The sequence below is a fragment of the Thunnus maccoyii genome, chromosome 19 (assembly GCF_910596095.1).
Source record: "Thunnus maccoyii chromosome 19, fThuMac1.1, whole genome shotgun sequence".
Lineage (NCBI taxonomy): Eukaryota > Metazoa > Chordata > Actinopteri > Scombriformes > Scombridae > Thunnus > Thunnus maccoyii.
Window position 1 is genome coordinate 6,950,493 of NC_056551.1, and position 72,089 is coordinate 7,022,581.

Sequence of the window (72,089 nt, forward strand, 5' to 3'; positions counted from 1 at the left end):
ACAGTCCATAACCGCTGTTTTGGATGTAATTCAAGTCCACAGCGGCAGAAGCTTCATGCATGCCTTGTGAGTTAGCACACATAGCTGAGGCCTGAGGCATCTCAGGAAATCCCAGACGTTTCCTGACTGCTGAAAATTCCTAGGAGCTCATCTTGACAGTTACAACAGGAAGATACTCCTAAAACTGACTATTGACTGACTCTTAAAAAAGCAGCTGAGGGTAGGTCTTTTGTAAAAACATATTTATGTCTTACTGGAGAGCTACAAATAGTTACATTTTAGTTATATAATTTTAAAGTTGACAAGTGATGCATGTTAAGGGCTCCTATAAAGAGCTACATTGTCCAAAGAACAGCCCTTATTGGGTTGGAGATTATCTTGTTTTGAATCAGCCATAGTTGCCCTGTTGTAACAAACCTGTTTAAAGCCCTTGTCAAATATAACATTCCTAGAGGTGTGAAGTTGTCAGCACTGATTTTAGCTACTTGAAACTGCTCAATGAGGCCCCTGAACAACAACCCCCACCCCCACCCCCCATCATGTCTCTCTCACAGAGAAAACAACAGTCTTCCAGTCTGCTGCACAGAGCTGAGTGGGGAAGCACTGCACTCCAGTGGCAGACACTCTGCAGTGCGGACTGTCACTGGGTAGCTTTGTTATTTCCTTTAAAATATTTCCAACCTTCTTTGCTATAGTCTGTGCTGATGGAAGCACTGCCTCGACTACTAACAGCTCATGTTGGGTGTGGAGATCTTCACTCTAAGGCCATGTAGAGGGTCTCAATGGAGTTTAAAGACACTTTAAGCCAAATGTCATATTCATACAAAAAAGCAGAAGCCAAGCCAACTTCAATACTTTAAATTTTTTTTTTTACACCAAATAGAGCATCATAATGTGTGGCTAGAGAAAAATAATAGTCTACTGAAGTGTTTCTGCTTTCTCCTTCACATCTAGTTTCAATGAGGTGAGGGCACTTCCATTAGTGAATATAACCCTGAGACAGGTGTACTTATCACGAAGCTTAACAATAAAAGAACCAAAGTGAAAACTCTTCATCAGAACCCATGTTTACCGTGAACTTTGTTTTGTTCTCGTTTCCATGTTCTCGTTTACAACCATGCAATATTTTCTGCAATAAGCCTTAAGCCAATAAGTATTAAAGTTTTTCCAATATTTTTTCTTTTAATGTTGCCACATGCCAATGTACTAATTAGCATTAGCACTGCATCCTCCTTTCCTTTGTGACCCGGAAACTCACTTGGGTGCAACCATATGAATGCACCCTACTGTCACCTGTGTCTGTGAACAAATACATTTATTTAACATATGTGGTCCACACCAACATCTCTTCGTTTATTAAAATGAAATACCTTATATCCACTTGTGTTGTCATTCTTGATTGAACTACAGTATACCTCTGCTCCTTGACATTGTGTGATGCAGCATTTCTCTGATGACTCCAGAGATTTTGAGTACAAAACTTATTTTTTTTAAACATGCGAAATTATATAACATAGTTTAACCTATAGCATCACATAAACACAACATATACATACACACAAATGTAGTTGTCCAGATTCACATGATTTTGTTCGAATCGTTAACCGCTGTGGAGATAAAACATCTGTTACAGAAGTTCTTTTTGGCTGCTGATGCTCTAAAGCATCAATATAGATACAAAACAAGAGGAATAAAATCTCTCAGAAAGAAAGCATATCAATGAATTTCCCAGAATGCCAAACAATTCCTTTAAGAGTTTGAGTTACATTTTTAAGTTAAGAGGATGAAAAGATGTTATTGTAAAAAACAGGAGGTGAATGAGGCAGGTTAAGCTTCTTGTACCTCATGAGTAAACTGATGCAGCTGTGTAAATCAAGGATAATGAGACATTTATAGCAGTATGTTGAGTCAAATAAATGAATAATAAAGGAAACGAAAAAAGTACAACGCTTTTAGAAAATGTCAAAACCTAACTTCATGTTCAGCTGATTGAAATTCATGTTGATGTGTCTGTATACATGAGCCACATGGACATTCCAGTTAACCTAATACACAAAGCTGTAAATGTCACAAATGAATGTAATCTAAATTTAAAAAGATAAGACAGAAAACAGAAAAAGTCAGGAATCAGAATGATGTCACTGTGTACAGTTTTAATTAGGTAAACAGTAAGTAATCTGAAGGTAAACCCCCCTATCACTGCTTCCTCTTCAACAATGCCTCCTCCAGTCCTCCTCCGTCCTCCCTATATGGAACCTCAGAACACCTGTTCCTGACCAATCCAGACACAGTGAGACACGTGGCTCCTCCCACTGCAGCTGATGGCGTTACCATGGGTTACAGGGTGGTGGCCAGTTCTGTCTCCATCTCTCTGTTGAGGAGACTTTCCTCCTCTTCCCCTCAGGATCCAGCAGTACTACACTGCAGCAGCTTTGACTGCCAGATAAGCTTCATGATGAAGTGAGAGGAGGAAATCTGAATCTTGACCATCCATTGGTGATAATTCGATGTGTAAAGATTTGCTTCTTTTGATACTGTGTCTGCAAATCAAGACAGCTGTTGTTTGTGTTTATGCTTTATTTTTAAAATCACATAACAACTCATCAAACAACCAACATATATATAGTGGAATTAACACATTTCAGGCACATATAGCCATAAAATATAGCAAAAAATTTCTAGCAATTCATATTTATTCATAAAACAAAGTAAGTGACATACAACATGTGATATAAATGTATATTATCAGCAGACGAATTTGTCTTTCCTCTTGTTAATTCCTTCTCCTCACCCATCTCCACTTGTCTGCTACCAGGAAGAAACTTGAATTAAAGTGGGTGTCAAATAACTTTTTTCAACCTTTTGCAGTAAAAAACAAACAAACAAAACAAACAAAAAAAGAAATTCAAAGTGATTTCTAAATTTAATATTAATATTTTGTTATCGTTGAAAGAAAGAAAACAGAAAAGGTATTTGGAAATCAGAAACGTTCCTTTAGTCTCAAAAACATATATTCTCATATATGTATATATAACTCATATAACTCATATTCAACATCTTAGTTCAGCTTGTTAGCATGCTAACATTTGCTAACTGGTAGTAAAAGTAAAAGTACGGCTCAGTCTGGTGGGAATGTCATTAACTTTGCGGATATTTGGTCAAAAACCAGTATTGGATAAAAGTCAAAGTGTCACCAAAGGAGAACATGAAGGTCTGCACCAAATTTCATAGGAATCCATCCATTTTTGAGACATTTCACTAAAAAACATAAATGTAAACCTCATGGTAGCACTGAAGGAAAAGTCAGGGGATCACCAAAGTCAGTGGGATTCATCCTCTTGGGACCACGAACATCTGTTCAAACTTTCATTAAAATCTAATTTGAAGTTGTTGAGAAATTTTCATCTGGACCAAATCTGACCCACTGACCAACACTTTTTTGTTATTTATATACCGTCATAGTGTCGGACATCTATGGTAAACATGATCAAAGTTCCAAAACTTGGTTAATTCATATGTAAAAATGCTCCCTGTGAGTCAAAAGCCACTGCTGCCCTGAACAATTCATTTGCAATGTTTTTTTCTATCTTGCCAACAACCAGAACAGAGTGGTCTCATCAGGAAGGGGGCCTTAAAGAGACAGGAGCTAAAACTGTTTCAGACAGAGGCTGAACTGAGGGGCTGTAAACCATGCAGAGATATTCCAGTAGAGCCCCATATTAAAAATATAGACCTATAAATGTGCATAATATGTCCCCTATAATTTGTATGTCTATCCATTGGTTCCTTTTCTGTAGGAAAGCACAGGACATGTGATTTGCAGAGCAGATCTTTATGCTGTAGCAGAAAAACAACAACAAAAAAACAATGGGTTTAATTTCAGTTGGATTTAAAGTGACAAGTCTGGATTAGCTGCCTCAGGCTAAAAACCCCATCCTCTCTGTGTGTTTGGTAATTTTTTTCATTATTTTCTTTTAAAATTCAACCTGGTAAGTCCCACTGAAGTAGGAAACCACTTTTATGAGGGAGACCTGGTCAAGATGGTAGCATAAAAACCAAAACAAAATTTTGTGGTGGGCACACCAATAGTAAAAAAAATCCAACTAAGCACAAGCTTTTTGATGCATGCTGACTGATTTCAGCTTTTTACATGTTTGGATCTCTTCACCTCCTCAATCCATTATCAAAATGAGTTCCTTCAGACTGACAGCCCGCTGCGTAAGCTGAACTGAGCAGAGCTAATCTAACGAGCAGTATGTGTTCATGAGAAGCAGCCGATTATAGAACCCAGTCATACTGCTGATCTCACTACTTGTCCTACATCTGTTCCTGGATGCCAGGACCGTGCCCTTCCTGTCCAGAGACCAGACTCGCCCTCTGCCTCTTCCAACTGTTTATTGGGCATGCTGCCAACTTTCCCCTCTAATTATCTAACACTCCCCCCTGTCTCTGTTCTCAGTGGGGGGGTCGAGGGTGGGGGGGGGGCTTTGTTTTGTTTCATGGAGCGACACTTCAGCAAGAAGGGGGGATGTGTCAGTGCACTATCTCGGCCTTTGGGCGTGGCTGCACCTCCCGACATTTTCACTTTTCAGAATCCACCTCTGACATTCAGACATCAGACTTTGCCGTCCTCTCCTGCAGAGTCTGATGACCACCCACCCAGCCACACACACACACACACACACACACAGCGGCCCTCACAGCCCTCTGTGAAAGGAAATAGTAGCAGCAAAGCCATTTGCTGCCCACCACGTTGTTATGGAAACTGGGCTGACATGGACTCAGTGCTAAAATGTTTTCCATGGCCACTTGTGCAGGAGAGGTTTTGTCTGTTATAATGTGAGTCAGGAATTAACAGTGTGTGTTAGTGTAAGCTGCTACTGCATGTTTTTATTGATCACTGTGCAGTACTGATTTATTTATACCTCACTGCCATGTATTCTCTGTAAAGATCAACTAAACATGTCCAGTACAAAGCATAATAAATGTAGATGCATATTGCTTAACTGTACTTTCAGCAACATGATAAATTCATGAAGGGAAATCTGAATACTTAAGATATTATACCCTTATTTATTATAACTTCTAACTAATATTATTTATTATAACTTCTCCTATGAAGACATATTTCATATTATAACAACTGTGTTTTATATTGTCATTCATTATCTGTTCATACACCCACAGGAAGAGTTATAGCTGTTGATAAGTACATTAATTAACACTTATATCTGCTATTAACTGCATTATAATGCTTTATAAATAATTTATAAAATGTTTATATTCTTCCTATAAATGCTAAATAGGGGTATTTAAAATAAATTGTTGCCCTTAAAGTTATGAATGAGATAATGTCATGTGTTCAGGTGCCTGTGGTTAATACGAGGCTTATAACATGTTGATAACCTCATCACACCTGATTCATGCTCTTGTGTGCTGTGTATGATGCTATTCATGCTCAGTTTTTGTGATATCTTAATCTCAGCAACTTTTTCTTGGTTAAATGAAGGTTACATGGGGGAAAAAAACTAAATTAGAGCTTATTAGAACAATTTTATTATACTTATGAGGATATTAAAAGATCAATAAATGCAAGAAGACTCCAGTAACAGTCACATACCATTTTCACACCAGGCTCATGATGCATGTTTATGTATTATAATATTTTCTGTTCGAGCTATGAGTCATGGATAATGGGCTTATAATGACTCTAAGGGCATTGAAAAACAATAACAATAATTCAAAATACAATAATTCAAGAAGCGTACAAGTATGTGTTTTTAAGAACTTTAAACACTTGTGACTGATTTTCTTTAGCCAGCTTGTGTCTCTCTATCAAACCATATCAGTAAATCAGTAATCTTACCTTTTACCTTCTTTGATTCAGAACAAGAGCTGATTAGACAACAAGATTAATAGACTTACAGTACACTAACCATAATGTACAATTAGTGTTGCAACAAACAATTATTGTAATTATCGATTAATTTGCAGATTATTTTCTTAATTAATCATCTGGTTGATGAAATATTAAAAAATAGTGAAAAAATATCATTCACATTTTCATACTTGGCACACCAGAGATAATCACAATCTAACCAAGTTTGGCGCAAATCCACCTATAGGTGGCACTGTAACAAATCTTTTTTTTGCAGAAATCCATCAGTAAAGTGTTACAAAATTTGGTAAGCACATCAATTTTGTGCTCCAGTTATAGATATTTCAATTTGGTGCAAATATATCAATCTATAGAGCTGCCATAATTTTTGAATATGTTCTGTTCTTTAAAAAAAATATCATTGTTGCTTAAAAAAATTACTGAAATGATCAATTGATTATCAGAATAATTGCTGATTAATTTTCTGTTGATCAACTAATCAATCAATCAACTAAATATTGCAGAACTACGTACATAAATGTTCAAAAATCAGTCTTAATCTGAGTTTAATGTGTTTTTTTCAAATGGTAAAAGGTCACTTTATGGACACTGGAAAAATGATGAAAAGACATACAAGAGCAGGGAAATATATACAGTGTATCACTGCACATCCTTAATATACATTTGGCATTTAGTATTCAGTAACTGTGAACTCAAGCAATGTGATTACAGATTTATATTTATTAAGTGCAGTGAGTGACAGGCATTATATTACTTCATATATGTTATACAATAGTGGAAAGTAAAATGCATCAAATGAATTATAACCTTGTGGGAAAAGTCAATCTGAGGCTAAAAAGTGTCAAGTTTGCAAAGTGTGAAAACACTGGCCTAAGCAGAAGTTTGCTGTGCAGGGTTTGCAGGGGTAACAATCAATATCAGGATAACAGAACGTGTAGTGAGTTTTCACTGGATAGTGAGAGATTCTAGTTGTGTTCAGTGGTGCTTTCAGAACTAACAACATCAAATCATAATGAAGTGATGGACAGTCATGTCCTGACCCCACTGGATTAGTACTGTATCCCTACTACAGTAAAGTTCTTGGAACAGAGGTTTCCATACAGATTATCTGACCTGGTGCCAACAAATATCTTGACTAGGGTGGTTGATATGCTAATATACTTATAGACAACAGATTTTTTGTTGCATTTCCATAAAGTTAAGGACAATTTTTTTTTAAAAAATGGTCAAAATCAAACCAGCAGCAGCTGAGATGTTATGACTTTTAGTCACTCTAAAAACACTGGATCGTACATTTCCCATAATGCAACTCACAGAATGCTGCCTGGTAAATGCACGCATTTTTTGGAACTCCCTACCCCCAGCTTGCACCTCAAACGTTCTGTTTTTCAGTCTCCAAGCCCAGAGATAACCCTGAAGACATCATCAGGGTTATTTAATCGAAATGGTTCCACAGTCTCAGTTTGTCTTTCAGTGATGAGAAACTTCGCCAATCCATTCACACTTAGACAACAAGTTACTATTGGTTTAATGTTACTCTAAGCTACTACAGTACTCTTTTGAGCATATTTAGTCATAACTGCCATTTTGCAAATTGCTCTCCCTCCATTATACTCTATATGTCATTACTACTTGTGTATAATTTGTTTATGATTCAGCATTTTTTGTCTGTCCTCTGTGTGCTATATGGCTACTGAGACATCTGAATTTCCCAGTGGGGATCAACATAGCATTGCACATATCAGCTTACCGTGTGCATTTTGAGTTGATTGCAGCAGGCATGTTTTGAAATAAAATAAAATAGTTCCACTTTCTAACAAGGCATCCTTTATGACGGCTTTATAATTTGTGTTTAATCGCCTTATTAACGTTTAATAAATTGTTTACTAATGCTTTGTAGATTAATAAGAACTACTTTAGGGTTGCAAGGTTATATTAGAAAGCAATCTCCCACTATGTGAAAAACTGAACCTTGTGATTTTATGCCCTACAGTCTGATGTGTCTTGTGACATAATGCAGCTGAAACTTTCACCAAGTAAATATAAAGTAAATGGTAGTTATCTGTGTGTGGGAGCGCGGGGTGTGGTGCTGAAGGGACAGCGCCCTTCATTGCTGGACTGGGTGTGACTTGGAGGAACTATCCATGGTGCTGATCGCCTGTTGACCTCAAACTTCTATCAGAAACGCCCTGCAGAGACTCACTGTATACGCTACAGATATATAATTCCATCCCATGTTTTACTTATTAGATCAAACAGCTTTCGGACTCACTGGCAGGCAGGTCACTGTACCCTGATGGATTAGATAGAGCTCTGTAGAACAAGTCTTTACTTTGGACAAGAAAGAACGGATCACTTCCGGACAGTCACATCTGATGCGCTCCTGGCACCGCCAGTCTCTGGACGGGTTCACACAGGCTACAGGTAATCCTTCATCAGGAAATATCCTCCTCCTGCTGCCTATTGGATCTTTATTTTATCAGCTAGACTGTAGGTCTCTCTCTTATATGCTGGTGAAGTCGCACAAGGATATTGGCAGCAGGCTAGAAGCTCATTTAGACTCATGAGTAAGCAATTCAAAACTGTTTGCTGATCTGTTACAGGAGGAACAGTGGCAGACGTTCATTTTATTATATCTCCCTTCAGTATCAGACAACAGCCTACATAGGTTTATGGTGCATTTGCTCTTTCTACAGTGGGAGTGTTTTCATGCAGCATTAGCCTTACATATTTTTTCCGCTTTTGTCACAGTGCGACCACCTGCGCTTGAATACTGGTAAAGGCGGTGGCTGTCCAGGCGTGCGGAGCTGAAGAAAAAAAACAACAAGAATACAAGACGCGGAGACTCGGAGCATCTGTGCAGCTACACCGCCTGAAACCTCAAACCCCCCCGCCTGCAAGGCATGTCGACCGCCGGGGAAGTGCCAGCCTTCTTCAAGAGCATGGGCTCTGACAGCCCTGCCAGGCCCCGGCAGAAATTCTGTGGCGTTTTCTGCCCGGTGGAAGGCTCCTCGGACAGCAAGACCCTGGACTTTGATGCTCTCTCGGCGTGCAGAGGCAAGAGTGACGGGCGAGTCATTGACCGGCAGACCGACATCTCCCAGCCGAGGAGGGTGGAGATAAGGGAGAGCACGGGGAAAGAAGCTCTACAGAATCTGGATGATAAAAGGGTAATTTTCTTCATTTTGCATGCTCATTCTCTCTTTTGTCTGTCTCAATCTGTCTTTTTTTGTGTCTTGCTGTCTCTCCAGCTGTAATATCTGTCATACAACATTGCACAAAACTGCGCCATTTCCATCATAAAGTATTTCAATTATAACCTTTGCCACTCGATTGAGTTTGCTTACAGTCAGTGTATACCAGACAACTTGCCCTGACTCCATTTCCCAGAAAGCACTGTGATGTAACAGAATAGATGAAGGACCCACCATCAAGAGCTGCCAGAGGGAGTGGCTCCTGTTATTTAGAGCTGACATTAGTGATGATTTTTTCCTCCCTTCTGCTGCTCAGTACAGTTAGTTGGCTGATAATGCAACACTGCAGCAGAGTGTGTGTCCAGGAGCTGCTGAAGTGTGTCCTTGATCAAAACAGCAAACCCCTGCTAACTCAGTGCTAGCATGTCTGAAGGAGAAAAATCTGCAAAAAAGGTGAATATGAATCATCCACCCTGCCTGGTTATAAACGACACATACACACACACACATGTGAACACACACTGGTGAATGCGCACATGATGTAATGCATGGTTGCAGCATTATTGTGCAAAAGGTCCCCTGGGCGTTCATGCTCTTTAACAGCAGAACTGAGGGTGTGGAGCTGATGGCTCTGACTTGCATGACTTGCAGGAAAAATCTGTCAACTTTTTTTATTACTGCTGGTTCAAACTCAAGTTGTTCTTGGGGTTTTATTGTGACTGTGGCACTAACAGTATCAATACATCCTTTACTTAATATTTAAGCACCCAGGATGCTGTTAAAAGCTTTGGGGTAGTGGTGTTGAGCCCTGGTATCATGTTACATATTGATTGGAAGCGTTAGCCACACAATCCACTCATTACTGACTCTCTCTTATCTCTTACATCAAAGTCTGACATGCTTATTCTACTCTTCCCTGATATAAGAATATGCACATGGAAGTAATCCATTTGTTGTTGCATATCAACAATAAAAGACAGTACATTAAATGATGGGATATTTAAAGCTAGCCAACATCTTAGGTCCATGCTTGATTAAAAAGAGGGAGAGAGAGAGAGATAGAGAGAGAGAGAGAGAGAGAGAGAGAGAGAGAGAGAGAGAGAGAGAGAGACATTAGCAGACTGCAAAGATCTACATTTCAGATAAATGATGGACCTCAGATAATAACTTCTTGGCTCATATAGAACATTTTAAAAATTAATTTTTCAACGTCAAAGTATTATTGCATTTTGCCTCTGGAGCAAAGACATCAGGCCTATTGAGCATTAGGTTATTGGATTTCATCCAGAGCTCTTCTCTTATGAGAAGCCTCAATTGGGGCTTCAAAATAAACCAAATATCAGATAGGTGTGTGCATATACTGTATCTGGCTTCTGTGATTTCTGTCATTTAAGAAAAAAAGTAATATTTTATGATTTCGCTTTTTATAATGGACAAAAACAAAACAAAAACACACAGTGAACACTCAATTCAAAGAAACAATAGCAGCATGAAAAGAAAAAATTTAAAAACGATGCATATACTCATATACAGTACATACAACCACATATATACTGTACATATTGCTACATATAAAATATCCATTCCATTATATATGTTGATGTGTGGACATGCAGCGCAGGCCCAGCACTGCAGTATAAACCCACATAAATTATCTGCAGTGATGAAAGTGCAAGGACATGGTCACAGTATATAGGCTACCTTAACATGATAAATAAATGTATAGCCACCTATCAGATACACTCACATCTATGTTTAGCATTTATTAAAAGAAGAGAAACAAAAATACATAAACTCATCAGTTTGTAACCACAATTTACTCCTAAAACACAACTTCCAAATCATCATATTGCTCAGTGCTGCATATATATTTATACAATACACAAACATATGATCAAACATGATATCAAAGATCAGCTGCTATGCAAGTTTATTTTTCTTCAAACTGTGGAAAAAATAAATCCCATCATCTCCTTATATTGTTTCACTTTTCTACACTTCCTGTTCTTCCTGGTCCCAACAAGTGACACTTATTGTTAATGACATCTTGAAACTATCTTGGGACAGTTGAAATCTTCAACAACAAGACTAACTGGAGTTCATTTAAACTGGAAACAGGTGTAATTAGTATCTCACTCTGTGCAGTGGCTGAGTTTAGCATGTTTTATTTTATTTTTTTTTTTGGAAGAATTCAGACTGAGACACAAACAGACTGAGTGACTTGAGTTAAGATGGCTGCTGGGTGTTCCTTGCAGCGTTCATTTGTTCGGTCGGTGGATGTTTGCGGTCTGCACTCTCTGCCTTCCCTAATCCAAGGAGAGCAATTGATGGCATTACTGGCTCTCTCCTGTCAATGGAGCAGGGCGAGGCTCTGCGCATGCTCCGTGGAGTTCTTTTATGTGGAAGAGGCTCGGCCGTGGTCCCTCCCTCCCCTCTTGTCTGACTCCGTCTGGGAAGGAAAGGTTTGGTGCATCGGCGGAGACCGGGAGGCTGCCAGGACGCGATCCGGAGTTGAGAGATAGTTTGGGGTTTTTCTTTTCTTCAAATTTGTGGCCTCCCAAGGATCAACTGCGACCATCCCGGCTGCTCGTTCCCCCTCTTCATCATCATCCTCCTCGTTTCAACCCGGCGACCAGCAGTAATCCGCACATCCCGTTGCACAGATAGCGGTCCACGGCGCAGCGCGAGACGAACCACCGGTGAAGATGTCTGGCTATCAGGGCAAGAAGAACATCCCCCGCATCACAGTGAGTGTTGGGACAGTTTTGATGTTGAAGTAGCTGAGAGTAAATCCAGTCTGGTGTCCGGTGTCTGGTCGTGTGGGCCTGCGGGTGTGGGCGCAGGATGTCACCGGAGCGGCATGGTCCCTGCGCCGCTGCGCTCCGCGACACAAAACCTGCGCTCAGACGTGAAGGATACGACTGCACAGCGTGGCTTTTTTAAATGCATTTTGCAGATGCATTTCGGATTTAACGTGAAATCTGTTTCACTGAGACTAAACGCACGTTAGGATCGATCAATCGATGAGGCCACAGATCGCGTGGTGAGGCTGAAAATGTGATTTTTTTACAGCATCTTTGCGACAAGTGCTCATCTCCCGATAAAACAGATCTGACATTTAGTCTTAGAATATTCATTTCTGTTTCAGGTTGACATTCAGTGTCCCATTCTTTGTCCGTGGTTTGTCTGACAGTAGAGATTTCACGCCGGTGGTCTTTGTTATAGACGGTGTGTCTGGTAGCCGGGTATCACTGCACACCAACTGGTGGGGGCAAATGCTTCCCCGCATCCGCTCTATAAAGCTCAGTGCCCGGACGGTTTTTTTTCACTTTGGAAAAACAGCCTTCGATTTTTTAAATTGTATTTTTAGAGCGCGCGGGAGACTTTAAGGGCACATTAATGGTGTCACCGTAGGCAGATTATTTCCCTGAAATCACAGCGGAGCTGCAGGGATGGTGGTGCTTCCATGGAAAGTAGAGAATAGGGAGGGGAAGGGAGGGGAGTCAGGGGAAGGGAGGGGACAGTGGGTCCTATTTCCTTCCATGTTTCACTCTCAGCTGTGTAATGACGGGAATATGTATATAGGCAGAGCTGATCAGTAAGGAGGTCACTGTCTTTCCGTTCTGATTGGGTGAAGTGAAATAATTGGGTTAAAATGTCAAAGAATGACATGCGGATAAAAAGATCTATGGATGGAGCTGTGTGGTCTCAGGCTTTTACTACAGTTGTGAGGGAATGCTTTGTGCAGATAAAAAGATGCATTACTACTCTAGATATCATTTGGCTCATACTTCAAAGGGCTTACCAGAAACAGGCCGAGGGGCCCAAAGGGTCTGGTGGCCCCTAAGGCAGAACCTGATTGATGTTAACTAGTGTATCAGCTCAGTCAAAAGTCCCTCTGAAAAACTCAATTTGAAGAGGCCACAACAAAGAAGCCATCATCAGGACACTGGCATGATATGGGTGGGGTGGCGGCTGCTAGGCAGGAAATCCCAAAGTCATTCTCATTCATACTCATTTATTTATTTAACACATGCAGAGGCCTTCACCTGTGTCCATTCTGCACCTCGTGGCCATCATGCAGACAGCGCAGCCAAAGAAAACCATGTCTGAAATGACCTAAGTGTCGGCCAGGCTTCCTGTCTAAAATCTCAACAACACTTCGTGTGTCTTGTGTGTCAAACAAGCTGATTGTTTGCTCCGAGACTTTTAGCCGAGAATCAGATCTGAAACAGAAAATGAAATTATGTTCATGTGATATACAAATTTGTACAAGTATAAAAAACAGTACAAAAACATCTCTGAGTGACAGTTGTGCACTAGTGCTGAAAAGATAAGACGATTAATTGATTAAATGATTGACCGAATATTAGTTGATATCAAATTTGATAATTGGTTAATTGTTTTAAAGTGTTTGGTCAAATAAATATTCCAAACATTGTGTTTTCAGCTTCTTAAATGTGAGGATTTGCTGTTTTTTTCTGTTTTATTTCATTGTAAATTGAATATCTTTGTGTTTTCGACTATTGGTCAGACACTTATGACTGACACGGTTTGTCAGAAACAAAATTCTGGTAATGAATCAAAACATATTTTGGACAGTGTTGATATCACGCTGTCTTTGGTGAAAACAGACAGCCTCTCAGGTGAATCTTTTTCCTCCTAAGCCTCTTTCTTGAGAGCGCTTGAGACGCAGCAGCCAGTTGGTGGAGAGATCAGAGGATTAGACGGGGTTGTAGTTTCAACAGTGATTAGGTCAGACATAAATGGATAGACTTCCTATTCTTGAACCTTGCATGAAAGAAAAAAGGGGGTCAGAGGCAGAACTATTCCTTTAAAATGTCTATTTTTCTTAAAAGCTGAGGACATACATGCTTCTTTTTATACTGTAGCTCGGTCATACAGTTGTGTACTTTCATATCAGGGAGGAGCGTGATAAATGTGTTGCATGAGACTGTCGCTGCTGAATAGGAGAGTGTGTCAGTGACTTCCTGGATTTGACTTTTCTAGCTTGTCCTGGGTCTCAATCCTGTGTGCTTCAGGTAACAAAAATATTTCTGTAACTGCTGGGCTGCTCGACTAAACAGGCGTCAGTGTGAAGAGCGGGTAATGGATGAGCATATTAAAAACCAAACAGAGGCTGGAGAGGAAATGAATGAGGTTAAATTCAATAAGAACTAAACAGGAAAGGCTGCAGCAGTGACAAAGGAACTGTGTGTTCAATGTCTTCCCGCATAAGCCAATCAAATTTGGAGTTTAGATTAGTGTATATATTGCTGAATTTAAATGATTAACCCACCTTACTTGCTCTCCAGTCTTCAGGGTGGAGCACTGATGTCTATGTAACAGTAGAGCTGACTGGTCTGTCTTAGCCAGATGGAGTTGGGTCAGCTGCACAGGCAGGGAAGTACTTAAGGCAGCTCTCATCAAATATGAATGAACCTCCGCAAGTTCACCACCTGGGATTGGAGCTCCTCTTTGACTCATGCCTATTTGTGATTTTAGATTCAAATTCAGCGAGAGCAGAGTTGAGAGGTGTACGACAGAAGCGAACGTCGAATCAGAAATGGCCGCAACTAATGATTAATACATCGTTTAGTCTTTAAAATGTAGAAAAAATAGCAAAAAATGCCCATCTCATGATCCCAGATCCCAAAATGACACTTGTTTTGACAAACAGCCCAAAACCCAAATGTATGTAGTTTACAATTTTAGTGCTGAAATGATTAGTCAAATAATCAATTAATCATTCAATCATTTTAATCATGAATGAGTTGTTTAAGCCATTTATGCAAAACATCTACTTGCTATGGCTTCTCAGATGTGCAGATTTGCTCTTTGATTTCATTTATTGAATTAGCTTTTGGACCGTTGGTTGGACAAAACAATGAATTGGAGACAACATGTTGGACTCTTGAAACATGTGATATGCATTCCTCACAATTTTATTTGACATTTCAAACATGAAACAACTACTTCTTTAATCCAAAAAACACGCAAGCGATGAATCATAATGTCAGTTGCAGCCATAAATGACACAAAAGAGAAAAAATGAGAAAATCCTCACATTTGAGAAGCCGAAACAAATAAAAGTTTGGTGATTTTGCTCAATAAATGAGTTTAACGATTAAGTCATTTCTCGTTTAAGTCATGTGAGATTTTCTCTCGATTAATTGGCTGATTGTTTCAGCATTAGAGTCGAGACAAAGTTATTTTTGCCTCACACAAGAGCAGTTTGCTTTGCAGCACAGTGAAGGATATAAATACAGATGAAAGCAAAGCAAAAATCAAGAACAAACAAGGCATTTTAGTGAAGTGAAGCCACCTTAATGTCCATGTTAAGGGAAGGTAAAAATAGATTCAGGCTATAATAAGACTGCCCTGGATTAACGTCTGTGTGGCTACAATCCTCAGTGGATGAGAGATCATCAGGCAGTCTGCTAGTATACCTGTTGTACAGTAGTTGTCTCAGGTGACATCTCAGTGTGTGTGCAGTAACTGTTAAGGTCTCTTCAGCCTGTTCATGCTGTTATCTCACAGTACACAGCAGTGCGGGGCGCTGTCTCTTCACACATCAAACACAGCATGCTGGTTTCCCAATCACCCCCCCACCAGCCGAACCTTGTTTTTTTTCACGCTCAATGTAATCCCGAATTTCCCTCCATTCATAAAGCCTGACATCAGAGAAAATAGGCAGTGTGTCTGTTTGTGTGTGTGTACATGAACTTTTTCATTAATCAGCCCCTAAACAAAGAAGAAGATTGTTCAGTAAAGTTTGTAACAGGATCACAATGCCTCTGGCTGTACTATGTCCCCGACTGCAGAAAGAGGTCAAAGAGGGGAGTTTTCCAGATAAACAGAGAGTTTAAGGTGATTTCTTGCAATCAAAGAAATTTCAGTGTGAAACTTTTAGGCAAGGAGAGATATAATTAAGATTTTTAAGTTTAAAAAAAGAGAATTTAAGGGATTTTTTCAATGATAAAGAAACAATTAAGGCAAATCTTTCAGTCAAAGAGAGAATTTATGTGAATTTTTCAGAGAAACCTTAAGTGAATTCTTCATCCTTTGAAAACTATGGATTTCTCTGATGTTAATCAATACAAGAGGGTCATATCCATCCAAAGCTCCTAATATTTGTTTTATAAACAAACCACTTTGTGCTGTGTTTTGCCAAGATGTTAAGTTGCACATTTATCCCCTTGGGGATTTAATCAATTCCTGTTTTGCCAGTTTTTGAAAGGGCAAGCGTTATATTTTAAATGTATAACAGTCAACATTTGTTTTTACAGCACATGTCAGAACGTGTATGGAGATGATTTCGCTTGCAGGCTGGTTTTTGAATAATCCAGGACACACATAAATCATAGTGCTGAATGTCTGACCTGGCAACGTTCTCCACCTGACTTCACAACTGTTCCCAGGATATTTTCCATTTGGACAACAACACATGGCGTTGCCGGGTAACACTAGCAGACGTTTTCACTGCGCCTGAACTGATTTTGTCCTGATTTCATGAAACTAAGTCCTTTCAGGCAACAGGCGCACCTTTTTTTTCTGCAGAGTGTTTTAGTTTTCACCTGGTGCTGCAACTGTGTCATATGAAACAACGAATTGATCTGTCAGGCTGTAAAAGAGAAATAATCTATACTGCCACACTGCATCATTGTCGATCTGTTTCTCATATTCAGCAGCTATTAGCATTAGCACTAACTAAACAAACATATAAATATGTTTGTTTAAAGCTGCTGTAATGAATATTTTTATGTATAATGGGTCAGACGTGCATAATGTGAAAGGGGTCGGGTTTACTACATCAAGATTATAAGGTGTTAATGTGTCAATGCTGTGTTTATAGCTTGTTTTGCTGCCCCCAGGTGGTCAAAAAATAAATGAATGCAGGTTTAATGAGCAGCAGAGGTTCTCAAACATTTTTTGTCATGCTCTTTTTTGAAAAAATAAATACTGTAAATTCATGCCCACAACCCCCCTGTGACCCAATTACCTTCCTCAACCATAACTGATTTTGTTGAAATGACATTGTTAAGATGTAAATGAAGAAGCCAGATTTTTTAGAAGCTCTCCTGCTTTGTTGATACTGAACTCAAGAAGAATTTTTAAAACTGTCAATGATTCGTCCATTTTGTAATTTACATGTTGTTTTGCTGTCTGAATAAATCATGTAACTAACATTTTAATAGCCTGGCTAGCATCAGAGGACTCTTTTTGTTTGTTTATTGTTCAAAGCAGATTCATTCCACTTTATTTCCGCTCCACATTTTTCCTTGCACAACACCCACCCCCACCCTCCCACCCCTCACCGCAATGCTTCTATGTGCTCCAAGTGACGCCTCCGGTTTTAGATAAACCTTGATGTTTTCTTGGAGGAAATGGAGTTGAAGGAGGTCAAGATGGCAGGTTAAGGATTAATGAGGGATCACAGATTGTACAAATTGTTTCAAAACTGTGGCTGCCTTCCCTTTCTGCTAGTCAAACTGCAACTGCATGTCCAGTTGCATATGTCATCTGGTATGATATATACATAAGCAAGTATTGTAGTCTGGAATGGAAACACAGCAGTTTAGTCACAGTGAACCCATTGAGCTGCGTTCACATCCTGTTCGTGAGGCTGTAAGAGGTTCCCATGAAGGAAAGGTCACTGTCATGTTTGGCACAGCTCCAGTACAATCAGACACACTCCAACCCCCGCGAGGGCCAATAGAATTACATAATTATACAAGTCTGGATTCATGGCAGCTAAAAAACTGAACCTTTAAAAGACAATAAAACTTTTTAATTTGTCAGATTCTAACTCTACCTCATTGAGTAACCCAAAAACTATCCCCTTTTTTATGGATCAAAAAAGAGAATTTTTTTTTGAGAAAAGATAATTTTGTCTTTTAGTCTTGGCTCATGCGGGTTCAGGTCTATGTAAAAATATGAGCTTTGAATCAAGAACCATAGTCTCTTGGCAAACTCCAGAAAGTAATGTGATAATGACAGTCGTGATGAGGCACATGATGTAACGGCATATTTCAAAGCAGTTGTTGGGATGAGAGCAGGCCAGCAGTGGGCTGGAGTGAGGCCAGTCGCTCCACCAGAGCAGTCTGCTCCACATACATCGAAGATTACCACATGATCTATTTGCATTAGTTTCGTCAGTGCTGTCAGAGCGTCGCCACACCTTTCAGATGACAACTGCAAAGCATTTTCCAGACCTGCTGCAGTCAGCAGAAGTCCTCAAGTGTATTTGTACTGTTAGATTGTGCACTGCATGTATGTCTTCCCTCCTCTTCACTGAAAAGCTATGAGTGTACGGCTGCCAACATAATCAGTTTAAGAACAGTTTTTCTCTAAAACACAAGGAGGATATGGCTATATTTGCTATCTTGCATGTTGTGTATTTATTTGTCTGGTTACTGTATAGATCAAAGAAGATAAGATACACTTATTGTCTCAAACAAAATGTGTCATGGACTGAGACAGGGCTGCAACTGTTTTATATTTCAAGCAAGAAACGCTTTCTCTTTTAAACTGGCAAAACAAGATTAAAACAATTTACGGAGCTTTATGAGGTGTAACTTAAAGGTGCAGTGTGTAGGATTTAGTGGCATCTAGTGGTGAGGTTGCAGATTGCAACAAACTGAATATCCCTCCCCTCCCCTTCCAAGTGTGTAGGATACGTGAAAGTCCCTCTCTAAAGCCAGTGTTTGGTTTGTCTGTTCTGGGCTACTGTAGAAACATTGCAGCGCAACATGGCGGGCTCCGTTGAAGAGGACCCGCTCCCTATGTAGATATAAAGGGCTCACTCTAAGATAATGAAATCACAACTATTCTTATTTTCATGGGATTATACACTAATTAAAACATACATAATGAATATTATATTCCATTTCTGCCAAGTCCGTTCCACTAGATGCCACTAAATTCTACACACTGCTCCTTTAAAGGTGCACTCCATGGATTTTACACATGAGGTTCAGTTAACTCGTCACGAGGAGCACCACTCAACATGTGAAAGCAGTTGTATAATACCTTCTATGGCTCTGGAGGGAGCTTTCCAAACTTTGAAATATAACCCTGATTATGTCAATCGAGTTATTTTTATTTATTTATTTTTTAAATCTCAGTTTGGGCTTGAGACTTTTTAACAGAAAGCCTCTGGAAGTTTGGGGCTTGAAATAATTGGGCATTTGGGAGGCAGGGAGGGTATGAAATATGCAGAATTACGGGAAATGTAGGATCCAGTGTTTTCGAGCTTGATCCATACTAGGGATTAAAAGTCAGGATATTTCGGGCTCTGCTGCTTCAATTTTGACCATTCTTTTTTTTAACCTGTTCGTTGTGAGTCCCCCAGCTTTGTAGAAGTGCTGTTCTAAATTGCTGAAGTGTACCTTTAACATCTCAAGTACTCAAACTGGATGCTAAAATATATCTAAAGTATAACGTTTTGTTTCAAAAATAGGTATATATAGGCTTTGGATGGATATGACCTTTCCATATCTGTTTACATCACCTGACAAATAGTTCTAGGCTTCAAAAGATTAAGATTACAATTATTTATTGATTTATCTGTCAATTATTTTTCTGACTCATTGTTTAGTCTATAAAATGTCAGAAAATTGTACATGTGTGTGACCAACAGTCCAAAACTAAAAGACATTCAATTTACAGTGATATAAAACAGGGAAATGCAGCATATTTGAGAACCTGGAACCTGATATTTTTTTTAAATATTCGCAAATAAAACAACAGTAACATCTAAAACAGATAGAAAATGTCATATTTTAGCAAATTCCACCTGCTCCTGGTCCTGCAGCAATTAAGTTTTATTTGTTCTACATCTGTGGCAGAGAACTCTGATTATTACAATATGAGTCTTGAATATTAAAATACCATGAAGTAATAGAGCTGTATGTGCTGGTTCAGATGCAGGGCGGGGTCTGCCTGGGAGCCTTTGCAGAGCAGCAGTTGTGCTCGGGGCCTGGGCTGCTGGCCGGGCGGTAGCTAGCGGCAGCGGCTCAAACAGAGCAGCCTTTGTTAGCCGGGGATGCTGGAGTCCTTGTGACCAGAGCTGCCACTCCCTTTTTGGACAGAGGGCCCCAGCCGCCGGGGTGACTCGAGTGAGGGACGGAGGGGGTGAGGGGCTCAGGGTGGGAGGTTGTGGAGGTGGCAGACACCCTCCCCCCCTCCTCTCCCCTGCACAGAGACAAGTGGCACAGCGGCAGGCGTGGATGATTGATTACATGCTCCGCAGTCTGATTGGTTCTCTCTCATGTCTGTTACTGCGACACAAACACATGAGGAGGACAGAGGGGTGTGTCTGCAGGCTGGCTGCTGTCCTCATTGTTTCACCAGTGAATTCTTCCTCTAATTTTATTATTCAGGCAGAGCGGGAAGCAACCACCAGCAAGAGAAGCTGTGATAAACATTTACACTTTCTGTTTCTGCTGTGAAACATGCTGAGCCTACTCACTCCTCTGGACAAGACCACCTAGAAGTTTGTTCTTTGTTTGGATTTAGAGATAAATGTTAGAAATAAGGAAATTCTGGCTGGAGAGAGATCACTTTTCTGATATTATACTGTTGTGCATCTACTTTGAGTAGCTCCATACAATACTCTAAACAGACAAAATATTCCATGCAGACCAAATACAGATCATGGTTGTTTACATTTTCAATCTATATCTGCTGCAGAACTGCACTACTAAACTGCTGCAATTAAGTAAAGTAGTGACAATTTTCTCTAAACTTAACATGAGTTAAAGACTCCCTACCTAAAATAAAAAAAGTTAAAAAGTTAACAAAAATACACAATTGGAAAAAATAAAAGCGAGAAGAAAAACACTTGAAACTGGTCAATAAATCATTTTATTTTTAATGAGTCACTAGGTTTCACAACAAAAAAGGATTATTTATTTCTATTACCATGTCATGTATTTTCTTTCTTGAAGAAATAAAATGGTGAACTGAGACCTTGAGATTTTTTGCACTTATCTGTACTTAAATCGGTTGCAGTAAATTACAAAAAATGTGTACTGTAGTCATTCATCAAGTAAGTACAATAAAAACATATGAATGAATAAATAAATAAATACAACTGTATGGGATCATATTTTCATCTATGTAGAATTTTATTATTATTGCAAGAAAAGAAAAAAACCCCACTTCACTTGAAGCGATAGGTCCCTTCCATGTTTTGTTTTTTTTTGTTTGACCTCACTACCCCTCCTTAGACAGTCTGTATTTTCATAGACTTAAACAGGGAAGCAAAGGGTGTGACTACTGCCAAAAATGTGAAGCAAGATGTTTTTTTAAACTGCGCTGATACACTCTGACACTGTTTATATTCCAAACTCTACTGTATCTCCTTCCTTTGTTCGTATTTGGCTCATTCCCTCATTTCCCTGCTTCTACGTCCTGTCTCTGTGCATCTTTTTAAATCAGCCTTGCTCTAATTCCTCTCTCAACATTATAAACAGTGTCATTGTTAAAACATCCACACAGAAACATGGTGCTGATCCAAACATCACAGCTCTCTGTTCTCTGTGTCGTCGCCTGTGTCTCCCTGTATCCATGTGTTATAGAATTAAGAGTGTGTACTGTGTGTTTAGTGGGTATTTGTTTGTGTGTGTGCAGAGGAAGAAAGCCAATACCAGTTGAAAGACATTGCACAGCCGTGCGCTCTTTATCAGAATGAATCCTAAAAAGGCCAAGCAGAGGCTGCTTCGGCAGGTTCAGAGTATTTATGTTTTGTTGCGAGTGCCAATTCACTCTTTTATGTGACATTTCCCAAAATATCTTTCATCAAACACACTTAATCTCACATCCAATCGAGCCAAATCGGATACTCACCCTTGTAAGCGTATTTTTATAGACTATAAAATCTCAGACTAGTTCGTGTGTGTTCGGATCTGCAGTGTCTGGTTCCCACAGTTTTACCTGATGAAGTATTTAAAGTTTTTACAAGTAGTGAAACTTAATGTGCACTGACTTATTATATTTATTGTCTTCCAGAGCGACCGTCTCCTGATCAAAGGAGCGAAGATTGTGAACGATGACCAGTCCTTCTGTGCTGACATCTATATGGAGGATGGAGTCATCAAGTGAGTTTAGTGCTTTCTCTACACAGTTAAATCAAGCTGCTCTTCTTTATTATGTTTATAATATATGTATAGTATATACGCAAAATTAGGGACAGTAGTGAAAAGACAATAGTAATATCTCCAACTAGACCCCTGTTATTCATCCATAAACCCCATAAGATACCAAAAAAATGATTTAAATGAAAAATGCCTCTATATGAAACAGGGAGCCTTTGTTAATCAAGTTGTTTTATAGCTCAGTCTTTTGTTATTTGACTTGTAATTTAACACCATACAGCCTCATAGTTTGATGCTTTGTGTTTGTTGTATTTAATGTAAATTGAATTTATCATTGGTATTGTTGTAATGTCTGGATGACAGTGTTTTGTTAAATAATACATGCAAAGTATTTCAAGCAGATGTTAAACAGCTGTGTTTTTTTTTATTGTTTCTTTATTTGATTTATTTTATTTTATGTTTGTTGATTGAACCTGGGAAAATATTTCATTCTAGGCAAGAAATCCACTTGACTGACAATCAGTCTGAATTGCTATGTTGTTTTCACATCATTATTCAGTCTGACATTGTGTTCATGTCAGCTGTTTCTGTTTGGGAGGAGAATTATTTTTCCCAACCTGGAAGCTGTGTTGACTTAAAACATGCTTACTCCTGCGTACAAAGCCCCTGATTTGCTCAATTGTTTTCCCAACTGGCAAAGCAGCTGTGAATCACCACTGCACAAGAATTTGAATCACTGAAAAAATTGGAGATGTTGGTAACGCTGACATCTGGAACCAGACTTGAAACTCTCGAATCCAGAGCGCTGACTCTTCTTCAGGGGAAATTTATCATAAAATGAAGGAAGTGCAAGAGCCCGCTGACGCCTAAAAGATCTCTTCAATATTCACTTGATGCCTTTTTCAACTTTAAATATACAGTAGACACTTTTTTCTGTCATGTAATGTATGACATTGTCTTCTTCAGACAAATTGGGGAAAACCTCATTGTGCCCGGCGGGGTAAAAACCATCGACGCCCACGGTCGCATGTTGATGCCGGGCGGCATCGATGTGCACACGCGTTTCCAGATGCCTGATCGAGGCATGACGGCTGCTGATGATTTCTACCAGGGCACCAAGGCAGCGCTGGCAGGAGGCACCACGATGATCAGTAAGTCATTTACCACGAAGGTCCTGCTGTTCGTGATTGATGGATCATCGGCTTAATGTCAGTTTCATTCAGTTTCCTTCCAGTCCTTTCTGTTAGTGAATCAAAGCTGACTTTGGTTTTTGCAGTGCGTCTTTCCCTGCAGTGACTCTTCATTCACTGATTGGATTTAATTGAAAGTATCTTGATGAGAACAGAAAGGTTGCCAGGCCTGTTCATGACAGAGCCAAAATATAAAACTGTCCATCTGCTCTGAGGACTCAGAACCACGGGGGGCTGACTGCTGTGCTGACTGAGCCAGGAAGGGAATTTACTTTCTCTCTTGTGGATTAGTCGCTGCTTTTTTGTATGTTGACCACATATTTCTCTGGCTTCACTCTTTGACTCACAATACCAAGATTCTTGAGTTTTAGCTCTTTGAGTAATAGTCCTTAGATATACTTAATCAACCACCCTAGCAGTGGTTTAATTTGATTTTTATGTTGTTGTAAATAGATGCAAGACTGTAAAGATAACAAGATGATTTAATGTCAAAAGATAACAACGCTAAATGAAAACTCCCTCTCTAACACTGGCCCTCCCTCTGCTGACTCAGCAGCTGAACTCTCCTCTCCTTCACAGCAAAACAAACTCGCCATGTGTGTTGTTTTCACCTAAGACTGAACACTGACGACTGCACACCCACGCACAGGGTTGGACAGGTCTTACACATAACAACAGGGATCTGATTACTCAAGTCACACATAAAGGCAGTTAGAAACACGTGTTATGTGACATGAATTAGTATTGAAATGAGTAGTTGATGGCCCTTTTTGCATTGAAGCAGAAGAGACCATTAGTGTTCTCTTCTGCATCAGTACACGTGGGTCATTATGCTCACATTATATTCTCGTACGTGTCTGAAAACTCTGAGAAGTAACATCTTCAAAAAGAACATCTTGAGCCCATATGACCATCTTTGTCTGGTGGAAAGCATGAATAGATGATGGTTTTTGTTTTGAGCGCAGGTTTGTATACAGACAGGAGTCGTGTATCTGCTTCTTTTCATGGAAGACAATATGCAATTGCTCACTTTAGACAAATTGGGAAAACATTTGGCTGCCGGGTGTGAACTACAATCTGTCTCAGAGACACATCATCAGCGGATCAGAATACTATAATATCAAATATGAGATAACAGGGTCTGAGTTATTGTGGTTGACCATGTGTGTGTGTGTGTGTGTGTGTGTGTGTTCAGTTGACCATGTGGTACCTGAGCCAGGCTTCAGCCTCATCTCTGCCTTCGAGCAGTGGCGTGAGTGGGCTGACAGCAAGTCCTGCTGCGACTACTCGCTGCATATCGACATCACCGAGTGGCACAGAGGCATCCAGGAGGAGATGGAGGCGCTTGTGAAGGATCACGGTACGACCACACTGGCGTTAAATGGCATTAAACTGCAAACATTATGCTAAATGCTAAACTATTTTCAGAGAATCCCAATGGGACAATAGAGAAAAAAAAGACTAAAAGCCTCACTAGTGACCCCTAGAGGCTGCTGTGTGCTACACCCTACTATATAAAAGACCAATTTGCCAAATCTCAGTTACTGAATGCTTTATTGTTTCCCAGCTTTGCGATTTTGTTGATAAAATAGTTTTGTGCAGCTGTAATACAGAATTTGCAGCACAATCTTTACATCATCAGACCACACATCACTCTAATGTAACAATGAGCCAAGAGAAAACAAACTGTGAAATTAAAAAGATTAAAAGATTATTACAAGAGCTTGAGTCCCAACATAATGATCAACTTCCCCATGTTTTTACAGTGATTTATGTGTTTTTCAGGTGTCAACTCTTTCCTGGTCTATCTGGCTTATAAGGATGTTTTCCAGCTTAGTGACGCTCAGGTTGGTTCGTTCTCTGTCTTGCAGTGTGTTTCTTACAAACAGAGCAAGCTGTGTTGTGGCATTTTAAAAAAAAATCCTTATAATTAAAATCAAATCATAATCCCATATAATGTCTTGGATGTCGTGACGCTCATAGGCCTTATTGAGGTGCAGCTTCTCCTACATCAAATCTAATCGAACTGGGATTATCTTTTAAAATGAAACGTGTTGCTGCACATTATTCCAGTGATCCATTTAAACTGCAGTTAGCCAAATTGTAATCTTTGATGTGTGAGATATGAGACATGACAGAACGCAAATGAATCCACAGACAAAGATTAAGCTGTTTACTGTAGAGGCATTCATTGGATTAGCCAAAAAAACAACAAAATCATATTTGTTTGCTGCTGCCTTCATGCATACTGAGAGCTCAGCCAGAATTAACCACAGCTGTGTTAAGCTGCGAAAAGCACAGTAAGCTAGTAAAATACTTCTTATATATACATTTTATCAGCTTTCTAAGATTTTCATCAAACTGGTTCACACACAGCTCAGTGGATTTAAGTGATAACTGGAACAAGCAGAGACAGATATTAGTAGTCTACAATAAGATCAACATTATAATAAGGTATAAGTCATAACGCAGCCATGATTTTGGCTCTTGAACTCCCACAGTTTGAGTTACAGCGTGAGTGTGTTTGTCTTGGCAAGGCATCACTTCATACTGATTGTCTGTGTGTTTCTCTTGGGAGACTGAACTGGTAATGAAAGCAGCATCTCCATCCAAGTTTCTCCCTGACTCATGATAAAAATGAATTAATCCTACTTGAAAGCTGTTTTGAAACAGATCCGTGTTGGTATTTGCACCTGTGTGAAGAATGCTGACGTCCCAGTGCAGCCAGAGTTTATCATTTTCTCTCCCATGTCAAACTTTGATGGCTCTTTATTGTTGCATGTTTGGCAGCCGGGAGATGATGACTCATTCAACACGTCAGTTTTCCTTCAGTCCGTGAAGTCATTGTGTTGCTTAAACAGTGAATCAGAGGCAGACTCACTTACTGTGGGAAATTCAGGGGCCATGTTTTATTTCAAGCACAAAACTATTAAGAGTAACTATTGTTGAGTTGATTTTACATTATTTTTGGGGGCGTAACATGATGCGTGATCTAACTAGAGAATTATTTAAATAGAGCAGGTCTGATTGTGACTGCAGTGTCCATTATCCAGCACTGATACTGAATTGCTTATTTGTGCTGAAAAAAGATTAGTTGATCTCAAATGTGAGGATTTGCTGCTTTTCTCTGTTTTAAAGCATAGTAAGTTGAATATCTTTTGATTTTGGAGTATTGCTTGTACAAAATTAGAAATTTTAAGGTGTCACCTTGGTCTCAGGGAAAATTTTAACCTTGATTTTTTATAGTATTTAATGGACTACATTGATTATTCAAAAATATGTTCAATTAATAATGAACAAAAATGTTAGTTGCAGCCTTAGAGCTGAAAAAATTTGGAATTGTTTAGAACAGCCTATCTGACAGTACTGTAATAGAAGGGAGGAAAGGAAAGTAGTCGGTCCACAGGTGACTTAATCTTAGTGATATTTTCAAATATATTTTTAGATGCAAAAAATAAGATAGCCAATAATATTTCATGAGCATAGTGATGACAGTACAACAAAAAGCTTCTCCCAGGAGACGGTTGCAAAAAACGTTAAAATCTAAAAAACCCAGAGAAACAGAAAAGCAGCAACTTCCCAGAATAAACTACAAAAAATATTATTTAAAAAAACAACAAGCTTTATGAAATTTGACGTGACGTCTTCGTCAAAGCATTTGAGAAAATGTTTTATAAACACGTTGTGCTGAAACTTGATAACCTGGGTTTTCAGTATTAAAAGAATATTTTCACTGACTATATTTCATTTGGTGTCTGACTTTGTGTTTTTTTGTCAGTTAGAAAAAAACAAAGGCAGAAAACAATCTTCTTCAAAAAACACACCTCAAATGTTTTCTCATAAAATAGCTAAGGATGTTCAACTAATGTCTGTAACCCTGTCTGGATTAAATGTCTCTCTCCATGGCGACCACTCACTGACTACATGTGTTCTTGAAAAAATGTACTTTGTACATGTCAGAGATAAAAGAAAAAAGACAGCTCATCAGTCACAGTGCGTGCAGTATGAGACTTAGAGAGTAGAAGTCAAGATTTTTGTTGGCAGAAAAGAAGTTGCATTTGTGCATCTGAGATCGTACTGTAACTGTATCCTCCTCTTTGCTCCAGGTGTACGAGGTGTTCAGTGTGATCCGTGATCTGGGAGCCATCGCCCAGGTGCACGCTGAGAATGGAGACATTGTAGCTGAGGTACGACACTTCACTCCATAATGAACCGAGGCCTGGGGATGATTAGACTCATGATTTTCTGCTGGGTGCTGCTCTTAAAATTGGCATCTGTGGAACATAAACCCCTAAGCTCCAAGTGTCTCAAGGCGCTGCCTGTCACCAGCACATCGAGCACAAAGGCTGACAGCCTGTCTGTGCTTTAAAAAGTCTTTAAAAGCTGTGACACATCATTTTCTCCAGAGTCACGATGAAATGTTCAATACGCAGCTTTTAATAGCCAACAGATGAGGATGAATATTCATAGAGGTCATTGCCATACTTGGTTTTTACTGCCAAGGCTGGTCATGTGGAACATGCGTGCACCTGCACATGACTCAACATCTCACATTTCCACATGGTTTGTGTGTGTGTGTGTGTGTGTGTGTGTGCGCATGAATGTGTGTATTTAGGAGCAGCGTCGGATCCTGGAGCAGGGGATCACTGGCCCTGAGGGACATGTGTTGAGCCGTCCTGAGGAGGTAAGACAGAGTTTTAGCACATTTAAGCTGTGCGTGTCTCACTGCCTTTGCAAATAAAACATCCTCTTCACACTCAGCTGTCTTATCTTTAATGTGAATATCTCATGATGAGCCACAGAGCCGTTACAGATAAGAGCACATCCTTTACATAAATCAGTGTTGTTACTTGTAAACATGCAGATGTGGAAACAAAGTAAAGAATGAGATTTTGCTCCAGGACAGCTGCCATGGGTATGACTGCAAACACACTGTGTTCCATTGCTAATTGGAAATGCATTGCTTTTCTCATTAAAATGTTCCCTCTTCTTCCTCTTCTTATTATTTTGATCTAATTCCTAAGGTACTGTAAGGTAAAATATTGAATGATTTTTCAGTGCCCAGTAGGTAGAAAGCAGTAAAGTTGTCCTTCCTGTTCAGGTTAATGAAATCGTAACCCAAACTGTCAGTTTTAGTGATTTTATAGAATGGTTATTAAAGACCTCGGGCAGAAATCTGAAAAAAGGACACCCAGAATGCCAAAAGGAAAAAAAAGGCAAATATGATCCAAACGAAATTACAGGCAAGAAGTGTTCTCTCTACTTGGAACATTGTGTTAGTGTGAGAAATCACAACCCTGCCATCTCATTTGTCAAAGTAAGTTGCCATGGAGCTCTTAGTATCTTACCGTGTTATTGTTGCTATGGATGGAAAACAGACATTAAAAAAATCAAACCTTCGACACACTTAAAGTAATAGACATTTTGGGAAATCAACTTCTTCGCTTTCTCGCTTTCTCGCTTTCTTGCTTTCGGCAAGGAAGCAAATACACGTATTTCCCCAAAAAATTGTTGCTTCCTTTGATGAGGACATTTCAGAGACAATTAGTATTATGTAATCATGCAAAACCAAAAATTTTAAATCCTCACATGATCACATGAAATTTGGGAAAAGTTATTTTTGACAGCCCTGCAAGAACAGGAAGAGCTGCTGAGATAATATTTTTAGGAAAAAGATGGAACATGATGGATATGTGGTGGTCAGTAATGTAATTTCATTCCACTACTTACACTGGTCCTACATTGATTACTCATAGAAATCGTCTGTTTTTCCCAGGTGGAGGCTGAGGCTGTAAACCGCTCTGTGACTGTGGCAAATCAGACCAACTGCCCTCTGTACATCACCAAGGTGATGAGCAAAAGTGCTGCTGATGTCATTGCTCAAGCCAGGAAGAAAGGTGAGACTCTGACACAGAATATTCATCTGAGCTTGGGTTAATTAAATCAACAATTCCTGCACTGTCTCCAAAAACTAAAAACAGACAGATCAGCTGCTGTTATCTTTTATAAATATTTCATTTACAAATTTTCACAATTGTACTTTTGGACCAGAAAGCTCCCACTTACTTAAAATCACTTGAAATGCTCAGTTCCAATCAAATGTACTGTATGTGTATAATACATTTCACTGAAAACAGACACAGTAAAACAGACACAAACAGGAGAAAGTGTGTGTATATGGAGACATTGTAATGGCACACATGACATACATGTAACAAGCTCCAGGAGCGTAGTATTGTGATATCTGATGTTATAATGAGACTGGACTTTCAGGCACTGTGGTCTATGGAGAGCCAATCACTGCAAGCTTGGGAACAGACGGGTCACACTACTGGAGCAAGAACTGGGCCAAGGCAGCTGCCTACGTCACCTCCCCTCCCTTGAGCCCTGACCCAACCACACCGGACTATCTCAACTCCCTGCTCTCTTGGTAAGAGGATGATCCAAACATTCAATGCAGAGAAAAATGTCATAATGACAATAGTTGAACTTTGTGTTACACTTATTTTCTCTGAGCATTACAATTAACACAGTGTCCTTTCTGTCCTCCTTCTACTCCTTGACCTTCGGTATAGTGGTGATCTGCAGGTGACAGGAAGTGCGCACTGTCCCTTCAACACCGCCCAGCGTGCTGTGGGCAAAGATGACTTCAGCTTGATTCCTGAAGGCGTCAATGGCACCGAGGAGAGGATGTCCATCATCTGGGACAAGTGTGTGGTACGTATATTTATACTTTATTTATCAAATGATGCATAAAGTGAGGGTGGGCAATATGGATAAAATCTTCTATCATGGTATATGTAATTTTATATAATGCTATGTATATACAATATATTGTGATATAATACAGTTTACTGAAAATCAGTTGAGAAAGTATTTCTGGATAAAGTAATCAGTGTCTCATTATTGTTTGATATCAGCGACCTTTCATCCTCAGCTGTACTTAAGTTCAGTGCTAATAAGCAAATGTTAGCGTGCTAACAGGCTAAACTCAGATGGTGAACCTGGTAAATATGTGTTAAGATCAGCATGATAGCCTTGTCACTGTGAGCATGTTAGCATTCTGATGCTAGCATTTAGCTGAAAATAAGTTAGTACACTTTCTTAAGAGTACTCCACCAATTAAGGCTTGCACTCCTATAACGTTGGGCGCACAATGGACTCACATATGGTGTCCCCAAACAGTTGCTAAAAGGCAAACCTAATAAGTAAAAAACAATTTAATTTGTCACAAAAATAATTACATGTATATAAAAACGGAATGGCACCAAACAAAAAGCAAAAATGTGTATCCAATATAACAACACACATATACAAAATCATGAAACAGTAAAACAGACAATAGTCCACACTGAGCAAGAAAAACTGAATAAATGTGAGGAAAGAAATGGCGCAGAGAAGATCAAAACAAGCAAGACTAAATGAAAGAAACACAGTGCCCCTGTACTACTCTCACTCTCAGCTCTGATTCATTTCAGGTGACGGGTAAGATGGACGAAAACCAGTTTGTGGCTGTGACCAGTACCAATGCTGCCAAGATCTTCAACCTGTACCCCCGCAAGGGTCGTATTGCTGTGGGTTCAGATGCTGACTTGGTGCTGTGGGACCCAGACATCACAAAGATTATCTCCGCCAAGAGCCACAACTCGGTATAATATTCACTTATAACTTCATAACTTAAAAAATATTTATACTTTGATGTGAATGAGGCCTCTTTGCCTTCAAATATTAAATCCACTATGTGCATAATGTTTATGTAATTGCTGTCTGTCACAATGACTTTTTGATCACCACGGGGGGGTGCCAAAGCCAGAAATGTTTTAAATTCTACACATAGTGGCTTTACGACTCTGTTAAAGGCTACTCAGCCCTAGTAGTATAAGGACACATACTTTTAGTCATGTAATGCAAACATGGAATTTGAGGTAACATGACTCTAAATTAAAGTCAGATTAAAAAGAGTGGTTTTTACTTTACTTTTAAAAAATACCAAGCGAGCTTGTGATTCTAAATGAAATATGACTAGGTAATTAGATTAAACAAACTATACAAAACACCAAAGATTCTACAATGTGATAGATATAATTAATGATTATCCAGTTTATGCAACTGCTGACAGCTGGAGTAGCTGGTTTATTGGTCCACTTTTCTGTTGAGTGAGATGACTGTTTTTATGGCTGTTTGACTGCTGAACAGGGTGTGGGCCTCACACAGCGTCAAGGGAGTGATGTAATCCCTAAAATCTGCCAGAGAACTGGAACACATAGTTTCTGATTGTTAGCAGGCAGATCAGTGTGTGTATGTATGTATGTATGCGTGTGTGTGTGTGTGTGTGTGTGTGTGTGTCTGTGTGTGCAAGAGAGACATAGAGACCATTGCTGTGTATGTTCTTGGAAGCTGTTTGTTTAAGCCCTTCATGTTTCTTTTTATTCCGCTTGGTCAGAAAGTGACGGACTAATGTTCATGGGATAAACTGCTCATTTGGAGTGAATGTGTGTAGCCCAGCCTACTGGTGATCTCATTTCAGGCTCTTAGAGTCCACCAGATTGCCATGACCTCAGCCTTAGCTTCAGTAGCTTTTAGGAAAGAGCAATCATACGCTTCCAAATTGGTCACACAGCAACCTCTCCACCCTCCCCGTCCACACACACACACACACACACATACACATACACACACACACACACCAACACCCGAACCATTCAATCGACCCTGCTTCTTTTTCTTCTGGCCTGAGAACTGAGGCCTCTGTGCCACATCAGTTGTTTCCCCCCAACGATTAGCTTTGAAAAGAGGAACACTTTTAACTCAGTGCGGGTTAAATCAGTTAAGCTCCTCTCACAACTGCATTTTATTCTATAAATGTTCTGGCAATTTTACATGGCGGTATCATATGTGAACGCAAACTTGAGTCCATCAACATCACTCTGGCAATTTTTCAGATAAAGACTGAGTGAGATTTTCATAAATCTGTGAACTAAAGTAGCAACATTCCCAGTTATGGCATGTGCTACAGAGAGGTTACGTCATCCTTACGATGGGGGAAAATCAGCTCGAGGAGATGAATCATTCTATCTCTGCTTTGAAGGTATTTTTGTGATGATTTAATATATTAACATTTTTCTCAGGAAGTACAAGCAGCTGGAATAAAACATCACAGAAACACAGCTGTCGGCTGTAGGACAAAAACTTCAACCTGTTTCAAATCATTAAAACACAAAATAGAAACACACACACACACACACACACACACACACACACACGCACACACACACAGGATAAAACATGTTCTATCTAAATAATTCCCAAAACTAACCTTTGACATCCATATAGCTACTGTTTGAACTATAATGGTTGGGGTTACTTCCAAAAATAGCACTGTCTCATTTAATGAATGACAACATTTTTGAGATGAGCCCAAAAATAGTGGGGGCAATATACCTAATCCGAGCACCACTTAATGCAGCCAAGATTATTAACTTTATTTTTTTCAACTACAGTTTTAAAATTCATCCACATACTCCTCTCCTTCTGTGTTGTCCCTATTTTCTGACTCACTGTTGTTATCCAGCAGTGCTGCCACCCATGGTGACTATAAAACATCCATCAGGAAAGGTAATGTCATGTGTAAATAGACTCTCCATGTTTTTTTTTAACTGTGTTGAGACCTTTGTTTGAACACAAAACTATGAACTTACACAGGTAATTGATCTCACAAATGATGAGTGTGTGAAAGAGCCTGTAGTCAGTCCTCCGAATCTGCAGCAGCTATGGCGTGCAGCCAACGAGTGGCCACTCATAATGCACCAAACAAGAGTGAGCTCACAGGTTGAGATGTAATTGTGAGCGCTAGAATTCAATCAAAGATACTACTCATATCCTGTGACCTGATCACATGTGTAAACTGGTATTCCTCACCTTTTTATCATGAAATTCAATCAAATTCAATTTAATTTTACTGTCATTAGACATAGCCAGGGCCATGTGTAACGAAATGAGGCTTGGAGGGGGAGTTACAATGTCCTGCTGAGAGGAGCAATGGAAAAAGGCAGTAGTGCAAAAGAAAAGAGTCATTAAAAGTGCGATGACAGGGAAGAGGGACAGGGAGGTGGGGCAGGATGTGAGTGATGGGGAGTGAGATAGCTCGGTGGGGGAGTCTGTGAGTGTGTGTGTGTGTCTGTGTGTGAATGTATGGACAGTCCATGGTTGGGGTGAGCAAGCAGTGTATGTGATAGATGTCCTGTATGGCCAAGAGCTGGGTGCCGGTGATGTGCTGGGCAGTCTTGACCACCTGCTACAGGTCACCCTGGTCAGGTATTGCACAATTGCCAAACCACACTGAGATGCAGTTTGTGAGGATGCTCTCAGTGGTGCTCTGGTAAATGATGATCTTGGTGACAGGCAGGCTCTCATCAGCCTCCTCAAGAATTGGAGGCATTCTTGAGCCTTTTTAACCAGGAAGCAGGTGTTAATTGTCCAGGTGAGATCCTCAGAGATGTGGACTCTCAGGATGGGAGAGAGTCTGCAGCTTTTGGTCTTCCTGAAGTCTACGATCAGTTTTTTGGTCTTTTGGACACTGAAGATGAGGTTGTTGGAGGAGCACCATGATGTCAGATGCTCCACCTCGTCCCTGTAGGCTGTCTCATCATTGTTGGTGATTCAGCCCACAACTGTTGTGTCATCCGCAAATTTAATAATGGTGTTGGATGAATGGATAGGCAGGCAGTCATTGGTGAAAAGGGAAAGAGGAGGGGGCTCAGAACACAGCCCTGGGGGGTGCCTGTGCTCTGGGTCGGGGTGGAGTAGGTGTGGTTACCTAACCAAGCAGATTGTGGTCTGCTGGTCAGGGATTCCATGGTTCAGTTGCAGAGGGAAGGGTTAAGGCCAAGGGAGTGGATTTTGATAGTTAGTTTGTGGGGGATAATTGTGTTAAAATGCTGAACCAAAGTCTACAAACAGGATGCATGTGTCTTTATTGTCCAGGTGGGTCAGGGCAGGGTGTAGGGCAGTGGAGCTGGCGCCCTCTGTAGACCTTTTGGGTCAATAGGCGAACTGGTGTTGGTCGAGAGAGTGTGTGTGTGTGTGGTTGAGGTTTTGAAACATGTGGGGACTAAGGATTGGGACAGTGCCAGGTTGAATAGCATGGTGAAGACCTCAGCCAGCTGGTCGGTACATTCCTGGAGAACCTAACCGGGTATGCCATCCGGGCCAGCAGCCCTCCGTGTGCTCACTCTGTGTAGTGACCCTCTGACCTCAGCAATGGACAGAGTGAACACCTGATTTTCTGGAGTACTCAGGGTTTTGGTAGCTGGCTCCAAGTTATCCATGTTGAACTGAGCATAAAAATTGTTGAGCTCATTGGGGAGGGAGGGGTTGTGGACTGGGGGACAGCTGTTATAGCTTTTATAGTCAGTTATGTTTTGAATACCTTGCCACATGTGTTGGGGGTCGGAATTATTAGAGAAGTCCTCAGTCATTGCGGTGTAGTTGAGCTTGGCAGTTTTGATGCCCTTGTTGAGGTTGGCCCTGGCTATCCTATAGGCCTCGCTGTCATTGGATTTAAAAGCTGCATCTCAGGCTTTCAGCAGCACAGATTCACCAGTCATCAAAGGTTTTAGGTTGGGAAAGGTGTTGATGTTTGTTTTGGTTGTGACGGCCACTGTGCAGAAGTGGATATAGATTAGCATAGAAGATGCGTATCCATTTATGTCTATAATAGAGTCATGGGTGGCAGACTGTGCAAATATACTCCAGTCTGTGTATTCAAAACTGTCCTGGAGTAGGGAGACTGCTCACTCTGGCCAGACAGTGACTGTCTTTACTGCTGGCTTGACCCATTTTATGAAGGGTAGGCTGGGGCCAGGAACGGGCAGAGGTGGTCAGGCTATCCGAGGGGCAGGGATTGGCCTTGTATTAGTCCTTAAAATTTGTCTTAAGATGGTCCAGGGTGTTTTGTCTCCTAGTGGCGCAGGAGACATGTTGGTTTTAAATATTGGTTGAATTTAGGTAATACAGTCCTGAGGTTTGTATGGTTGAAATCTATTCTTTGCTGCCAGCACGCTGTAGCTGCTTAAGTGCTTTCTTAGCATTAGCATGTGGGGGGATGTACACAGTGGTGATGGTAATGGTCTTGAACTCCCTAGGCAGGTAAAAAGGCCTACGCTGAACCATAAGAAGCTCAATGTCTGCAGGGCAATGACATGAGTAAACAGCAGTTATCCAGCCTTTTCTGCGAGGATAGCCTGAGTTTTTATGTCATCCATGTTGTTTGCCAGCAATCGGACATTGACCAATGAATAGTAGAGTCTGTATGCACTATAAAAAAAGCTTTTCATGATCTATTGTAAAAAAAGAAAACTAAGGTTTGAGTCATTCTCTTTTCATTTTTGATTAATCCGACATTTCTCTCCTCTACAGACTGTGGAGTACAACATCTTTGAAGGCACAGAGGTGCGTGGCGGGCCTCTGGTGGTGATCAGCCAGGGCAAGATTGTCTTGGAGGAAGGGACCCTCCATACCACCGAGGGCTCAGGACGCTATGTGGCTCGCAAACCTTTCCCTGACTACGTCTACAAGAGGATAAAAGCTCGCAGCAGGGTACAATATGACTGCTTTTTTGTCATTTTTATTTGATATTGATCATCCATTGTATAGTGAAGTTGTGACTGTTGTTGGAGAAGAGGGACACTTTTTTTTAAAACCTGGTATCTCAGGTGATATCTTAGCCACCATTGGTCTGATATAGAGAAACCATGGACATATGATGCATCTACAAAGCACTGTCTAGTCTTTTCCTGCTGTAGTCCATTGTTTTGAACAATACACTGACTGGGTTGGTAAAGGTCAAAATGTGCAGCACTGAAGCCACCACTCCCACAGTGCAAATCAGTCTGACATAACCCATGTTTATAATGGTTTTGTGGAAATCTGGAGGAATGATGCAGTTTGTTATGAATTGGCCCGAAACATGCCTGTGTCCTTGCGGGGTGATATAATTCCTAGTAAATTTTCGCTGTCTTGAATGTGTCTGTTTCCCAAAATGCAGCTGGCTGAGCTGAGGGGTGTACCCAGGGGACTGTATGATGGTCCAGTCTGTGAGGTGTCAGTCACCCCTAAAACCATGACTCCCGCCTCATCTGCGAAGACCTCACCTGCCAAGCAGCCGAACCAGCCTGTCCGTAACCTACACCAGTCTGGCTTCAGCCTATCCGGTCAGTAGCAACTTTATTCCATGACCATTATTCCTTGTTACCACTCTTTTATTTCTTGATTCTAATGACACATTGAGTGGATGGTTAAGCTTTAAGGGAATTTTACTTTTCTCCCCATAACCAGATTCAGATTTACCCATGGAGGCCTCAATTTCTCTGCAACTTATGCATTTAGAGCATTTAAAGAAATAAGAGAATATCAATCAGAATATCGGGTGTTGAGTTAAAAAGAAGTGAGGTTACCAGTCCTGTGTAGCCTGCTCCTCATCTCCACTTAAGGCTAGCGGATTTGACAAGGAAGAGCACATGAAACAATGTTCATTGTGAGTTCAATAATGTTATAGGACTGCATTGTTAAAACAGTGGAGTATTTTCCAAAATACTCTAATGCTAGGCTTATAAGTACAAAGCATGAAACCCTCAGCCCTGTAGAAGGTGTACTTACTTAACATGTTCATTAGTGAGCTTTAGATGTGCCGGTAGACAGATTTTTTTAACCTTTGGACAGAGCCAGGCTAGCTGTTTCCTTCTACTTCCAGTCTTTATGCTAAGCTAACCACCTGCTGGCTGTAGATTTAAACTTGACAGACACAAAAGTGTTATTAAACTTCTCTTCTTCAGTGAATAAGCATATTTCCCAAAATGTTGAACTTTTCTTTCAAATGTGTTTTGTTTTTAGTAGGCAAGCAAACTAGCTCTGCTGCAAACAAGCTAACTAGCTTCTGATATTTTTGCTGTTTCCTTAATACTTATACCAGAGAATAAACATAACCTTGAAAACCTGACTTTCCATTTGATCACACAGGTGCTCAGATTGATGACAACGTTCCCCGCCGGAACACCCAGCGCATTGTGGCGCCACCAGGTGGCAGGGCTAACATCACCAGCCTGGGTTAGAGCTCCACCCTTGGCTGCTGAGGAAGAAGCGAAAGTTTGAGGAAGGACGGCCAACAGGAGCTGAGGGGGTCAGGAAACCACGTTGACACCGAGGGCCCGAACCCTTCACAGCAACTGACCGAGCCATCTGTCAGCCTCAATCTTTCAACTCCTCCTTTGCCGCTTTTTCACGTTCCCACTCCCCTCTTTTCCCAAAACCAGATCCTAGAGGACACAGTTAAAAACAAACAAAAAAAAAGGTCTGCCTCATATGATGAAAAAAAGAGAAAAAATGAAAACACTCCTTATTTGAGCACTTTTACTGCATTATTTAGTTTTTTTTTATACTGTACTTTCTCCCTGCCATGTATTCTTTTGATGTTTGTTTTACTGTTGTTTTAATTGAGGGGTCGAGTGAGACTAAACTGAATTAATACAGTAAGAAAAGAGGATACTTTTAATGCAGGATGTCCATTGTACTTTTCATTATTTCCTTTTATTTCACTTTAGTTTAAATGGAGCATGGGTACAAAATCAGTATTGTTATCTTCTCTTGCATTTAAATAGGCCAAACAGCAGGTTGCTTAAAATTTGAGTCTTACAGTTTATTCAGCTGACAAGAATCTAATACTTCCTTCAAGCTGTTGATGATCTGTGTATTATGTTGCATTTCAATCGCTTCGCTTCCCAGTGTACTGCCATCTGTCACACACTGCTACAATCAATATCTAATTGATTATTCGCCATGAAGGCGGCCTTATGATTTGAAAAATTGAACAACACAGCAACCTTTTATTTAGCAATCTATATTTGACAACCCAGGGTAATACACTCTTGCTGCACTGGCTCTCATCTCATGTTTTCCCACCTGTGGCTTTGCTGAGGTACATAAGTAAGAAACCATATTTCATATTTGGCAGCTGCCTTAGAGCTTGTGGGTCGGCGGGAAAGTCCTGTGGAGCAGAGGGAGCTTTGGCAGGTAGTAAGTAAATAGAGCTTTATGCCTCATCTCCGTGTGTTAGGCCATCATCAAGTAGGAGAAAGGGTAATTGAAGGAAAGATTTAGTGAGGAAAGAGAAAGTTGTACTCGCTGTCACGTCGAACTCAGCCTTTCCTTGCCTTATTGTCGCTTACGCCGTCCTTTTAGAGAACTTTTAGAAGTGCTTGGAAGGTGCCATTCACTAAGCAGCTACATATTTTCTAGTTTGTTTGCATTCATGTGTATCACAAAGGTCCAAATTTTCAATTGATAGCTGTTGAAGCATCATAACCGTCCGTCACCAACCAGTGCATTTACGTACAGAATGTTGCTCCTCCTCCAAATGTGACTATTTTATACTCATCAAAATCCCTCTTTCCTTTCTACTCTTTATGTGCCTGAACCCACAGAAGTTGTATTGATAGTTAGATTATGTTTTTGTTTTGTTATTCTTATTGAGGTAAGTGAAGGATGTAAGATAAAAAGATGTAAAATAGCCAGGATTAACCGATTCAAAGGTGCCAGATTTTGCGCTTTCATTGGGCCTATTCTGCCGGTAGAGCCCCTGTAAAGACGAAAAATGCTCGATATCTTGAAATGTTCTAATGTTTTAGAGTTTTTAACTTGTTGTCAAACTGCTTTTTAGTGTCATTCTGTAACTAGGTGCCTAAGGGCTGAGCACTATTGATTTACGCTTGAAAGTAGACATGAGCTAATGTACTTCTGACTAGTGTGCAGTGTTGATGTGTGAGGGATGGGACACGCACAGCAAGTACCTGTACAGCACTCCTTACTGTTGTGGACGTGACGTCGCTCCCGGGCCTCGCTGAGCGCTCATACGTTCTTGTTCCTTTTTGTGCATGATCTGGTTCTCATTAAGCTAAGCAACTGATTTCCTGTGTTCACTCTTATGTCAACGAGGTCTTGGCCACCAGTCACCATCTTTCTGCAGCCTTCTCTTCTCCGTGAGTCAACATGGAGCAACAAGCTCACTCTGACATGGACATAGCCAGAGGCCAGTTACATAAATGTAGATTGAGACCAGACTCAGCTTTAGACTAAGTGTTTACACCACCCTAATTTGAGTCACCAAAGTTAGCCATCTGGTTGAAACTGGATAAGACCTACTTGTTGCTATAGCAACATGTCCAATGAGATGCCAGTCGGTAACTGAGAGCTTTGTTAGCTTCAGTTAACTAATCATCAAACAGTGCCACAGCTGTTTGTGAATAGTATGAAAAGCTAATAAAAGGTAAAAATGGTTAGATTTAAAGACCTTTTAACAATTCATGAAGTGTAACTGTCTGTTATAGAAGGTAAACTACACTTTAGGGTACTAAAACCCTCAAATTTTGACCATGGCATACTCAGTGCTAGTTACAGCCCCGTCCACAATGCATTGAGCACTGTATATCAGTCTTACCTTTCAAGTCTGGCTTAAAATTAGATTTAAGTCTAAAGTCTGTCTTTATGTTACTGGCCCCTGACGCACTCACATACATACATGAACACATACATGATGTAGATATACAAACTTACACAAGCTCTGTGTCTGTGCTTTCAACCCCAGTTTTCCAGGCTTCCTTTACTCTGATCTAACTAGAAGCCTATAGAAGGCAAAGTCTGTCACTGTTACGAATGGTATATGTATTTAAAGAATCCAAAGCAGGGGGAATGTAACAAATGCATGTCTCTGAAGCATTCAAAGATGAGACAAGATAGGAATGGGAAATGGAAACTCAATCTCCACGGCAACTTACACATCACACAACAAGGTTTCTGTAAGTCAGAAGTGGGGGATTTTACTTTTCTTCTTATAGACACAATCTGCACCGTATTACTCACTATTACACTATTACTGCACTGTTACCGTGGGCGAGTGGGTAATGAGGTGGGGGGGTGAAGTCCTCAAACATGAATACAGTTTGGCAGAGAGAGTAACTGTGAGAAATAGTGTGCTTCTTGTATTTTCGTATTTTCCATGTCATTCCTTCCTTTCAGCTTGTCTTTGTGTGTGTCTTTCTTCCTTTCTTTGTTCTTTCTTTCACTCCCTCTCTGGCCCTTTCGTTGTTTTTGGCTGTTGCCTTGGCGACAGACCCTTCCACTCTTATAGGGTTCTGCTTTTTGTTTGTCATGGCAACGCTTGTCAGATTGGAGGTTGCCGTTAGCAACCTGTCCTGACCTGGTGCTATTAGTACAGCTTTGCGTACACACACACACACACACATGCACACATATTTTTATAATTATTCTGTGACAGCGCGGCACCATTTCTTCAAAATACGTTGCTGAGTTGCGTGGAATCCAGAATCCGCTGCTACTTAAAAAGAATCTATTAGAGTTGAAAGCACACTACAGGCTGTAGTGGTAGCGTGCACACACACACACACACACACACACACACACACACACACACACACACACACACACACACACACACACACACACACACCACCAAACAGCCGTTGCTGTGATGCAACACCCATGCCTGAAGAATTGACGTGGATATTAAAAACCAGCTGTCAATGCTGGCATCCTCACCGTGTCCCATGCCTCCTCGATTTACACACTTACACACATTAAAAACACACACTTATACTCCTTTAACGCTCTGTCAGCTTGGATGCTTATTCTATGCCATATTATGCTAATGATATATGAGTGATATGTATGTACGCAATGTGCTGCAGACTGAGAGGAGCTTCCTTCCGTTCTGAGGTTGTTGATGCTGTTGAACACCTTCTCACCCTTGACCCCATTCGTCCCCCCTGTAAGCCTTTCCCCTTTTGTGAAAGTGAAACTGTGTGATGGTATTTGTCTTGGTGGCTGTGGGGTTTCTGGGATGCTTGTTCACTATGGAAAAAGTGTCGAATCCCATGGATGGTGATGTTAAAAAAACAACAAGGACTTCAAAGAATTAAAAAATGAGAAAAAAAGGAATCAAATCTCTGTTTTCTTTCTTCTGACTTTTATGCTTTTATTGTTATGTTATACACTTTCTGTAACTCATGAAATATAGAGACACAAACGAAAACAAGATGAGCATACCAAGAAAACTGATAACAGAAATATAGCTACACCTGCAAGATTATTTGTGGTTAACTACTGAAAACAAAATCTCACTTTTTTAATTTTACTATTGTTTGAATTTGTCTGTAGACAAACATGACAGTGATGATATTCGGCAAAGGCTTTGGGGCTCTGAGATCTCAGTTAGATGGTACCAAGTTTAGACCACTTTGAAGGAAACATAAATTAGAGTTTAGAGGTGCTCAGTGTATGTACAAACTAATCTTTAACAGAGTCCTTTAGCTGACAATTTTCCAAATCAATAGCTTTTTGCATTGGACCTCTACTTGTATCCTCAGCTCAGCTGTGATGCAGCATTTTACTTTGTTGTAGCAACCCTACTTAAAGACTGAAAGTCACAGAGACAATGAAAACTGGAGCCGATAACACAGACCAGTTTTTACACAGGCTTCAAGCCTCAGTATGCTTCAAATGAAATAGGTTGACCACATTCAAGTGTTAACGCTCATTCTGAATGGCTACACTTGAAAGTGGGGCAAAAAGCTTGCAATTATAGGCCTCCTAGCCTCCTTTTAGTCTTGACTTGATGAACCGTATAAATTTTGAGTCTCTCCTTGAAGGCACTCATGGTGTTGCACTCGGTCGTCCACACAAAAATTGACTGAAGTACTTGTGTGCAGAATAAAACAAGAGAGCTAAGAGAGAAAATCAAACTTCACTCCTCCACTTACCTGCCCAGTCACTGTTGGATTGTCTGTTTCGTTACAAAAACTGTTAGGCACACTGGTTTTAGACCGTGTGAGACGATCTAACAAGCAATTTGTTTGAAGCATACTGAGGGTTTCATTTTTACATTAAACTGAGTGAACCAGCAACAGACTGACCTCACTGCAGTCAGTCTGTTGAAAAGACAGGGCTTCAAGCACTGCAACATCATAGCGTTATGAGTGGTGATGTGATCATTTAGCTTAGAAAAATAAAATTATCTACATAGTCAGTCTTTGAACTGAACAAAGCCTTTCAAATCAATCAATCAATCAATCAATCAATCGATCAATCAATCAATCAATCGATCGATCAATCATTTTTTATTTATATAGCGCCAAATCACAACAAAAGTCATCTCAGGGCACTTTTCACATAGAGCAGATCTAGACTGTACTCTTACTCCAAAGTGAGTGATTATTTCCACCTCTAGTAGAGTTGGCAGTGCGGTAGATGAGTGGTAACACTGTCACCTCAGAGAAAGAAGGTCTTGTCTCGAACCCAACCTGGCCGACCTCTAACTTGAGACTTTCTGTGTGCAGTTTGCTTGTTCTTTCAGTGTTCAAGTGTTCTTCCTTCCACAGTCTTTGCAGGTTAGGTGACCTTGAAAGACTAAACTGCATGCTGGTGTGAATGTGTTTGTCTTCCTGTCTGTAAAGCTTGTGATACACATGTCCAGCAAATACCCCACTTTATGGAGTCCAGCACCTTGCAGTCCTCAACAGGCCAAAAAGGTTGTAGAACTGATAACAGATGGATAATGCACTTAATCCTTGAAGGACAGACACAATTTAACAAGTAGGTCTGCCTCAAAAACACTTCAGCAGGGTGGAAATGGCTTGTTATTACGACATGCTGCATGCAGTATATCACTTCTAGATGGGGTGCATTAAATGTGACTACACTAGGTGGCAGTGTTGTCATGCTGTTCACTCACCACTTCTTGATTCCTCTGACAAATACTCTTATGGGATTTCCTTCTATTCAGTAGATGAATGAAAAGTGATGGGTTGGATGATCTGTGGCACACCTTTTGCTGCTTTTTTGTTCATGTATTAACTACCAATAATAAAACACAGTAATTAATTAATATCTACTTTGAATTTTTACAAAATTGGGCAGAATTAAAATGTGTAATAAAAGGTAGTAACCAACTATCAAGCAACCAGAGCTGTTTCCAAGAGAATTAAAAGCAAAAATCTGCCATGCACTGCGCTGTAATGAATTAAAACTATTTTTGACATAAAAGCATTCTTTGACTTCAGAAGCACTTTCATGTGCCTTCCTCAGAGGCACATGAAAAAAATGTGTGAAAAAAAGATATAAGTGAGAAAAAAAAAACCATAATGAGTGAACAGTTTGAGATTTAAATGAAAAGCATAATTATGTGTTTAAACAGGAAAATGGTTAAAGGCCAAACTCTTGCTCACCTGTAATTTCATTAGGAACGATCAGCCTCATGTATTCTCCATCCATGAAATGATTAAATATACTGTATATCATGATGTTTCACGGGTGCGTGCTCTGCCCACAGGTACATTTTCATAGATAGGATCTGACTCAGAAGCTACAGTATATTACCACAGGGGTCCTTCCCCTGCACAGTAATGTCATATAGAGCCCTCTAGTGGCCGCTTCATGACAATATGCATACCTGTATATTAGATTCATATGCAATTGTATTTATCATTCATTTATTATTAATTTATGAGAAAATGCTCATGTATGTGGGATGTTTCATTGCCATTTGTAATGAAACATCACTTTGCTAATGCATGTGGGAATTATGCTTATTAAGTTAGTCTATATAGTTAAGGCAATGGAAAGCTTGTGGTCCTAGTTAAAGTGATATTCCACCCAAAATCTGGTTGTTGTAAAAGGTTTTCAACTTGCTCCTTTGCACCAATTAGCAGCTATTTTTAGCTTAGATTTAAACAGATTACACTATGAGTTATTACTATGGAGTAAAGTATAGAAATATCTATAGAAACAAATTGATTTACAATATTTACAAGATTATTTAAAGATTTTCATATTTTTTAAAATAAATTGATGAATAAAAATCAAGATTATGCTTTTAAACACTTGGAGACCTGATAACAAGTGTATCGAAGAAAAGAGCCTAAAATGAATCCAAGCATCCCACATTCTGTTCTAACTTAACCTCACGTTATTGCTTTGTTCTTTTTCCTTTTCTTGTGATTTTCTGGGGAACGAAAAGGTCCACATGAAGTGCTCATTATTTTCATGCCGTGTCATGAACTTTATACAAAACCTGCTGCTATACCATTAAGCTGTCCAGATTCTGTACACACTACAGGACGAGATGGGGCTGCTGACCAGACCTTTTCAAGCCCAGTCTTCCTTTCAGGAACATGATTCTCAACATGTCTTGTGCTTATAAAACAGACCACAGCCTCATTTTTACCACCACCAGACCCACAAGTCCATCACCCAGCTCAGATACTGTGAATAATGTTATTTAAAATTTGACAGCTGCAAAATTTGAAGCGAAATAGAGGGATTTCATGTCCAGGCGCTGTGAGATTAGCTGAAATATAAAAGGTGTTTTGATAAATTTAAGAGCAACTGGAATGGACCGGGAAAGAGACATCACTGTGCCAGATTGCAGCTGACTGCTGTTAAAACAAATGTTCAGTGACATGACCATGAAATGCATCTTACATGGCATTAGCTCCTTCTCGTATGTGAAGGCTTTAAGTCTTTTCTAATTAATTTTCATTTATGGCTGCCAACATTCACATCAGTTGAGTCCACACACATGCACACACAATGAGCTCTAATAATTCCAAATGCAACTGAACACCGAGGTGTTATGGAGAGGTAAATAATTAGAATGATTTATATATGTGGAGTCTTTTAAATATGTCTTTTGTGTTTTTTTTTGTATTGATTTCATTGTGTGCCTTAATTTGCTCAGAAGCAAGAAGTGAATTGGGAGAAAGAAACATTTTGATGTTCTTGAGCTTCTGCAATAAAAGCATTTCATTGCAAAGCTGAAATCTACTGATCAATAAAATTGTTCATACCACTGTTCAGTCACAGTCTGGCTCTGGCAGTGTGCCTGCGGGTGCAGTGTCTGCTTCAGTAATAATGGAGCTGCTGCCGGTTTTGTTCTTCTTTTAAAGCTCCAAGGACCTGCGGACCCGCACAGGTGTTTTCATTGACTGTGGTTGATTAAACCTCTGCTCAGGTTGAAGTTTGGAGGAGCCGTGCCTAGAAATTTAACTTACCAATAAGAATATCATGTGTCAATCAAGCTCCATCTGTACATACAGTCCTGAGAGGAGGACTAATTAAGGAAAAATGAAAACACCTGTGAACAGTGGGTATGTAGGGGCTTTCATCTGAGCTTATTTATAGCGTTTTGTCAGTGTTTGTTCACAAATAATATGAGCACCACAATGGGAATAACATTTGTTTTGGAACATGTGAGTATTCATTTCTCTGCACATTCAAAGCTGCATTAATTGAGGTTTGGCCACTAAGGGGCAGAACATTTGGAAGAACTCCAAACGAGCTAACAGACACACAGCCCTGGCATTTTATTGTTATTGTGAACATGTTAGCAAACATTTTACAAATCCAGCAGACATGGAGCAACATTAGCATTAGCCTGATGAATTTAAATCCAATATTCACCCTCCTCTTAGCTCAGGTTTGGTCTCTACCGACTCCTGGAAATTCTGCTACAGTAAATATTCCACTTAGCTAGCCGCTTACTTTGTTTGACTTCTGTTTGGTGATGGGCAGGTATTATATAGTAGCTTTATTGGAGATGTTTTGCTGAAAACAGCTGCCTGTTGTTGCTGGAAATGGGGTTGATGAGAGCGGTGACACTGAACCACACAGTAAATGTGTTGTACAACCAAAACAATTAGCTAAAAGAGGCTAAAAAGCTGCATGGAGCTGAAGAGTTAGTGATAATTCTTTGTTGGTTTATTACTGCAACTGTCTACTTGAGCGTCATTTTATTCATTAAATATTTCCAATAAATGGTAAATAAATATTACAGATATTAGTATTTTAAGGCTGGAGATGAATTTCTGATTGTTGACTAGGATGGAAGGACATAAATTCCTTCTTGCAAAACAAATAAAACTGCAGGGTTATTCTAATTTATTTTTGTCATAATATGATTTTCTATACAGCTGCTGTCCAATCCCTTCAACCAAGTAAATATTAGAATCTGCTCAATAGGAAGCAAATTTGGGAAGTCATTTGGCCTTTGCCCAAAACTTTATAAGCATTTGGAACAGATAATTCAGGAGCCATAAAAACTTTCCGATTTAATTTCTGCAGGCAGACAGAATTTGTCACCTCTAATATTATGATATATCATTTCAGTGTTCAGTGAGACAGAAAATAATTTCAGTAAACAACACTGGGGAATTTTAGAAAATCTAATAGCAACACTAATGTCAAGAGTTACATTTCCAATAGGTGACTCAGTTTAGCACATCAGTGCAAGCACCTGTGTTATGACATTACACTAGATTACATGCATTGCATATGAAATGGTTCCATTTCCTTAAGTAATTTAAGCAGGTGTAGATAGAAAACTTTTCTGTTGCTTTTCTTTACAAACTATTACATCAGTGGGGATGGTAACACCTCTGAAAGTGTCAAAAAAATTGCATATGTATGCTCAGTCATTCAGTCAGAACTTCAGTTCTGTAAACAAAGACTCTCAGAAGAAGTTTCAGAGGCGTCTTCCAGTCTGACACATAAAACAAACCATATTTTCCTCATCGCAAATGATGAAGACCTCTCTGACTTCCCGAGCCAGTTACAATTCTCGTCAACTGTTTCACTCGCTGCTCAGCACTATTATATATCATGATGCCGTTTGTAATGAAACATCACTTTGCTAAGTCAACTGATTTAGGTTAAATAGAACAAACTTGTCTTTCCAGTAATGGGTGTCTAGATAGCTGCTGCACCACTGTTCAAATCTTGTGCTGCTTTTTGAAAATGAGAGTTGCATGTTTAATAGGAATTGGATGCATCTATTTCCATAATTAATATCTGAACTGATGGAAGCAGGCACAACACCGGCCGACTGCTCTTTGCACACACATACACACACACAAACACAGACGGAGAGAGAGAGAGAGAGGGAGAGAGAAAAGCAAGCAGAGGTTTGATGATTCTTTGTCTGTTAGAGTCTCTCTAGCACTGATATTGAGTTTTGAATCATGAATTTCCAAGATTTCTGACGGTGCCTGCAGTGTAAAGCTATGTATTTTAGCAAAACAGGAAAATGCAAGAATGACATGCGTGTGTGGGTTTGAGACATCCATACATGAAAAATTGTAATTGGAGATGGAAATACATTTTATGTCTGATTTACATGAGTAAGTGTGAAACAGAGATTATGAAAATTTAAAAGAATTATGCAAATGTGACACATATCCAAACATGAAATATCATGGTATTTATTACCAATATATAATTTTGATTACATTCAGTTGTATCTCTTTAAGGAAAAGTCAACACATCCTTCTGCTACTTGTTGCCTAATGCAGTGTGACTTTAAGTGTTTTGCTGCATAATCTCTGAAAACAAGAGCTGCATGTTTATTAGGTATCTGAGACAGTTTAGTGTCTACAATAATGTGAAGCCTGGGAGCTTACAGAGTTTACCAGAGTTTAAACAGAGACATTATCCTCCTGAACAGCTACATAATGCCCTGGTTAAAGTACAAATCCCGTACAGTAATGCAGAATAAGGAAACTCTTCTTATTGTAGTTAGATGGCTATGAGATGACAAATCATTTGTCTTCTAGAAATTCCCTCAACATTCTGCGTTTCTCAGATAAGCATTCTCAGGTATTCATCACTGCCATGCTGTCTGCAGGGTGGAAAAATGCCTTTAATCCAAGCATAGGAAAGAAAAACAACTCTGTTCGTAGCAGGAGGCAAAGGATTAATGGCTAAGGAGAAGCGACAACTTAAAAAAAAAGAGATAAGACACCCAAAACATGCTTTTTAAAGCTATTAATCACGGGGATTTTATAGGGTCTGGCAGCCTTTTTTGGACTACTTTGACTTGGAATTCCCCGCTAGAGACACTGAAACATAGGATTATGACTTAATTGATTGACATCTCTGTAATATGTGTAATAACTGGTATTTTTTAATTTTTATTTTTTTATTGTTTTATCATTGTTGCTTTTATTTTCTCTCTATCTTGTGGATGTTGTTTGTGGTCTTGCTGATTGTATGAGTTGAATGTTTTTGCATTTAAAAAGCCAATACAAATATTTGGATGATATTAATAAAGCTATTAATCAATATTTATGACATGTTTTATCAACAAAATGCTAATATTATCTTGACACTGAACCGCATGATGTTTGTTTCTGGATTATGTGTGAAATGGTAGGCTTTACTTAGCTTATTAATGAAGTCACTTCATTTCAGTAAGAACACAGAGTGGGTCGGCACACCATACATGTTCATAAAGTATAATACAATCCAGTACAATTGCCCTTTCAGTTTTTGTTGAGGGTCCTCTTGTCTGTGTTGCTACATGTCATGATGATCTTACAGCCTTTTTATTTTAAAGGTTACAGTCATAATTTTTGTTTCTTCTATTGTAGCAGCGATTTAGTTTCTTCAAAGTTATTATCCTTCCTTTTCATAATGTCATATTTTTATTTTCTACACCTCCTATACATCATGAACGTGGTTACACTGCTTTTGGGGAATTGAATACTAGGAACCCCACAGTAATGTCCTTCCATCCATCATAAGACAACAAGTGGGAATTAATTTTCAGCCTTGGGCACTAAGATAAGTAAGATTTAAAGCTCCACAAATAAACAGCTCAATCAAATGACTGTATGTGATGCGAAAGGTTTCACTCATAGTGATAAACCCACAGAGTATTATCACTAACTCTGCAACTCTACAGAGGTTTTTGGCCTCTTTTAGCTCATTGTTTTGGTCTTAAGACACATTTAGTGTATGGCTGTATGTCATTGCTCTCATCAAGCACATTTCCAGCAGCTGTGATTCACCCTCTGTATACGACCAGTCCAGCACTAAACTGCAGACAAACACAGAGGAGCATTTATCAGCTGAAGAGCCAGATACTTTTCTCAGGAACCAAACCAGAGCTAAAAGGTGTGGATATTAGACCTTCATTCATCTGGTGGATGGTAATATGGGATCAGAATCAGAATCTCTTTTATTAGCCAAGTATGCAAGCATATAAAGAATGTGTCTTGGTGTTAGCTCCCACAAATGCACCATAGAAGAATAGAAATACAACAAAAGTAAGGTAATATAAATAATGAAATAAACAAATATTAAAATTAAATTAAAAAAATAAAATCTATCTACAGAATGGAATAATAATAGCTTTGAAATGAGATATAAAACTTGAAATGAAATATTGACAGTACAAAGGAAATATGGACTGTGCTACGGACAAAGAAATGAAGTGTATGAAATATATGAAAGTGACAAGAGCAAAAATTAAATTAAATGTGACATGTGCATAAATAATTAAATAATGTAACTGTGGAGGTTGAATGCAATGTACAATCTAAAGTCCACTTTGATGAAATATACGAAAGTGACAAGTGCAGGGATTAAATGAGGGATGTTCAGCTATTTAGTAAGGCAACAGATTCTGTGTCTGCTGGTGGACGTTTTTATGGGTCTTTTTCCTGAGGGAAAAAGTTCACAGAGTCTGTGTCCAGGCTGGGGAGGTGATCCTGCTTTGCACGCTGCCTGGCTCTGGAGGAGTACAACTGATTAATGGGGGGGGAGTTCGCAGCCAGTGATCTTTTCGGCTGAATGAATGATGCGCTGCAGCCTCTGAATGTCCTGTTTGGTTGCTGCACTGTACCAAACAGTGGTGGATGATATGAGAATGGCCTGGACGATGGCAGTGTAGAACTAGATCAACACTGCCTGTGGCACGTTGAGCTTCTTCAGCTGCTTCATTAAGAACATCCTCTGTTAGGCCATCTTGGTTATGCAGCTTATGTTGATGTCCCATTTAAGATTCTTGGAGATGCTGGTGCCAAGGAACTTAAATGATCCCACATCTGCAACTGTGGTGCTGTTGATGGTGAGTGGAGGGAGGGATGGGGCTCTCCTGAAGTCTATTATCAACTTTGCTGTCTTGAGGCTGTTATGGCTGCACCAGGATGTTAACCATACCACTTCCTGTCTGTACACAGACTCATCCCCATCCTGGATCAGACCAATGACAGTTGTGTCACCTGGGAACTTGAGGAGCTTCACACAGGAGCTTGTGGAGGTGCAGTCATTCATATACAGACAGTAGAGGGGAGAGCATGCATCCCTGTGGTGTCCTGCTGATGGTCAGAGGCGTGGAGGTATGCTTTCCCAGCCTCACATGCTGCTTCCTGTCTGCCAGGAAGTTAGTGATAAACAGGCAGAGAGGCTCAGGCACAGTCAGCTAGGAGAGCTTGTTGCAGTGAAGCTGTGTTAAATGGAGAGTTTAAGTCAACAAATAGAATCCTGGTGATAATATTATGCAGTTCTTCTGCCCCCTAGTGGCAAAAAATCAATTAATGCCGCTTTAAAGGCAACATACAGATGTATAAGTTACAGATGAACAGATATGAGAGGTCAGACATGCAACTGCGTTTGGAAAACTCAGTAAAAATGCAGGAGAGCTGTGCTGGCAGAAGACCAGTTGTCACAAATACCAAGACTGAGAGAAAAACAACTGACACCTTTTCATTTATTCAACAACACCACAAGCGATGATGTCAAACATTACAAATTGATTCAACAGCTCTTTGTTACAGGCTCAACAACATCTGAACATTCAAAGCTTCAGAGGAGTAGAATGAGGGGCTTTCATGTTAGACTGTATTGTAGGCTTTTCCTATTATTTATCCCATTCCCTGTATATGTGATCAACTGATATCTCACAATTTATAACGTTTTCTCTCTGTGATGATAGATTTTTCAAAATTAAATCCCTTTTAAAACAGAGATCACACATGTAAGAACAACACACATCCTACAACACCAGCTTCCACTTTCTCAGAGATGTCAGTGAATGCTAATTATGCCAGGATTAATGAGTATCTTGCCCCTTAAGGGCTATCGTGCAATCTGCAGAAATACCACTAGTGTTTAAAGAAATAATGTCCCAGGAGTTTTTTTTTTTTTTTTTTTTATAATGACATTTCAATAAGATTCTATTAGCTCTTTTATTCTTTTCCAAGCACTGATGGTAATCCCTAGTAACCTAGTGTCCATACTTGCATTAAAAAGAGGTTCTGGCTTTCTTTTTTTTGGCATTTTCTCCAAAAAGGTTTGGATTTTTTCCAAAAGTCTCCTGTTGTGCATTTATACTTCACACACATACACACACATACTTCACACTTCTTCTCTCTGGCCACTGGGCAGCTCCTCTTGAACATTTTAACATTAGTGCCCTGTTCAAGAGGAGCTCAGCAGTGGTTGTTGATGTAGACAAAATATTATTCATTAACTTTCCCAAATCATGTTTTTGAAACTTGCATACAGCCTTAAGGCAACAGAGTTATCTTCTGACTGCAAGTCACTATCGGCTGACCATGTACTTTGATGCCTCTATATACATGTAAAAGTCATATGTAAGAGATTACTTGAGGCAAGATACAAGATTGGATGCTCTGGACAAATTATCTCAACATGCTGATCAAACAGCCTCTCCTGTAACTCCAAGAGAAAGGCATAAGACTTTAGTTGATCGGTGACTTGAGGGGTTCTGTGGTATGGGAGGCTGACTTGCTGAGAAACACCACGCCTTCAGCAAACTCTTACTTTGGATTTGTGCACTTTGAGTCTGACCTGGACCACAGACAGATGACGAGGATGTCGATAGCGCCCTGCAGCAACCCCATGAGGAAACAGTGACATGATTTTGCGCTGAGAGAACAAAGGTATTCGACGTTGGGCCTGGACTGGAGGAATGGGTTGTGATGTGTCCCTGTGGTTTGGCAGCCCCAGTTCTCAGGCAGCGCCCACGGAGCACATTGAGGAAGGCTTTTTTGAACTCCTGGCTGAAGCATGGGTAGATAATGGGGTTAATGCAGCTGTTGAGGTAACCCAGCCAGAAGGTTATCTTAAATACAGTCTCAGATGGCTTACAGGATGGGAAGGTGGATCCTAGAGAACACAAACAGACACAAATAAATACAGGAATGAAAACACACAAACACAGCACTAATACCTCAAGTCCCAAGTAGAAATAGAAAGCACTTGGAGAGCCCTTTTATAAAAATGAATGAATTGTACAAAATTTCAAACTACTCTGACTCGAGGCATCTGTGTTACACTGAGTAATTGATCATTACAATGATCAAAAGTATGTAGACATATACTTTTTGTCTGGGGCTGTTTTTTCATTGTTGGGCCCCTTAATTCCATTTAACATGCATACAAGGCTATTTCACACAGTAGTGTGGATCCAGGTTTGAGGCAACAGTTTGGGGAAGACCCTTTCATATTTGAAGTGCTATTGAGCAATGTTTTTATGACTGGGTCATTCTTTTGTTTGCATTGTAAACATGCATGAGGACACTCATGCACATGAGTGGTATGATCCACATTCCTGTCAATGGTTTCACGCTCTTCCACTGATCTATAGGTGGCAGTAACGTGCCAAAAAACACAGCGATGCACCAGCAAAGACAGGGGACGAAGAAGACGTGCTAACAGCAAACATGGATGTAAACAATACAGGTTTAAACAAATTCTTTGAAAATGTTTTAGAAGTGAGGAAATCCATTCATGTTTTTTGGATGTTATGTAGAAAAACAATGCATTCGATGAGGTGAGTAACACTGAATTTAAACAGAAACTTTGTTTGTTTACAAGAAAACTCCACAGGACACCTTTAAATTAATCATATTAATGAAGCAACACTTATTAGTGAAATGCCATTAAATTTGGCTTGGAGTCGATATGTGCACATACCTTCTATATGTTGTTACAGTTATGTAAAATAAACCACACCTCTAAGAATTAGGCAAACATTTTGAGAGATCAAAATATAAAAGAATAACTTTTGGGGGGGCTCAACCACACTGATGATGTGCGAGATTTGTTGATAATTAGATGTAGAATTGGTAGCAAGAAAAAGTGTTTTGTAAAAAAAACAATGTCAGAAAATCAATTCAGGCATAGACTGATTTGTCTTGAACCACAGGATCTAGAGGAAAAAAATTGCTTCTATGATGACCAAAGCTTCAAAAATCCAATTTGATAAAAAAAATATCCAATTTGTAATAAACTGCAATTATTCTTGATGAGTGACAACATTCTGTGCTGTATAAATGCACTCTTCAGTTGTTCCTTGCCCCAAGCACAGCATACAGACTGAAAACATCTGCCTCCTTTCTGGAGAACATAAAAGCTGTTAAATTCCAGTCACAGGTTTGATTTTCATGTTGCAAAACCGATGTTCTTTTACCAAAGCAATGCCACAGTGGCTTTTGTAAATGCTGCCTTTGATAAGCAACAGTCATCTCATTTTATGAGCTTTGTAATACTGTACAAGTAATTCCAGCATTGCAGCTGCACTGTCAGACTGGCGGCCACTAAGTCCTTTAGCACAAAACAAGTTTTCCATCTGAAGACCGCAGGAAAGATACAAAATAAAAAATTCAGTGGTTTTTCAAACCCTCAGTCGGGGAATCTCAGACTATCATTGCCTCAGTGCTTGAATGAGTGCTGCGCTGTGAGCCGTGAAGGTCTGTCTCAATTGAAATGCATAACTATTCTCCGATGACTGGCTGTCTTGGGAGGCTATGGCGGGACTGAGGATGCCTGCTAGCATTACAGCCCATTAAGCCTCATGCTTGTTATCTATAATAGCTTTCATAGGAGGGAGCAATAGTTTGGTTGATTCAATTTCATCCCACAGCAGAAGCCCATTCTGCTCCACTGTGGTGTTTTATTTGTTCTATTTGGCTGCTTGTAATTGAATTTCTTGATGTCCCTTATGAGAAACTCCAGTAGCAGAGTTGTGGCATGGCGGGGAACGAGGAAGGTCCTGCTTGATGTTGTGTTCATAAAGCAAAACATACCATCAAGCACCATTATAAGAATGATTCAGGCCTCAACAGCTTTTGCATCACAATAGTTGTAGCTACAGTACTAAACCACAGGAGGGCTGCAGTTAGAGCTACATATTAAAGGTTCAATCTGTATTTTTAATCATATAAATATATATAATAAATATAAGTTTTCTGTGTTTACAAACATTATCTATGCAAATTAGGGTTGCATGTAGGATTATTCATTATCATTAATTATTAGATTATAATTATAGATTATCATTAATCTTACATTTATCAAGTAAATAGTAAAAATGCATATTGCAGCCTTAAGAGCATCAGGTGATGTCATCAAATTGATTGTTTTAGCCAACCAAAAGTCAGAAACCCAAAGATATTCTTTTCAGCATGACATACAGTGTATGCAAAGCAAAAAATCCTCATATTTGAAAAACTATAATGACTTAAACATGAAAGTTCATTCTTCAGTAAAGGTCCACTTACTAACTTTTCCCAGAGCTTTCAACATGAACAAGAAATCCTAAAAGGGCTATTGATGAAATTATAACAGCTACTGAGCTCACATGTCAACAGATCCAGTTGAGCAAACTCCATCCACTGAGAAAGACTGTGTGATACAGTTGAAAGTTCTGGAAAAAGGAAGCAAGTGGACCTTGAGTCAGGATTGTTTTGTCAAACTACAATAACTTAATTTGTGCAGCATTTATCCCTGTTAAAAGACCTGTTAATCAATTTATGAGAGACAACAATTTCCAGTGTTTTACAGAGCGACCCTTTTGTTTACATTTGGTTACACACTGTGTCTTTCATATGGATGGTTATGAATGTACATGCTGGCAACAAAAAAAGATGACACATATTATGGCTTATTATTTGCCCAGATGATGTATTCCATCAACGTCTCCTCCATCTTGTATAATAGACTACTCTCTCCCTTAATAAGATTACAGTTTGTGTAACCAAACACACTTTTCAGCATTAATCTCACCATCTGTGACCTGTGAGGTAACTGCTGACAGACTATTACCCTTAAATACACAGTGGTCCATGCTGACAATCACTTATCGCAGTCAAACTATAAGAGTTATTCCAGAAGCAATTAAGATTGTAGATTAGGCTTCACAAAGGTTGGTTTCTGTCCTTTCTTATATCTATGATGACATCCCCGCTATCAGCATCAGACCCAGCATCAGAGTCTGACTGACAAAATAGAAGTATCATTTATTAAAGATAAGGCCATGTACCTTTTCCTGAAACTCCTGACATTGTTAACTGAAGCTCATATCTACAGAGAAGTTTCACTACAACAGCAGAATAAAATGATTTAATTTCTTTTCAATTTTGGCTCTGCTAACATTCTAATTAATATTTCATAACACAGGAGGCCACAGCAACCATTATAGCACTCATTACGACATCAATTAATTTCTGAATAATGAAAATCCCTTTTTAGATTCAGAGAATAAACAATTTCCTCAAGAACATCAGCAACTGAATCATTTTAAGCTTTACTTCCGTGTAGTCCCAGTTTCTTATGTATTATCATCGCAGTCAAGTCACAGAGTCACTGGAAGCACCTGTTTTTCTGAAAGATAAAGTCAAGGTGATCTTCAAAAACTCAGAATGTCAAACAACAGCTGTTGTTGCTGTTTTGAAAGTATTTTCAAATTCTTCAAGGACTCCTCTGTCCGTCTGGATTATTATTATTATTATTGTTTTTATGAAGATTTTGAGACACTTTTTCTTAAGCCAAACAAAGATGTTAACTTGTATGAAGCATCAAAATTCACATGTTTTTATTATCCAGGCAGTGATATTGGGCCTCATGCATGAAGTGTTTTCTTATTTTTCTCTTATATTTGTTCTAGCACAAAACAATAAGAGGAAAATAAGAACTAACAGCTGTGAACTCGAGATCAAACTGGAGGCATAACCACTCAAGTAAAAGATGGGTGAGTACTTGATATCTTCCTACGTTTGTACACATGTTTTATATTGATATATTTAGATGTTTCTTTACTGGAAATGACATACAATATAGCCAATAGCAACTTAAGTCCCTCCAGCCAGCTGCTACCCTATTTAGGTTTTTGTAGTGAAATGAGGAGGTATCATAGAGATAACTCATTTCAACTAAACGAATCAGCCGTTTCTCGTCCATGATATTGGGCCTCATTCACAGTGCGCACACACAAATCTGTGCTTAAACCGTGTATACGAACATTTTAAGCACAAATCCGTGATTCATCAATATGTTCTTACCTGAATTTGTTCTTACGCTGCAAACGAATTTAAAACTGCTTTAGACCATGAGTACGCACAAATCATAAACGTCCCACAGTCTTAAAAAATGATATAGTCGATATTTATTCAATGTAAACAGTATATTAAACCACAATTATTTAAAAAAGCATTGGGCCTAGCATGAAAATGCTAACATACACAATGTATTGATTAATTGTAAAATTAATAGCTAAGATGTTGTAATCCATCATCATAAATGTAATGAAGTTATTAATATATTAAAATTGTCATTAAAAGTGTTCCTCACAGCCTGACAGTTCAGCAGTGGCACAGGGAGGGATGCTCTGCTTTCACTACATCACGGCCTGTTGTGGACGGAGACGAAACACGATGCACACCTGGTGCAGCAGTAGAGATTTATTTAGATCAATTCCACAGATCTATGTATTTACCAATTTTTTTATTTTGCTATGGACGTACTGCGTGGTAGTGGTGCAACAGCTTCGCAGGCTGTATACAGGTTTCATGATTGGGCTCCAAATGGTTGTGCCAATGACATGTTTACCATGGCCCTCTTTGCAGAGAGTGACAGCTCTCTCCACTGCTGCACTGCGCCAACAGAGCTTTCCTTATATAGAGAAATGGGGGGCGTGGTAGCATGTTAATTACCAATAGCCGGGCACACGTCTGTCAATTTTGAAAGATTCCGAGTCACTAACATACACACAGTGGTAAGAACAAAATCGGCTGGTGTGCATGTGTCATGAATCTGACGGTACTTTTGTGTGCGCACTTTTTCTGCACGCAAAATAAGAACATTTCTATGCATATATTAGTGAATTAGGCCCACAGTGTCCTACAGCGCTTTCAGGAAGTAAATAGAAACACGGCGTCCAACAAAAGTTCAGCTCAAAATGACGCGACTGACTGACTGTGTTGCTCACGGCTAGTTAGGACATTCCAATAGAAAACGCAAAAAGTTATGTAAGAGAAATTTAAAAGTATGAGAAAACTGATGAATGCCACAATTTTCTTAAATCACTCGTACGTGCATTTTAAGAACAAATATGTTTGTACTAATGCTTCTTGCATGAGGCCCATTGAGTATGGTTGGGTGTGGTCAGAAGTATGCTCTGCTGCACCTGTAACCACACCCACCAGTGATGTCACAGTGTCCCAAAACACCCTGGAGTACACTACTCTACACCACTGCAAGTTAAACCACTGGAGGTCAGCAAAAACAAGAGTAACACTTTACAATAACTAGTAATATGTCATTTACAAGACATTTACTTAATGATGAACTAATCATGTACAAAACATTAATATACCTCAGATGATTAATTTATGCCATGTTAACATATCACAAATATGTTGTAAATTATCTATAAATGATTAATTAATTACAACAAATCATCAGTCGATGATTAATGATTTGTTGATATTATGAATCACCTTCAAAGCGATAATGAGAAATTATGTCACTATGTTATACGAACAACGCATTGTCAAATAATTCATAAACAATTTGTTTTTATGTGGATAAATATTTACAAATAACTTACAGTCAGGGTAAACACACTGATTGATTTCAATCCCCAGCTTTCCTGTGTTTCCAGTATTAGCCAGGTGCTTCTGGTGCTACACCTTGGTACATTAACAAATTCAATTTACAATTAGACAGCTTTCAAAAAGTTTGTAAATAACTTACTTACATATACAGATCATTTACGAGATGCAAAAGCACTTGTAAATGATGAGGTTGAGGTTGCAACAGAAGAGGTATAGTCAATTCTTCTTATAATCGCTTTGAAAGTTCACATTATTCATAATATAAATCATAATATATCAACAAATCATTAATTAATCATCTACTAATGATTTGTTGATGAATATTTCATAATCAACCAATCACTTATAGATGGCTTACAACAAAAATGTGATATGTTAACATTGCAGTAATTAATCATTTACAAAGGTATATTAATGTTTTGTTCATGATTAGTTCATCATTAACTAATGTCTTATTAACGACTTACTATGGATCATGTGTGTTACCAAAACAAGATTTTTAACTGGTTTTTAGGTTGTTCTTTAAAGTTATTTTGAAAATTATTTACACTTTTATTTGAACACATTTAAATCTGTGTCTCTTATATTAACCAATGGGAGAAAAATAAAAACCTTACATAATAATGTGACGATAATGTAATGTAAACAATACAGATTAGTCTACCTGAAAATGAACCTTTTAATTTTGTTGATGCACCTTACAAAACGAGATGTCACTTCATGTTACTGCCATATTTTATTCCATTAAGAGCAGACTCGCAATTTATTATGTTGAAAATCTTTTTAATCATGCTGCAGACAGAAGAGTCTTTAAAGGTTCTGAAAATACATTCAAAACAGCAATAAGTGTTGTTAAACAACCTTCTGGGGTTTTTAAAAGCTTTGCAGGCATTTATCTTTTATAAAAATATAATATATGAGAGAGAGACAAAAAGCAAGTTAAAAAGCACTAGACATCAGGCGGTACGTACCAATTGGTAAAACCACGAAAAAAGGGAGCCAGCACAGAATGAAGCACCCGACAACAATGCCAAGGGTCTTGGCTGCCTTCTCTTCTCTTGAGAACTTCAGCAACTTCGGGAGGGTAAAGGTGTTGCGTTTATGCCTCATCATCCCCTTGTCATCCTCCTGCTTCCCCGTCTGAGCAGCGTTCCCTCTGTGTATCCTCAGCATCACCCCCTCCACCTCAACTCCTTGTCCTTTACTGCCCTTCCTGTGTGTTTTTGTCTCTCTCTTTGCCACACTATACACACGGCAGTACATGGCCAGGATGATGGCCAGAGGTATATAGAAAGATCCCAACGCTGAGAACAGAGCGTAGCCGGGCTCCTCTGTGATTCGACACACTGTCTCATCTTCCGGGTCGGGCTCCTTCCAGCCAAACAGAGGGCCCACAGATATAGCTGCAGAGAGTCCCCAGAGAGCAGCCACTGCGGTTAGGCCTCGCCGCCCCGTCGCCATGGCGGGGTAGCGCAGAGGATAGCTGACAGCCAGGTAGCGGTCAATAGAGATCACACACAGGCTTAGGATGGAGGCAGTGCAGCAGAGGACGTCCAGGGCCGCCCAGACGTTGCAGAAAAGCCGGCCAAACACCCATCTGCCGAGTGCCTCTGAGGTGGCAGAGAAAGGCAGGACAGCTGAGCTGAGCAGCAGGTCCGCCGCTGCCAGATTGGCGATGAAGTAATGTGTCACAGAGCGCCAGTGGTGATGGCACAACACAGACAGGATGACCAGGATGTTGCCAAGGACCCCGAACACTACAAACACCACCAGCACCATTCCCAAAATCACTGCCTTGGCTACATCCACCTTTGGGTAGGCAGAGGAGCTGCAGTTGGGACAGCTCTCTGCTGTAGAGAAGGCACTCATATTCTCAGCAGCTTTTGGGTCTTTTGGGTGTATTAGGTTGTTAAATGTCTTGTAGATTAATTACACTCATGCCGCATTAGTTCCTTAACTAATAAAAGTGCAACCCTCTGCCTCTTTCTGCTCCTCCTAACACAGGGGATAAAAGCTTTTCCTTCTGCATAGACTGCTCTCCCAGTTCATTTGTAGATGCAGCGGCTCTTGCCAACGCCGATCACGTGGTCCTGGCAAGGATTCCTTGGCAGAAAGTCATATGTAGAAAGAAAAACTCTTCTACAGTTTGCCATTTTTGGTCCAAAAAAGCTTAATAGAAATTACAAATATTCATTTTTTAAGTGCCAGTCATTCATGGATTTGAGATGTCATTTTCAGCCATGCTGATTCCTTTTTTTGAAGGAATCCTGTTCAAACAAGAGAAGAGATAAAGTATATTTAAAAACACATTCATAATCCAAGACAGGTTCACTACCACTTAAGCTCTCTTCTTTCCTTGGCAGTGTAGGACAAGATCTAAACTTAACAGATAAAACAGAACACATTCTAAAAAAAAAAAAAAGTGAATCACAGCACCCAGTTATGATTAGAGAGTAAAAATATCACTCTGACTATCAGTCTGACAATCTATATAATTCTTCTCTCTTCATTACAGCTGCATTAGAGAAAACAGGACTTATGCTTGAGTGAAGTAAGTGCCTTTCACAATTCTAAATTATTTAAATAGGTGGATCGATTAAATGAAAATTTCTATTTAGAGAGACTGTGAGGGGGAAACAATGTTCTTGAACAGTTGGAGCGGTGAGAATTATAATAGAAAAGAAAAAATAGAAAAAGAAGATATAATCAAAAACAACAGAGGTACAGACAAGGACACCACAGAGGCAATAACAATCCTTGGGGGCAAAAAGAAAATCATCTGTGGTATTATGGGAACACCAGCCAAGCATGCAGTGCATACAAAGATAAATGAAAGCAGAGATAATTTTTTTAAGAGCAGACATTCAGTCGGAGCCTGTGACGGCTTCCTTGAAGGTCTTGTGTCTGTGAGCTGGGCTCTAACTCAACCGCCAGATGACAGGCCAGGAATTGAACCTTGAGGAGAACACTAAATTACAGCAGCAGAGACTTTGGTCCAGTGATAGTCCCACTCAGTGCCACTCTCATTGTACGTGTTGGAGATCTGGGATGTCATCCAGTGAGATAAATGGCGGCGAGGCAAAAAGAATGAAAAAGCAGCCGCGATAAAGCCTTCGGTGAACAGAGTCATGCTTGTCACATGGTCGTACAGGATCAAAGGCTTTCGCTCACTGCACATCCCACCACGAGGCAGAACGAAATTCACCCAAATAAACACTTAATGCTGGGATTTCCGCCTCAGTGGCCAGAGGGGGAATTGAATTGAAATGGGCGGTGAATGGATATCTTGGATTGTCTCAGCAGAATAGCTAGACGCAGTGATATTTGGAATACATTTACGGTTGTAATGAGATTTCTCGGAACACTGAAGTGCCTGCAAAAAGAGATTAGCTACATCTAAAAAGTTGATTTCTTCAACTCACCTGTGATTTGATGACTGCTGTTACTGTGAAAAGTGTGAAAGAGATTTATGTTGACTTGAGGTAATACAGTAGACGTAGAGACAATTCAACAAAGGTAAAAGCAGCTCATCATGCTGAACATTGTGCTGGGAAATAATGCAGATGTAATGCAGCATTCCTAAATTCTGCAGCACTGCACTGTTTGTCTCGAGGTACTGCAGTCCGTAAAGACAAATAATTCTCTCTTGAGTTAGATAGGCAAGTCTGGGGCATGACACATTTATGCCCTGGACCTGCTTCACTGGCCTCGAGATTCAGTATTTACTAGAAGAATTATATTTTATTTGCACGTGCTGTGTTGGTGTCTGCCCTGAGGCTTTCTCTCTAAACTAAAAACTCCTCTACATGTCTCTCTGCCTCATGTTTCATTCATGCGTGTGTTCATGCAGTATGGAAGAGGCAGGGTAACATCAGCGATGTGACAAAATGATGAAGTGGTGAAGATGTGTAAAATGACCTATTAGTCTGTTCCACTCTTGACTGCCTTTTAACCCATTCCACCCCCATCCTGGGAGATTGTGTGAGTATTTTATGATTTCTTTCATCTATAGGGGAGCAGGATTTTCAGACAAGATGCTAATATTTTTGAGCAGCTTGTGATTTGACAAATATAGATAAAAGGGTATAGTGATATGGATGAGATATAAAAAACAAATGCAAACAGAGGAAGAATGATAGTCTCACTTCAGTTTCTACAGATAGGAAACTGAAGGGAGAAAATGTCCTAGATTACATGGTCTACAAATGTAGAGTAGGGAAAACTGTATCAAGAAAAATGAATCATATCAATGATGGGCTTATATGTCATACAGGAAAGACATCATCAAAATGTTTTATCAATGCAGCAAGCAAAAATACCAAAGATTTGCTCATTCTAGCTTCTAAAATGTGAGGATTTGCTGTTTTTCTCTGCTTTATATCATTATATCATCTCAACATCTTTGGATTAAGGAGTGCTGGTCAGACAACATGAATGGAAGACATCAGCCTGCGATGGACTATTTTCTGACATTTAATTGAATGAATTGAATAAAGAGAGATTAATAGATAATTATAACCATCACTAGTTGCACTGTTTTTCGTCAACCAGCAGCTCACCCCAACAGTGAGACTTCACACATCTCTTGTTAGGCAGATAATATTTGATTAAAAGCTATCAGTGAACATCATTACACTCCAATCTACAGCTGTAATCCGAATATGTAGCACTCAGGTTATTGCATTAGCGGATCTCATGGAAAGATGGCACTTTGCCCTTGAAGGAACTTTCCCGTAAGCCTCCTCAGTCTGAGTGGCCATTGCAGAATTGAAACATGTCAGCCAATTAAATCTATGATTGGAATTATAATTACGATTTTGTTGTGGCAGAGAGAATATTAGCAAGCATATTAAATGGCTTCATGTAGTCTGACCATGGACACATTCAATCACAAAAGCAGTTCACAGGCAGACAACAACATTATTACCTTAAGGCTGTCATGCACAATGTTAACATAAGCCTTTCTGACACCATTTCATTTAAGTTCTGCGTTTGTCTTTGCCACTCATCACTCATCACTCTATGATATATGGAATGCCTCTGCCTTGCCTTACACAATTGTCTATACATTCATTATATTTTGTGTTATCAAGCTTGTAGAAAATAATGAGCTTGACTGCTACTTTGTCCATCATCCTTGCAAATTGAGCTGAATAACCTGCACACTTACAACATGTCTTGATTAAAGGCATCTTCAAATTGCACTATAAATTCATTTAAAACTAAGAAAAGCAGCTGATCCTCACATTTGAGAAGCTGAAAGCAGAAAATGTTCGCCATTTTTTCTTGGTAGTTGATTCAAACAACTCATCATTAACCATAATAGCTAAAATCACTACTCCTATTGAAATATTTTAAATATTTCTCCACAACAGCACCATTGTAAATGGATGAATGGATGGATAAATGGATGCTAAATGTGCTTGTTGACTGAAATAAGATGATAATGTCTCATGATGTCTCATCGAACAAATGAAATCCAACGTGCTTTTGAAGCGCTCACATGAATCTCCTGAAGATGATGATCTATTGTGTCAGGCCACAGTAGAGTTCATATATCATTTGTTTCTGCAAACACTCTGTAATATAACAGTCTGGTCTGCACCACATACTACACTACTGCACTGCACTGCCATGATAAATTACTTTATATTTGAGGTCCCTTTCTAAAATGCTGTACTCTCTGAGGGCAGCAGTCAGTTGTCTGAAGTTCATAATTGAATTCCTTCATGACATTAATCATTGTGTTTTATCACCTTGAACATTAGCTGCACACTGCCCTTCAGGAAAAACAATAAGTGTTCTGTCTTGTGCTTTGATCCATGTGAAGAGGTTGTGTTATTAGTGTTTATTCCCAAATGGCAGATGTATCTCAGAGGATGAAAACATTTAATTTTCCCAAGCTTCAAACCATGAGCCTTTGTAGTCTCCTAATACTATAATCATTCATCATTTTCACCATATTCATAAAATATGTATATTCTCATCACATTTTGCAACTGTTTTTTAGACTAAGATGGCCTAGGTACCCTTTGAGAGGAAATGTTCTGAATATAAATCTAAATGAAGCTGCAAAAGGGAGTTATAAATATGAAAGATTTATCTTTGCTATTATCATGTTTGAGTAGTTTTGAAGTATGTGTTGAATAAACAAACACTTAACATTAGGCTGCATGAATTAGCATAATGAAGTGATGGTGAAAATAAAGCAGTTTTCACAATGTGCTTGTCACTGGCCTGTTAAAAAAAACAAAACAAAAAGCCAATCACCATGTCCTCCACCTGATTAAAATTAATCAAAATATTCATAATGATCCATTATGGAAATCAGGAGTCAGTCACTCAGCCAGTGAAGTAAGCTGTGGGATGAAGGGGGAAAGAGAAAAAAAGAAGTCTTACCTTCATCACAGCGCACACATCTCACTGGACCCAGTTTAAAAAATGGAAACAATTCAGCTAATTTTCTCTGAAAGCAGTCATGCATTATTCTGTCTGCTAGAGACAGCACGGAGAGCAAAGTCAAGTGATCCCCTCCTGCCATCCTCCTGCCGCCAGCCTCTAGTGAGAAATAAAGTCACAGTGGACCACCCCACCTGATCCTCCCAGACCCCACCCCCTGCCCGAGCAGCTCATACCTTTTATTTAACGGGTGGTCATGTGCCCTGCTCATTTTATTATTGTATGTGACCCGGTAACCCCAGTGCCACATTTACAACTATACATTAATAATGAAATTAATAAGGGAATAAAGCAAACTTTAGTTTGTTTTTGTTACAACATAGAAGAGAAGACAAACAATTAGTTTTCAAAACTTACATACAATTTGAAAAATAAAACACCTTCTTAAGATACAAAAATGCACCTGGGATTTAGTTGACCGTGCTAACAACATCTGCACACCCCCTGATAAAAGATTTGAACTTGTGCAAATAAACATAATATTTTAACAAGTTCAAATCCTAAAAACAAGAAAAAGAGTAAGGTGTAAGAATTGCTCATGCTAGTTGCTAACATTATTATTATTAAATAAGCTTTGATGTTCAATGTCATGCTAACCACAGCCTCAATGCTAACATGCTCACAGTGACAATGCTAACATAATGATGTTTCCCAAGGATGTATTAAAAGAGCTGGATACTGAATCAAAAATGGTGCCCATTCAATCCAATAAGAATTGCTCGGCTGGCGCATATGTCAAAAAAAGTTTCTAGCTTCTGGGTTTGCGTCCGGGTTTGCTTCCTCATTGTGCGGCCCACTGAATATGCACAGTAGTGTTTCCCCCTGTGACCTCGCCTGTGAGACCTCGCTTGGCCCATAGACTTTACATTGTGATAATGTCATGGATTTTTATGTCATGGATGTATAATAAGAGCTGGATAGGGCGCCATTGCTCAGCCTTGCAGCCAATTTTTCCCAGTGGCCACTCGCAGTATTGCAGCAAAAAATCCCCCTGCGACCCAAAAAGGATTTTCCCCATAGACCACCATTGTAAAAGAGATACCTGTAAAACTGTTGACAGGACACCTCGCACTGCAAACAACGTCAATTATGACTCTTTCTATTATGAACTTTTGATCCATGGAGATTTTATATTTGTAAAACTTTCCTTGAACTGAGAAAAGCGATTTACATCCATTATCCATGTGTTTACCATGTTAATGTCTAGCATGTTAGCATGCTAACATTTGCTAATTAGCACCAAACACAAAGTAGGCCCTACACTCTATGGCCCCCTCCACCATTGATGAGGATGAGGATGACCACTGCTTGGCTTTTTGTGATGACGGATTCACGGTGTCGCAAACAAAATGGATTCAAAAGGGGTGCTCACTAAACTCTGACCTTAAAACTTGCAATCATATGCTGTGACTCAATTTGCACTCTTCTGTACTTACACTTGCTATTTTGAGTGCATAATTGCGTTCACACTGACAAGTATTGCTAAATGCAGTACACTATGAATACCCGGACTGTGTCATAATGGTTCATAACCTCAATGGTCGTCATCTTCACTACATAGCAGAAGGGGAGGGACCCCCAACCTAGCGAAGATTTTGAAGCAGTTTAATAGCTGTTCAAAACTCTGGTTTTGTCTAATTTTCAGGACAAACAGGACAGGATTTCAGATTTGGGACAACTGCTCATAATTCAAGACTGTCCCCAATTTTTCGGGACGTCTGGACACTCTACAGTCCTCTCAGCTGCTAGCAGCCCAACAGTGTGCATCGTCATCCTGGGGAGAAAATGATCCGGATCAGATGAACTGATCTTTGCAGCTCTTTACCGCTTGCTCTAACGTCTCTGCAACAATTTGTTATATGATATAATCCTGATATATCCTTTTGGAAGATAAATGTTGGTCTCACAGATGAAATCTAACAACTGTAGCTGCCACATTAGTTTGTCTGAATGTAAAGTGAAGGTTCATGTTTTTACTGGACAGAACAACAGCGCTGCCTCTGAGGCTCCATATGTACAGATATCACTACATTTCAATAAATATAAATGTATTCAAATGAACAGTTTATATTACATTTTATTTTATTTTCATTTTATTAAGCTACATAACAGTTTGGATTTTTATTATAGCTACATTACAGACTGATTACTTCATCTCTCTGTCAATGAGGTTATTTCTTTGTGAGGAAAAAAGTGGTAACAGAGCTTTAAATTGAGACTATTTTGTCACAGTACAATCAGGTAGTTGTGTTGAGGACTTGGCAAGTTTGACTCAGAGTACAAACTTCTGAGGATGAGAGGATGCCGTCAAATGTTGCAATTGTCATTTCCAGTAAGTGCACAACAGCCATATTCGATTTGAGACAACACTACCCTGTTGAAATTCATGCACCATGCAAGTAAGTACACAGTGTACTACATGGAAGTGTACTAACAGAACTATCCGTATTGAGACACAGTAATAATCTTAAAGTCCCCCTCAACTCAACCATATGTTTTTCTTCTTATTACTTTAGTTGGATGTTTGAGCTTCACTGTGCAGAATGATGTATGTGCAGAGTTTGACACTAGAAAGCTGTTTTCACATTCATCTGCTGAAAGTGGAAAGTTTCTCTGTGCTCATCGAAAATCTGGTTTCAAGGGGTGGGCCTATGAGTGTGATTTGTGACATCCCAATTCGTTTGGAAGCCAGGTCCAGTATGCAACTTACACAATTTTGAATTTGAAACTTGAAGCCTCCAGTATACATATAATGAGAATGGACTTTTCAGTTCAAGTAGGAGACATCTTGTGTCTAGCTGTTAAATTTTTGAACCAAAAAATATTTGCATATTCATTGATTCTGGAATTTTTATTGAGGGACTAGGAGGAGATGGCATTTTAATGATTTTAAGATAGTAATTATACTCATTCTGCAGAAAAAACCATATCAGGCACACATTATTGTTCCAAGCAGAGTATTTTTATATGTCTTAATTAAACCTGCAGTGCAGAACATTTACATATAAATGAACGTCCGTGAAATTCAAGCCCTTACCAAACGAGTTCACAAAATGCTGATTAAGCCTATCACTGCGAGGTAAATCTCTCTGGATTCCACAGTATACGGAGTTTTAAAATATGGTGTCTGTGGCAACATTCCCATGCTGGCCAGATGAATACATATTGCATATGCTCTTTGGGCAGAGCTTACGCACCACAGACTTCTGCTGGCTGAGCAGCTAACTTCTGGTTAGCTCTCTGCTAACATGAATGGGGATAAAATGATTTAATCATGCGGCTCCTCTAGACTTTCCAAATGTTGTCAGACTGAATGGATCAAATTCTGATAGTTTAATGAGTCATTTTGCAGGGGTTGTCTGACGCTCAAAACAATTTATCCAGTATTACAACCACAACAGTAGCGACGGAGTAGGCTACGGTGAAGCCTATGGCATAAGCACATGTCGACAGTGTTTTTGTAATTACTCTCACTGCCGGAAGGGGGAGACAAAAGTCCCGCAGTGTAGCTTTAATACGTGTCTGGAAGGGATCTTTAAATGTGTTAAATTACTAATGAAACTGCTTTGAGGACTTGTGGCCACTAGATGTCCCTGTAGAAGTTGAGCATGTCAAATCAGAGAGTCCATTAGGGAAACAAGAGTGTTGTTTCATCATAAAACTACAAATTGGGCAAACTGTCATTTCAGTTTTCAATAACAGAAAAACTATTTTTTTGATTTTGTTTTTCTTGTTTATTTGATCATCCAATTCAAGATAAAAACGGAACACATTCATGTGCGGATTTTGGTGTCCACAGAAAATTTGAAAAATGTTTCAAAATGTTTTCATTTTTAATTTCTTAGATTATATAAAATAACTGAATGAAATTCTGTACCAAATGTAATGGCAAACAAAAATGTCAACCTCATGGTGGTGCTAGAAGAAAAGTCAGGTGATCACTTTGGTCATTAGGTGACATTAACTGGGAAACATAAATGTATTTACAAAACATTCCTGGTACACCAGAAATATCTAAATCTAATGGGCAGTTTGCCATAAATTTAAAGACAGATTCATGCTTCGCAGAGGATGATTCTTCTTTAGTTTAGACATTTGGAGCTTTCCTCTACCACCAAAAGCAGGCCAAATCTTTTAACTCAAGATATTGCATAATGTAATGGGCTGATAGTAATGCAATTGGAACACATTCATACTTCTAAGGGGATAAACCCTTTCAATTTTAATAAAATCATTACATCCTCTAGTGCAACTTTCTAGACAAATTAGATTTTAAACCTTATTAGTGCTAAGGTTATAAGAATTGTGGTATCATGAATACACTAAAATTATGTGGACACTCAAACATTAGCCATATGTGATAGCTGAACATCTCATTCCAAAACCATGGGCATTAATATTCTGCTATTATAGCATCCGCTCCTCTGAGAAGGCTTTCAATCAGATTTTGAAACCTGGCTGCAGAGATTTTCTCACATTCAGCCACAAGAGCATTAGTGAGGTTGAACACTGATGTTGGGCGATAAGGCCTGGCTTGCAGTCTGCATAACAGTTCATCTTAAATGTGTTGAATGGGGTTGAGGTCATGGCTCTGTGTAAATTTTATTTATAAAGCTCAAAATCACAGCTTTCCCTTTAAGGGCTTTACAAGATGTAAAGCAAACAACACCCTTTGTCCTTAGACCCAAGTCAAGTTTAATCAAGTTCTTCAACATCAAACTGGAAAAAACATTTTTTATGTTGGAAATGGCCTTCTCCAAACTGCTGCCACATAGTTGGAAGTACACTATTGTTAAAAATATTATTGTTGCTGTAGCACTAAGATGTCATTATGATCACAATAAGGGGCCTAACTGAAACCATGACAACCAGCTCCAGACCAAAAGCACACAAAAGTATGACAGAGCTGTCCACATGCTAATGCTGCTGAGCAGTCTGGGATGGTAAAGTTTAAGGTTGTGTTTTGGAGGACTTTTAGCCAGTCAGGAGAGGTGTTGGGCAAGTTACTCAGGAAGTGTAATAAAATACTTTTTACTTATTACTCCTCACAATCCAGTTTCTGTTGTTAAGCCGGAGTGCGTGCATCACTGGCAATAGAGGCCTCAACACTGGTCAGGAGATGAGGAGAGCTGCTCCAGGGGCTGATGGGACAGCCTCTGTCCTCTCTTTTACTTTGCAGGGGGATACCATATATACTGAGGCAGACCATGAAAGGGGTTAGGAGGGGTCCAGTGCATCAATAATACCTCAAAGATGACAAATAGGCTTTCTCTTCTCTCAGGTTATTGTTTCAGGTTGAGTTCTTTATGGCTTCTGCGACAGCTCAGCGACCTGACCACAGATGTCTCAGATGCCACTGAGGGCATAGGAGCAGCGATCACTTTGAGAATTTTTTTTCTATTTCTGTCTCGAATGCTGGGGTGACGCATTCATCTTCAGAGTTGTCTCATAAGTCTGCTATTGCTGGGTGTATTGATCTAGTGTATGGATCTTTCTAGTCTATGGGTTTATATTGCAACTTTCAGTGCTCATTTAGGTCTGCCCTTATATTGTCCTTAGACTGGTAAAGTGTTGTTTTGTTTAGAATCTGCATTGCTTACACTGATAGAACAAAATCAGAAAAAGTGGAAATGGGATAAGCTAAAAAAAATTGATTAGTACACTCACCTCTGATCAAATTAACCACAGATACACAGTTAGCCAGGAGCTGCATTCTGTTTTGCGTGTATCAACATTTAGATATCAATATCATATCATGGACGCCACACACCCCAGAGCGGGGTGGGGAACATAACAGTTTGCAGATGAATATTTAGTGATGCACCTGGATGTTAATGCTAATTGTTTGATATATACCCTAGTGCGTGGAATAAGAGCATACAATTGTTTTTCTCTGCATAGGCTTAAAAAGTGCATTTCATTATATGTTTCAAGTGGAGAGATGTGTTTATGTCAACAGTAGCCATGCTAGCCATGATAGTTATGTGACCATAACAACAATGGATGGATTGCCAAGATGTTTTGCACAGACATTCATGTATCTACTCAGGATGAATTTTATACTCTGTATACTCTTAGTCATGTTTAGAAATCAGAAAATTAGTAAGATGAACAGGATATAATGTGAAAGATAAAGTTGGAAGCCTGTCAATATATGACTACAAAAGAATGAACTTTCATGGTCCATTCCAAACATAGCTAAACTACATATTTCATTTTGAAACTGAAAAAAACATACACAATTTAAGATTAAATCTATTATACTTTGTAAATATTAGTATTTTAAAAAATATATTTGTAATATATAGTTACTAAGAATCCTGCTGTCTCCAGTTTGTAAGAACTCAGAGGCTACCTTGGCACTTAAAGGGTAAGTAATAATAAGATGGTAAGGGCAGAATAGCATTGTTTGAACAATAAATCATGGTATATTGTAGAAAAGTTGTGTGACTTGTTTGATCTTGATGGATTTGTACCAGTCTGAACCTGGCTGTGTGTGCACTCTCAAAATTGGAAACTGAAAGAACAAATGAACCTTCTTTGTCACCTCCCAGACACCAACAAAAGCTTCTAAACAGAAAATGTCAAAAAGCACTGGATATCTGTTTAAGAACTTTTGACTGATGACGAAACAAATGTCCCTAACATTAAAACAAAACACAAAGATCTCAAAACAAATGTGTCAATATGGTTTGTGTGAAGATCTAACACTGAGAGCCCCGAGGCTGTTTTTTTTCTGGGGGAAGAGGTATTCATCTTAAAACCTCTTTCTGAACTCATTTGCATAACAGTTTGTTGACAGGTTTCTGCAATGTCTAGAGAATGACTCAGGCATTCAAACAGCACTTTAGACTTCAATAAGAAAAGTGTTTCTTCCTCTCCTTGCTATTTCCTACTCTCAGTTTCCTTGATCTGTGCGATTATTGAAGGTAAGCCAACTTGCTGACCTGTGATTTGCTGCTTGCAAAAGGAAACTGACACTGGTGCTTACATAGCAACAGGAGGGTAGGACTTTGTTGCCCTGAAATTGATCTATAACAACATTCAGCAGTGTTCTTGTTTGTGCTATTCAGCTACTTTCTGTAGTTTTCCTGTTCAACTTGTGTTACCTTTCTCAAAAAATCAAAAAAATAAACTCTTTCACTTTAAAGGTCAGGTTCCTCGACTTGGGCAGACAGGCATCCCAGAGAGCCATTACTTCACCGTAGCGCTCAAGGCATCCTCTCATAACTGATGTTCTCTCACATTCGCTGACTTCAGACATTTAACTGATTACATTTTGGGGAAAATCTACTCTCTCATTGCCAGGGGAATGCAAACACGCACGGCGCCAGCCTCGGCTTGGCAGAGAGAAATACATTTCATTGTTATCAGCTTCACTTGGTTAAATGTTAAATTATTCATAGAGAGGTAAAGGCTTGCCCTCATGAGATTAGTGCGCCTAATTGTTCATCCAGTTTGCTGCTTGAATGCAGGAGAGAGGCTGG

At 39.4% G+C, this 72,089-nt stretch overlaps 2 protein-coding genes and 1 long non-coding RNA gene across 5 annotated transcripts; 2 read left to right on the forward strand and 1 right to left on the reverse strand.

Moving 5' to 3' along the window:
- The first annotated feature begins 8,646 nt into the window (after window positions 1-8,646).
- Window positions 8,647-39,169, forward strand: dpysl2b (dihydropyrimidinase like 2b). Of its 2 annotated transcripts, none has more exons than XM_042395734.1 (14): window positions 8,647-9,069; window positions 22,108-22,196; window positions 23,160-23,344; window positions 24,579-24,743; window positions 25,169-25,230; window positions 27,490-27,570; window positions 27,999-28,067; window positions 29,160-29,280; window positions 29,657-29,813; window positions 29,959-30,100; window positions 30,862-31,032; window positions 35,801-35,980; window positions 36,429-36,594; window positions 37,400-39,169. In XM_042395734.1, exons 1-14 carry the CDS (start codon window positions 8,803-8,805, stop codon window positions 37,489-37,491), a joined length of 1,947 nt encoding a protein of 648 aa, XP_042251668.1. In that variant the 5' UTR covers window positions 8,647-8,802; the 3' UTR covers window positions 37,492-39,169. The 2 variants fall into 2 exon arrangements, with proteins under 2 accessions (XP_042251668.1, XP_042251669.1); XM_042395735.1 differs by lacking the exon at window positions 8,647-9,069 and adding an exon at window positions 11,431-11,840.
- Window positions 39,170-48,039: 8,870 nt separating this feature from the next.
- Window positions 48,040-60,345, reverse strand: adra1ab (adrenoceptor alpha 1Ab). 2 transcript variants are annotated; one of them, XM_042395439.1, is made up of 3 exons: window positions 59,115-60,345; window positions 52,268-52,414; window positions 48,040-48,092 (listed from the first exon to the last, which is right to left on the reverse strand). In XM_042395439.1, exons 1-3 carry the CDS (start codon window positions 60,010-60,012, stop codon window positions 48,040-48,042), a joined length of 1,098 nt encoding a protein of 365 aa, XP_042251373.1. In that variant the 5' UTR covers window positions 60,013-60,345. The 2 variants fall into 2 exon arrangements, with proteins under 2 accessions (XP_042251373.1, XP_042251372.1); XM_042395438.1 differs by lacking the exon at window positions 48,040-48,092 and having other exon boundaries at window positions 51,495-52,414.
- On the forward strand, window positions 52,956-66,553 carry LOC121885732. The gene is made up of 3 exons (XR_006092607.1): window positions 52,956-53,081; window positions 56,196-56,279; window positions 66,248-66,553. It is a non-coding gene; the product is annotated as an uncharacterized LOC121885732 (long non-coding RNA).
- The last annotated feature ends 5,536 nt before the right edge of the window (window positions 66,554-72,089 follow it).

Coding starts and splice junctions, on each gene's coding strand:
- dpysl2b (XM_042395734.1), top strand. CDS start 8,803: ATGTCGACCGCCGGGGAAGTGCCAGCCTTCTTCAAGAGCATGGGCTCT. Junction 31,033..35,800: donor CCGCCAAGAGCCACAACTCG/GTATAATATTCA, acceptor TCTCCTCTACAG/ACTGTGGAGTACAACATCTT. Junction 36,595..37,399: donor GTCTGGCTTCAGCCTATCCG/GTCAGTAGCAAC, acceptor TTGATCACACAG/GTGCTCAGATTGATGACAAC.
- adra1ab (XM_042395438.1), bottom strand. CDS start 60,012: ATGAGTGCCTTCTCTACAGCAGAGAGCTGTCCCAACTGCAGCTCCTCT. Junction 52,415..59,114: donor TTTCGTGGTTTTACCAATTG/GTACGTACCGCC, acceptor TGTGTTCTCTAG/GATCCACCTTCCCATCCTGT.